Here is a 72,089-nt window from a genome sequence, read left to right as displayed (position 1 = left end):
TAGAATATTCTTTTGTGGGGTGGGTTCAGCAATCTTTGAATATGCCAAGTAGATAGTGGGTGAAACACTAGAGTATATTGATGAGTCGAGCCTCATGATTGTATTTGGGCACAAGTAGCATGAAAATGTTTTGCACTATCAATGCTAGCATATTATTTGGTCAGGGACCCACAAAATGGTCTTTGGTATTCCAAGTCAATAATGGGTGCAGTACTGGCAGATACTGAGAAGGTACCCCTTATTACCGTTGGTGCCAAGTCGTATTTAAATGCTTAACAATGGGAATGCTACATTCTAATAAAGCAATAAGCCCCGCTCCGCGGAGGCATGACCAAGTCAGGTAATGCCCCCGGGGCCCATAGTTATAGGCCTGAGTGAAGAGGCTTATTGCTATTAGTAACCCGGGCCAGAAGACTGGGGTACTAATAGCCTTTTTTCCGTTCCAAAACGCTGCGGCAATTCGGAAACAGAAAAACAAAAATGTCAAGGAAAATGGCCACCGGGGAAGGGAAAACGGAGTCCATTTTCCCTTTCCATGGCACCCATCGGGAGCGGACACGCTGGGAACAGAAGTGTTCCCAGCGCGTTCGCTCCCTAAAAAGGAGAAATAAGAAGGTAAGTGGGGTTGGGATTGCGGGGAGGAGGGGCAAGAAGAAAAAAAACGTACCTGAATCCCCAGCTGGGGAGGATGGCAGCCTCCAGCCGTGTGGAGGCTCATGCTGGGATGGCCCCGTTTCGAGCCACTTCATTGGCTGAGGGGCTGACACACTCCCTGCTGGGAACAATGGCAAGAAATCCCGGTCGAGGGATTCCCGGTCAGGTAATGCTCCGGCGAGGGCCAATCAGAATGTGTGTTACATTCTGGTTGACCCTCTCCGGGTACTAATATTGTTTATGAAGAAATGGAGAGAAACATATGGTTCCGTTTTTGCTGTCTGCTTTGTGTGGATCAGAGGAGCATACAGTTATGGCAGTGTTTCCTATGTTTTTCATGACAAAAGTTTGCAGTGCTACAGACAATCCCCTCTGAGGTCAGGGAGTTATACCGAACTCACAACCAGTGCCATGTGGCTTATATTTCAACAAATTCACTGCAGCTGTTTTCACTGTTTGTGACCTGCTGACCAACTATCAAAATGGATTCCTTCAGTGCTGTTTATTTCATTATGGAATGTTCTTGCTGTGACAGTTTATTACATGGCACACAGCAGCCACGGAACTCCTTCTCCTACAATGAATTTGGCATAAAATAAAACAATTTTTATTTTTAGTATACCACAGATTCTTTTGAATAGGCCTCCAACCCGTCCCGCACCCAACCTCCACCAGCACCCTGTGCCACAATGGACTAGGTACCAGGCCGTTTTGTATTAACAAAATATTTTGTTAATGTATTATTCAATGTTAATGAGGATAATCAAACTACAACAGACACCAAAATTGTGGCAACACATATGCAATATCCTATCTAGAGCGACCAGGTTGACATAGGGCCTCATTACACGGTAGGCGGTAACCATGGCCCTATTAGCCCCATGGTTACTGCCGGTACCGTACCGTGTTCGCCATGGTGAATGGCGGAATTACCGCCACATTGCAAGGTGTGTGGGGGCGGTAATTCCCCATTCACCATGGCACTTCCCCATTCCCATTTGAGCCCCCATAGGGCTCAATGTGAATGGGGAAGGCGGCAATTACGGTACTGCAAATTGCGGTACCGTAATTGCCTCCAAGGTCCCTTTGCGTGCCGTTTCCTTAACGGCTGGTAAAACCAGCCGTTGAGGTCGGGTCCCGCAAAGGGACCTCGTAGTAAGGCGGTAAGGGTTTACCGGTACCGGTACCCTTACCGGTAACGGTACCCTTACTGGTAATGGTAAACCCTTACCGCATTCCGTGTAATGAGGCCCATAGACTGTTACACTCACTTTTGTTTTAATGACAAAATAGGAAAATAACAATTCCACACAAAGTGATAGCACCTACAGTTAAGCACTCCCCCCTGCAACACTCACCCCCAAATCTCAATTGGGCTTGGTTCCTTACTACGGAAGGCAGTGGCAAGGAGTAGGAATATAGGGGGAAAATCGGTTTTGGGGTGAAGTCCACCACCACATAATGGGAAGCCAGCACAGAAAGGGAAAAACAGTTTTTGGAGCAAAATGCAAGAATGGGTGTTTTATTATTTCCCACAACTGCTAGGGGACAGAATAGAAGGGAATTCGTACTGCTTAAACTTAGGAGACTGGCAGCGTTTTAGAGAATACTAATCAGCACAACAGGGAAAATACTAATAGAGTTGGAAAATTGGTTTTTGGGAGAAAGCAAATGCAAAGGGAAAATACAGTGGCAAATGGAAATTCGTTTACACTGAGGTTTGCAATGACAGGTAGGCTCTGGGAAAGGGGTTTAACTCACAAAAATAAAATCGGTTTTGGTTCAGGCTGACAGATGCAAAGAGAAATGACACTAGCCAATACAAATTTGCTTAGCAGTGCATAATTTAAACACAGGGACAAATTCAGTTTTCAGCTCATAAGGGGATTGATTATTTTGGGAAACACTTTAATTACTATAACAATTAACAAAAACACTGGGAAAAAGATTGGTGGTTTTGAACGCCACCAATCCCGTTCCTGTGAAATTCAATGGGGAATTAATTGTTTTACTTGCAAAAATGCTAAGGGTTTACACAGACAAATTAGGGGTCTTTCAATGGGGATAAGCTAACATGCACAGGCAAACAAGAGATTCTTCTTTGTGCAGATGACTGGACTACACTGGCAATTGGGGTTTTCAATGGGGAAATATTGGATGCACTGTTACAAAATGAAGGGCTTATTCAATTTAGGGCTGGGGTTATTGCTACTTACATAGCAAGCATTTGTTTAAATTTCAGGAAAGCCAGCAGCATCTCAGGACACTCTGGAAAGATAGGGCAAGGGTCTAGACTCTCCACTCTCAAAGATGGTACATTTCAGCAGCCTTCTATCCATCCTCCTTTTCTGTCTCCCTGGTTTTGGTGTGTCTGTCTCTCTGTCCTGGGTCGTAGTACAATCCCCCTTATATAGCAGAAATGACATCACTAATTTTACAATCTAGAGGGAGTATCCTGCAATAATCCCTGCCACTAGGATTGGACAGTTACCCTCTCTCTCTGCACCCCCAGCCAGGATTGGTTTAGGGGTTGGCAGCACCATCTGTATTTTTCCATTTGTCATCATCCTTTGTCCTCCTTATAACTTTTTGGCAAAAAGTTAGTTATGTATCACAGCTTCATAATTGTACTAGCAACTGCCATACAAATCATATATTATATTTTAGCTGACCAACGGGAATTAGATAAGCCTACCGCCAAATCCATACGATGTACCATGGCCACGTGTCACATTTTTGTCATTTTCATAAAAATGTACAACATTTATGAATATGTAAATTATCAAGCATATTACTAATCTCATTTTCCACTTTTTCTCCCACTCTCCTATTTGTAACATGTCCAGATCAGCCAGAAACATAGTATAACAGGACATTCTGTAACTGATTTTATGGCACGGCACACTCCTGCCACTGACTTATTCCACTGACAATTAATGTGGCGCACAATAAAAAATATATATTTTTAATTGAACCCTGCTTTCTTGGTGTGAGTAGGCAAGCAACCCTTCTCACACCCACCTTAACAAATACCCCTTGTCCCAATGGACTATGAACCAGGCCAGTGTGTAACAATTAAATATTTATTAATTTTTAGAATTCAAAGAAAATCAAGCAAATCAAAATTAGGGCAGAAGCCACCACTGTATGGCAGTATACATGCAAAAATCCCCCAAACCAGTTACTTCACACTCTTAACATAAGATACATAACCTTTAATAGAAACTGAAACACAATTACTTTTCTTCAAAATACAGATAGCACACAGGTTAAGCACTCCCCAGCAACACTTCCCCCAAACACCTGCTGACTAAATTCTTTGTTGATGGAAAGCAGTGGCAAGGAGTCAGAAAGAAGAGGGAAAATCAGATTTAAAATTTAGCCCACCACCCCAAGATGGGAGGCCAGAAAGGAAAATGAAAACCTTTAAAAGGAGACAAATGGCATATTCGGATTTTACTTGTTATTTGTATCTCTGTTTACAATTGCGGTAGGATAGCTATGACAGAAATGTGTGTGGATACACTTAAATGATAAGGAAGTTTACAGACTACTGAATAGGGCACCAAAGCAATGTGACACAAATAAGAACATCGATTTTGGGAGGAAAACAATGCAGAAGAAAACATACGCGGCAGAACTGCAACTCTTATTTTACAAGGGCTTAAAATGACAAGCAGCTAAGAAAAGGGGCTTAGCTGTCAAAATCGGAAATTGTTTTTTTGGATGAGAAACAAAGGCACATAACAGACAGGATTCTGAGGGAAAGGGAACATTCTTAATGGGATTATGTTTGGGTTTTTTATGGGAAAAAGGCAAATCGGAATTTAGAGAAACACACAATACATGGGCAAATTAGGTTTTAGTTGTACAATGACAGGTTCTTCTGATTCAAAATTTTAATGACTGTATTATTAAGGAAAGTCGCTGTGCGCAAGGGGGTTCATTTAAAATTTTAACCAGCTTGCACTACGTACCTCCTTATAGGGGAATGAATTAATTTATTTCAAAATGGTACTGCGGACTTACACAGATAACTGAAATAATAATGAACGGAATATGCTAACAGATATGGACTAACACAGATTCTTCTAAGGAAAGGTGAATAGATGATACTGGCAATTTGGGATTTTGGATGGGATTTTAATAGGATTTGAATAGGATGCAAGTGTAAAAGAGCGGGATATGCAATTTTTGGGTACTGGGTAATGTGATACTTACAAGATAAGCTTGAGTTTGGGAATTTGGACAGACATCGAGGTCTCTGGACAGCAGGGCCAAAGAATTTGGTCACTGGGACAGCGGGCCAAGAGATCTGGTTACTGCAACAGCTGGGCTCTACTGAATGGGATCAGCTGGGCAAAGTCAGGTCACTGTGGACAGCAGGACAGATCAGCTGGGCAAGGTCTGGTCAGTGCTTCCTAGTTGGGATCAGCTGCTTCTTCACCTTTCTCCATGGATTTTTGGGTATGCGTATGTCTGGATCTGGATGGGTGGTTCTGTCTGGTTCTGGATGATCCTGCCTGGATAGAATCAGCTGCCTCTGGATCTGGTTTTTGAGTTTTACATTTCTTGAATATCCCTTGTGTTTCTGTTTCTCCTGCTCGTGCAGCCAGAATGACATCATAGATTTTCACAATCAGGGGGAATTACTCTGGACTTACCCCTCTACTGGAATAGGCCAGGCTACTGGTGTTCCCCCCTCCCTCCAGGCTGATTGGTTCAGGGGAAATTACTTCATTTTATGTGTGTGCATTTATGATTTCCTTTGTTTGCTCAAAGTTACTTTTTACAAAAATAAGTTATGGAGCAAAACTTCAAATCTATACTGTCACCATCATATGAAACAGATAAGCAGATTCCATATTTCACAGGGAATCAGACAGTCCAATCGCTAACTCTGTGTGAGGTAGCATCGCTTCAGGACCCAATTGTGCCATTTTTAAGAGAAACATAATATTTTAAATTCTGCAAATGGCTACACGTATGCCCCCTACTATACTTCACCCCGAAATGCATTTTTCCTGCCATTCCAGTTCCCCAAGTGCTAGGAACATGTGCCTCATCTCTTTGGGTTTGTCCATATCTCACATACAATGCTGACATACTATAAGATTACTGCTTATTCAGGGCACTGGGAAAAATGTCTTAATATAAAAAGTGCTTAAAGTTAATGAGCTGGATTGGTCACATGTGTGGCAAACCCCACAGACAAATTGTCTTTCCCTCGGTCAGTCTGAACAAAGAGTTTCTATGACGCCCTTTGAAGCCATGCAGTTGGTGCTGGGGTGGGATGTCAAAAGAAATCACACCCTCAGTGAAAATGCTAGTTCCCCTTGGGTCCATTGTTTCTTTCTGTAGGGATGACAGACAGTCTGACAAGGCCGCACACTTCCACACTTTGGGCCTTTCATATGCCCATGGTAGCTGGTTCACTTGTGGAGGTAATTCTTTTCACATGGGAGGCAGGGCAACTTTGAAGTAAGTGCCTGTGCCAAAACTGTCCCGCTGGTTTCAAAGTTTTTTTTCTTTCTTTCTACAGAAACCAAGTCTTTTTGGGAATAAATATAATGTACATTTTAGAGCAAAACCCCCATGCCAACATAGTCAATCCCATTTTTGTGTGAGCACAGACTGTAATTGTATTTCACTTTTAAACAGCATTCTCCTGATTTGTAAAAGAGCAAATTCACACGTGTGTTTATTTCAGTTCATTTTGAGTTTACCAATGCGGTTTCTGACACACACAGTTTCTTGTTAATTAACATTCTGGATGACATTTTCAGATACAGTCAGTTTCTGGGACACAGAGACATATACTACCAAACATTTCTTTGAAATTGACATGGGACAAGAGAGAGAGCTGTGCTATTGCTTCCCTTTTCAGTAATTTGAGTGCAATGGTCTATTTCAAAAGGAAATCATAGCCATGTTGACTGAAACTGAATTCTTGCTTTGCATGTACTTTCTCAGTGAAAATAATGCTGTTATGGAAGGTGTTGTCTTACTTCATGGCAATCAATTGAACTACATGCAGGGCTGTGTTTAATGGAACAAAACTATGTGGTGTATAAAATGAAAGGTGGACAACTTGCAATGCCGTCTTGAATGCAGGTCATTTTTCTTGTGCTTGATTTGAAGCAAAACAAATGCAGCCATTCTCTGGGGTGAAGGTGTTCAAAGCTTGCCACACATGCGCCAAGAAGAACACATCACAGCCGTTTTTGGGTGAAATGTTGAAATGTGGTGTTGTGATGAAGGGAATTTCTGTTAGGGCTGGTCAATATAGCCATAATTCCAGTTCCCAGAGTCACAAGTAGATGCATTTCATAACCCCAAAACCACCTGGAAATTACATGAAAAATTACATACAAACAAAATTAATCCTCAGTTTGATTGTTGCATAAAATGCCTAATAGGCAATAGTCTTTCAAATTCAATAATGAATGTTTCTGTCAGCTAATGGGATGGCAGCTTCATCCCCCACAGCCATCTGTTCCCCTGGTTTAGCCTGTGACCAGAGATTTTTATGAGTCCCTTTGAAATTAGTGTGGGCTCTTTGAAGTGGGTGCAACAAAGATTCACACCTTTTAGTCATGATTCAGCCCAGGATGGCTTTCTTTGAAATCCCTGCTTTTCTGACAGCAAGCCTGTAGAATGGTGTTTTTTGACGCCTTCAGTGGGGTTATTAGATGGGAGGTGTGACATCCAGCTGCAGTGGAGCTTTTCATTGTGAAGTTTTACACCCAGCCAAAACAGGTTTTCGCTGAAGTAAGTGTCTCTTCCACTGTCACTGAAGTTTTGTGGGGAACCACAATGTACATTGCTTTGGTCAACCCAAAAATCCTGTTCTGCTTGCCTGACATTTTTTTGCGAGCAGTGATATCTTTTTTCATTGTGGCTTTTTAAAGCTGTTTTTATTTGCAAACACATGTTTGGCCTGTTTTTTCTTCTAATGTTTAAAAATCCTGTTTTCCATGTCACAGGATTCTTTGATTCCTCCTTCTTTTGTGATTTTGGGGCCGATTCATGGAACAAACGTGCGCCGAAAATCTTCGCGCAAGCAGGCGCAAGCAGGCGCAAGCAGGCGCAAGCGGAAAAAAACAGGCGCACGCGCACGCGTGCAATTCATGGAAGTCCCTGCGCGTGTACACCTCGGGATGTGCGCCAAACCCGTGCATGGCGCACAAGTCACTGCAACATCCCGAAAGGCGTGCGCGACGCGCACAGTGAAAGCGCTCAACCTCGGCGCATACACCAGAAAGTGGGCGGAACACGGGGCGTAACGCGCGGAATGGGGAACAACGCGCAAAAATAAGGGCGTAACTGGGGATGTACTGCAGGGAAGCAGACGGAACGCCCACACGCACTCGAACCACACATATTCATGGAATCGAATAGGGCAAAGCCACGCACAGCCAAAGACACGCACAAGCTGAAACCCGTCCGCCACACGAAGGCAGGCGGTAGAGTCCCAGCGCATCACAAAAGTGGCAACATACAGCAATTGGGCCTGTGCGAGCGGGGTACGTGTATTTCGGGGGCGCGCGGGAAGTTACGCACGCGATTTAGCGGGGTACGTGTATTTCGGGGGCGCGCGGGAATTTACACACGCGATTGAGCGGGGTACGTGTATTTCGGGGTTGCGCGGGAAGTCACACACGCGATTGAGCGGGGTACATGTATTTCGGGGGCGCGCGGGAAGTTACACACGCGATTGAGCGGGGTACGTGTATTTCGGGGGTGCACGGGAAGTTACACACGCGATCGAGCGGGGTACGTGTATTTCGGGGGCGCGCGGGAAGTTACACACGCGATTGAGCGGGGTACGTGTATTTCGGGGGCGCGCAGGAAGTTACACACGCGATTGAGCGGGGTACGGTTATTTCGGGGGCGCGCGGGAAGTCACACACGCGATTGAGCGGGGTACGTGTATTACAGGGGTGTGTGGGAAGTCACATACGCGATTGAGCGCGGTAGCTGTATTTCGGGGGCGCGCGGGAAGTTACACACGCGATTGAGCGGGGTACGTGTATTTCGGGGGTGCGCGGGAAGTTACACACGCGATTGAGCGGGGTACGTGTATTCCAGGGGTGCGCGGGAAGTTCCACACGCGATCTCATCAGGGTACGTGTATTACAGGGGTGCGCCGGGAGCAGCACACGTGAATTGCACGTGTGGGTCCTCCCAGGTGTTCCCTCTACACCCTCCACGGCCCCTGCAGGTGGCTCACACCACAGGGGCCTACCCAGCACATGTCCTGCAGGCACCCCATCTACCATGGCCATGCCCACCAGCCAACCCACATGTCAACTTGCACTACTGCCCACCAACGCATGTCCCCCTGCACCCCCAGCCACCAGGGGCACCCACCACCAGGCCCCCACCCATGTCCAACTCATGTTCCCCACCACCCCCACCCCCCAGCACTGTGGGGCACCTGCCAGCAGGCCCCCACCCATGTCCAACTCATGTTTCCCACCACCCCCACCCCCCAGCACTGTGGGGCACCTGCCACCAGGCCCCCACCCATGTCTCACACCACCCCCACCCCCCAGCAGTGCAGGGGCAGCCACCACCAGGCCCCCACCCATGTCTCCCAGCACCCCCACCCCCAGCCACCAGGGGCAGCCTCCACCAGGCCCCCACCCATGTCTCCCACCACCCCCACCCCCCAGCAGTGCAGGGGCAGCCTCCACTAGGCCCCCACCCATGTCTCCCAGCACCCCCACCCCCCAGCCACCAGGGGCAGCCTCCACCAGGCCCCACCCATGTCTCCCACCACCCCCACCCCCCAGCAGTGCAGGGCCAGCCTCCACCAGGCCCCCACCCATGTCTCCCACCAGCCCCACCCCCCAGCAGTGCAGGGGCAGTCTCCACCAGGCCCCCACCCATGTCTCCCACCACCACCACGCCCCAGCACTGTGGGGCACCTGCCAGCAGGCCCCCACCCATGTCCAACTCAGGTTCCCCACCACCCCCACCCCCCAGCACTGTGGGGCACCTGCCAGCAGGCCCCACCCATGTCTCCCACCACCCCCACCCCCCAGCCACCAGGGGCAGCCTCCACCAGGCCCCCACCCATGTCTCCCACCACCCCCACCCCCCAGCACTGTGGGGCACCTGCCAGCAGGCCCCCACCCATGTCCAACTCATGTTCCCCACCACCCCCACACTCCAGCACTGTGGGGCACCTGCCAGCAGGCCCCCACCCATGTCCAACTCATGTTCCCCACCACCCCCACCCCCCAGCAGTGCAGGGGCACCCACCACCAGGCCCCCACCCATGTCTCCCACCACCCCCACCCCCCAGCAGTGCAGGGGCAGCCTCCACCAGACCCCCACCCATGTCTCCCCCCACCCCCACCCCCCAGCCACCAGGGGCAGCCTCCAGCAGGCCCCCACCCATGTCTCCCACCACCTCCACCCCCCAGCAGTGCAGGGGCACCCACCACCAGACCCCACCCATGTCTCCCACCACCCCCACCCCCCAGCAGTGCAGGGGCAGCCTCCACCAGACCCCCACCCATGTCTCCCACCACCCCCACCCCCCAGCCACCAGGGGCAGCCTCCAGCAGGCCCCCACCCATGTCTCCCACCACCCCCACCCCCTAGCAGTGCAGGGGCAGCCTCCACCAGGCCCCCACCCATGTCTCACACCACCCCCACCCCACAGCAGTGCAGGGGCAGCCACCACCAGGCCCCCACCCATGTCTCCCAGCACCCCCACCCCCCAGCCACCAGGGGCAGCCTCCACCAGGCCCCCACCCATGTCTCCCACCACCCCCATCCCCCAGCAGTGCAGGTCCAGCCTCCACCAGGCCCCCACCCATGTCTCCCACCACCCCCACCCCCCAGCAGTGCAGGGGCAGCCTCCACCAGGCCCCCACCCATGTCTCCCACCACCCCACCCCCCAGCACTGTGGGGCACCTGCCAGCATGCCCCCACCCATGTCCAACTCATGTTCCCCACCACCCCCACCCCCCCAGCAGTGCAGGGGCACCCACCACCAGGCCCCAACCCATGTCTCCCACCACCCCCACCCCCCAGCACTGTGGGGCACCTGCCAGCAGACCCCCACCCATGTCCAACTCATGTTCCCCACCACCCCCACCCCCAGCACTGTGGGGCACCTGCCATCAGGCCCCACCCATGTCTCCCACCACCCCCACCCCCCAGCCACTAGGGGCAGCCTCCACCAGGCCCCCACCCATGTCTCCCACCACCCCCACCCCCCAGCACTGTGGGGCACCTGCCAGCTGGCCCCCACCCATGTCCAACTCATGTTCCCCACCACCCCCACCCCCCAGCACTGTGGGGCACCTGCCAGCAGGCCCCCACCCATGTCCAACTCATGTTCCCCACCACCCCCACCCCCCAGCAGTGCAGGGGCACCCACCACCAGGCCCCCACCCATGTCTCCCAGCACCCCCACCCCCCCAGTCACCAGGGGCAGCCTCTACCAGGCCCCCACCCATGTCTCCCACTACCCCCACCCCCCAGCAGTGCAGGGGCAGCCTCCACCAGGCCCCCACCCATGTCTCCCACCACCCCCACCCCCCGGCCACCAGGGGCAGCCTCCACCAGGCCCCCACCCATGTCTCCCACCCCCCCACCCCCCAGCAGTGCAGGGCCAGCCTCCACCAGGCCCCCACCCATGTCTCCCACCACCCCCACCCCCCAGCAGTGCAGGGGCAGCCTCCATCAGGCCCCCACCCATGTCTCCCACCACCCCCACCCCCCAGCACTGTGGGGCACCTGCCAGCAGGCCCCACCCATGTCTCCCACCACCCCCACCCCCCAGCCACCAGGGGCAGCCTCCACCAGGCCCCCACCCATGTCCCCACCACCCCCACCCCCCAGCACTGTGGGGCACCTGCAAGCAGGCCCCACCCATGTCTCCCACCACCCCCACCCCCCAGCAGTGCAGGGCCAGCCTCCACCAGGCCCCCACCCATGTCTCCCACCAGCCCCACCCCCCAGCAGTGCAGGGGCAGTCTCCACCAGGCCCCCACCCATGTCTCCCACCACCACCACGCCCCAGCACTGTGGGGCACCTGCCAGCAGGCCCCCACCCATGTCCAACTCAGGTTCCCCACCACCCCCACCCCCCAGCACTGTGGGGCACCTGCCAGCAGGCCCCACCCATGTCTCCCACCACCCCCACCCCCCAGCCACCAGGGGCAGCCTCCACCAGGCCCCCACCCATGTCTCCCACCACCCCCACCCCCCAGCACTGTGGGGCACCTGCCAGCAGGCCCCCACCCATGTCCAACTCATGTTCCCCACCACCCCCACACCCCAGCACTGTGGGGCACCTGCCAGCAGGCCCCCACCCATGTCCAACTCATGTTCCCCACCACCCCCACCCCCCAGCAGTGCAGGGGCACCCACCACCAGGCCCCCACCCATGTCTCCCACCACCCCCACCCCCCAGCAGTGCAGGGGCAGCCTCCACCAGACCCCCACCCATGTCTCCCCCCACCCCCACCCCCCAGCCACCAGGGGCAGCCTCCAGCAGGCCCCCACCCATGTCTCCCACCACCTCCACCCCCCAGCAGTGCAGGGGCACCCACCACCAGACCCCACCCATGTCTCCCACCACCCCCACCCCCCAGCAGTGCAGGGGCAGCCTCCACCAGACCCCCACCCATGTCTCCCACCACCCCCACCCCCCAGCCACCAGGGGCAGCCTCCAGCAGGCCCCCACCCATGTCTCCCACCACCCCCACCCCCTAGCAGTGCAGGGGCAGCCTCCACCAGGCCCCCACCCATGTCTCACACCACCCCCACCCCACAGCAGTGCAGGGGCAGCCACCACCAGGCCCCCACCCATGTCTCCCAGCACCCCCACCCCCCAGCCACCAGGGGCAGCCTCCACCAGGCCCCCACCCATGTCTCCCACCACCCCCATCCCCCAGCAGTGCAGGTCCAGCCTCCACCAGGCCCCCACCCATGTCTCCCACCACCCCCACCCCCCAGCAGTGCAGGGGCAGCCTCCACCAGGCCCCCACCCATGTCTCCCACCACCCCACCCCCCAGCACTGTGGGGCACCTGCCAGCATGCCCCCACCCATGTCCAACTCATGTTCCCCACCACCCCCACCCCCCCAGCAGTGCAGGGGCACCCACCACCAGGCCCCAACCCATGTCTCCCACCACCCCCACCCCCAGCACTGTGGGGCACCTGCCAGCAGACCCCCACCCATGTCCAACTCATGTTCCCCACCACCCCCACCCCCAGCACTGTGGGGCACCTGCCATCAGGCCCCACCCATGTCTCCCACCACCCCCACCCCCCCAGCCACTAGGGGCAGCCTCCACCAGGCCCCCACCCATGTCTCCCACCACCCCCACCCCCCAGCACTGTGGGGCACCTGCCAGCTGGCCCCCACCCATGTCCAACTCATGTTCCCCACCACCCCCACCCCCCAGCACTGTGGGGCACCTGCCAGCAGGCCCCCACCCATGTCCAACTCATGTTCCCCACCACCCCCACCCCCCAGCAGTGCAGGGGCACCCACCACCAGGCCCCCACCCATGTCTCCCAGCACCCCCACCCCCCCAGTCACCAGGGGCAGCCTCTACCAGGCCCCCACCCATGTCTCCCACTACCCCCACCCCCCAGCAGTGCAGGGGCAGCCTCCACCAGGCCCCCACCCATGTCTCCCACCACCCCCACCCCCCGGCCACCAGGGGCAGCCTCCACCAGGCCCCCACCCATGTCTCCCACCCCCCCCACCCCCCAGCAGTGCAGGGCCAGCCTCCACCAGGCCCCCACCCATGTCTCCCACCACCCCCACCCCCCAGCAGTGCAGGGGCAGCCTCCATCAGGCCCCCACCCATGTCTCCCACCACCCCCACCCCCCAGCACTGTGGGGCACCTGCCAGCAGGCCCCACCCATGTTTCCCACCACCCCCACCCCCCAGCCACCAGGGGCAGCCTCCACCAGGCCCCACCCATGTCCCCACCACCCCCACCCCCCAGCACTGTGGGGCACCTGCAAGCAGGCCCCACCCATGTCTCCCACCACCCCCACCTCCCAGCAGTGCAGGGGCAGCCTCCACCAGGCCCGCACCCATGTCTCACACCACCCCCACCCCCCAGCAGTGCAGGGGCAGCCTCCACCAGGCCCCCACCCATGTCTCACACCACCCCCACCCCCCAGCAGTGCAGAGCCAGCCTCCACCAGGCCCCCACCCATGTCTCACACCACCCCCACCCCCCAGCAGTGCAGGGGCAGCCGCCACCAGGCCCCCACCCATGTCTCCCACCACCCCCACCCCCCAGCACTGTGGGGCACCTGCCAGCAGGCCCCCACCCATGTCCAACTCATGTTCCCCACCAGCCCCAGCACTGTGGGGCACCTGCCAGCAGGCCCCACCCATGTCTCCCACCACCCCCACCCCCCAGCACTGTGGGGCACCTGCCAGCAGGCCCCCACCCATGTCCAACTCATGTTTCCCACCACCCCCACCCCCCAGCACTGTGGGGCACCTGCCAGCAGGCCCCCACCCATGTCCAACTCATGTTCCCCACCACCCCCACCCCCCAGCAGTGCAGGGGCACCCACCACCAGGCCCGCACCCATGTCTCCCAGCACCCCCACCCCCCAATCACCAGGGGCAGCCTCCACCAGGCCCCCACCCATGTCTCCCACCACCCCCACACGCCAGCAGTTCAGGGGCAGCCTCCACCAGGCCCCCACCCATGTCATCCACCACCCCCACCCCCCAGCAGTGCAGGGGCAGCCGTCACCAGCCCCCCACCCATGTCTCACACCACCCCCAGCAGTGCAGGGGCACCCACCACCAGGCCCCCACCCATGTCTCCCAGCACCCCCACCCCCCAGCCACCAGGGGCAGCCTCCACCTGGCCCCCACCCATGTCTCCCACCACCCCCACGCCCCAGCAGTGCAGGGGCAGCCTCCACCCAGCCCCCACCTATGTCTCCCAGCACCCCCACCCCCCAGCCACCAGGGGCAGCCTCCACCAGGCCCCCACCCATGTCTCCCACCACCCCCACCCCCCAGCAGTGCAGGGGCAGCCTCCACCAGGCCCCCACCCATGTCTCCCACCACCCCCACCCCCCAGCACTGTGGGGCACCTGCCAGCAGGCCCCCACCCATGTCCAACTCATGTTCCCCACCACCCCCACCCCCCAGCACTGTGGGGCACCTGCCAGCAGGCCCCACCCATGTCTCCCACCACCCCCACCTCCCAGCCACCAGGGGCAGCCTCCACCAGGCCCCCACCCATGTCTCCCACCACCCCCACCCCCCAGCACTGTGGGGCACCTGCCAGCAGGCCCCCACCCATGTTCAACTCATGTTCCCCACCACCCCCACCCCCCAGCACTGTGGGGCACCTGCCAGCAGGCCCCCACCCATGTCCAACTCATGTTCCCCACCACCCCCACCCCCCAGCAGTGCAGGGGCACCCACCACCAGGCCCCCACCCATGTCTCCCAGCACCCGACCCCCCCAGTCACCAGGGGCAGCCTCCACCAGGCCCCACCCATGTCTCCCACCACCCCCACCCGCCAGCCACCAGGGGCAGCCTCCACCAGGCCCCCACCCTTGTCTCCCACCACCCCCACACCCCAGCAGTGCAGGGGCAGCCTCCACCAGGCCCCCACCGATGTCTCACACCACCCCCACCCCCCAGCAGTGCAGGGGCAGCCACCACCAGGCCCCCACCCATGTCTCCCAGCACCCCCACCCCCCAGCCACCAGGGGCAGAGCCTCCACCAGGCCCCCACCCATGTCTCCCACCACCCCCACTCACCAGCAGTGCAGGGGCAGCCTCCACCAGGCCCCCACCCATGTCTCCCAGTACCCCCACCCCCCAGCCACCAGGGGCAGCCTCCACCAGGCCCCCACCCATGTCTCCCACCACCCCCACCCCCCAGCAGTGCAGGGCCAGCCTCCACCAGGCCCCCACCCATGTCTCCCACCACCCCCACCCCCCAGCACTGTGGGGCACCTGCCAGCAGGCCCCCACCCATGTCCAACTCATGTTCCCCACCACCCCCACCCCCCAGCACTGTGGGGCACCTGCCAGCAGGCCCCACCCATGTCTCCCACCACCCCCACCCCCCAGCCACCAGGGGCAGCCTCCACCAGGCCCCCACCCATGTCTCCCACCACCCCCACCCCCCAGCACTGTGGGGCACCTGCCAGCAGGCCCCCACCCATGTCCAACTCATGTTCCCCACCACCCCCACCCCCCAGCACTGTGGGGCACCTGCAAGCAGGCCCCACCCATGTCTCCCACCACCCCCACCCCCCAGCAGTGCAGGGGCACCCTCCACCAGGCCCGCACCCATGTCTCACACCACCCCAACCCCCCAGCAGTGCAGGGGCAGCCACCACCAGGCCCCCCCCATGTCTCCCAGCACCCCCACCCCCCATCCACGAGGGGCAGCCTCCACCAGACCCCCACCCATGTCTCACACCACCCCCACCCCCCAGCAGTGCAGGGCCAGCCTCCACCAGGCCCCCACCCATGTCTCACACCACCCCCACCCCCCAGCAGTGCAGGGGCAGCCTCCACCAGGCCCCCACCCATGTCTCCCACCACCCCCACCCCCCAGACACCAGGGGCAGCCTCCAGCAGGCCCCCACCCATGTCTCCCACCACCCCCACCCCCCAGCAGTGCAGGGGCAGCCTCCACCAGGCCCCCACCCATGTCTCACGCCACCCCCACCCCCCAGCAGTGCAGGGGCAGCCACCACCAGGCCCCCACCCATGTCTCCCAGCACCCCCACCCCCCAGCCACCAGGGGCAGCCTCCACCAGGCCCCCACCCATGTCTCCCACCAACCCCATCCCCCAGCAGTGCAGGGCCAGCCTCCACCAGGCCCCCACCCATGTCTCCCACCACCCCCACCCCCCAGCAGTGCAGGGGCAGCCTCCACCAGGCACCACCCATGTCTCCCACCACCCCCACCCCCCAGCACTGTGGGGCACCTGCCAGCAGGCCCCCACCCATGTCGAACTCATGTTCCCCACCACCACCACCCCCCAGCAGTGCAGGGGCACCCACCACCAGGCCCCAACCCATGTCTCCCACCACCCCCACCCCCCAGCACTGCGGGGCACCTGCCAGCAGGCCCCACCCATGTCTCCCACCACCCCCACCCCCCAGCCACCAGGGGCAGCCTCCACCAGGCCCCCACCCATGTCTCCCACCACCCCCACCCCCCAGCACTGTGGGGCACCTGCCAGCAGGCCCCCACCCATGTCCAACTCATGTTCCCCACCACCCCCACCCCCAGCACGGTGGGGTACCTGCCAGCAGGCCCCCACCCATGTCCAACTCATGTTCCCCACCACCCCCACCCCCCAGCAGTGCAGGGGCACCCACCACCAGGCCCCCACCCATGTCTCTCAGCACCCCCACCCCCCCAGTCACCAGGGGCAGCCTCCACCAGGCCCCCACCCATGTCTCCCACCACCCCCACCCCCCAGCACTGTGGGGCACCTGCCAGCAGGCCCCCAGCCATGTCCAACTCATGTTCCCCTCCACCCCCACCCCCCAGCACTGTGGGGTACCTGCCAGCAGGCCCCCACCCATGTCCAACTCATGTTCCCCACCACCCCCACCCCCCAGCAGTGCAGGGGCACCCACCACCAGGCCCCCACCCATGTCTCCCAGCACCCCCACCCCCCCAGTCACCAGGGGCAGCCTCCACCAGGCCCCAACCCATGTCTCCCACCACCCCCAGCCCCCAGCACTGTGGGGCACCTGCCAGCAGGCCCCACCCATGTCTCCCACCACCCCCACCCCCCAGTCACCAGGGGCAGCCTCCACCAGGCCCCCACCCATGTCTCCCACCACCCCCACCCCCAGCACGGTGGGGCACCTGCCAGCAGGCCCCCACCCATGTCCAACTCATGTCCCCCACCAGGCCCCCACCCATGACTCCCAGCACCCCCACCTCCCAGCCACCAGGGGCAGCCTCCACCAGGCCCGCCACCCATGTCTCACACAACCCCCACACCCCAGCAGTGCAGGGCCAGCCTCCACCAGGCCACCACCCATGTCTCACACCACCCCCACCCCCCAGCAGTGCAGGGGCAGCCTCCACCAGGCCCCCACCCATGTCTCCCACCACCCCCACCCCCCAGCACTGTGGGGCACCTGCCAGCAGGCCCCCACCCATGTCCAACTCATGTTCCCCACCACCCCCACCCCCCAGCAGGCCCCACCCATGTCTCCCACCACCCCCACCCCCCAGCCACCAGGGGCAGCCTCCACCAGGCCCCCACCCATGTCTCCCACCACCCCCACCCCCCAGCACTGTGGGGCACCTGCCAGCAGGCCCCCACCCATGTCCAACTCATGTTCCCCACCACCCCCACCCCCCAGCACTGTGGGGCACCTGCCAGCAGGCCCCCACCCATGTCCAACTCATGTTCCCCACCACCCCCACCCCCCAGCAGTGCAGGGGCACCCACCACCAGGCCCGCACCCATGTCTCCCAGCACCCCCACCCCCCAATCACCAGGGGCAGCCTCCACCAGGCCCCCACCCATGTCTCCCACCACCCCCACCCCCCAGCAGTGCAGGGGCAGCCTCTGCCAGGCCCCCACCCATGTCTCCCACCACCCCCACCCCCCAGCAGTGCAGGGGCAGCCATCACCAGGCCCCCACCCATGTCTCACACCACCCCCACCCCCCAGCAGTGCAGGGGCAGCCACCACCAGGCCCCCACCCATGTCTCCCAGCACCCCCACCCCCCAGCCACCAGGGGCAGACTCCACCAGGCCCCCACCCATGTCTCCCACCACCCCCACCCCCACAGCAGTGCAGGGGCAGCCTCCACCAGGCCCCCACCTATGTCTCCCAGCACCCCCACCCCCCAGCCACCAGGGGCAGCCTCCACCAGGCCCCCACCCATGTCTCCCACCACCCCCACCCCCCAGCAGTGCAGGGCCAGCCTCCACCAGGCCCCCACCTATGTCTCCCACCACCCCCACCCCCAGCAGTGCAGGGGCAGCCTCCACCAGGCCCCCACCCATGTCTCCCACCACCACCACCCCCCAGCACTGTGGGGCAACTGCCAGCAAGCCCCCACCCATGTCCAACTCATGTTCCCCACCACCCCCACCCCCCAGCACTATGGGGCACCTGCCAGCAGGCCCCACCCATGTCTCGCACCACCCCCACCCCCAGCCACCAGGGGCAGCCTCCACCAGGCCCCCACCCATGTCTCCCACCACCCCCACCCCCCAGCACTGTGGGCCACCTGCCAGCAGGCCCCCACCCATGCCCAACTCATGTTCCCCACCACCCCCACCCCCCAGCAGTGCAGGGGCACCCACCACCAGGCCCCCACCCATGTCTCCCAGCACCCCGACACCCCCCAGTCACCAGGGGCAGCCTCCACCAGGCCCCCACCCATGTCTCCCACCACCCCCACCCCCCAGCAGTGCAGGGGCAGCCTCCACCAGGCCCCCACCCATGTCTCCCACCACCCCCACCCCCCAGCCACCAGGGGCAGCCTCCACCAGGCCCCCACCCATGTCTCCCACCACCCCCACCCCCAGCAGTGCAGGGGCAGCCTCCACCAGGCCCCCACCCATGTCTCACACCACCCCCACCCCCCAGCAGTGCAGGGGCAGCCACCACCAGGCCCCCACCCATGTCTCCAGCACCCCCACCCCCCAGCCACCAGGGGCAGCTTCCACCAGGCCCCCACCCATGTCTCCCACCACCCCCACTCCCCAGCAGTGCAGGGGCAGCCTCCACCAGGCCCCCACCCATGTCTCCCAGTACCCCCACCCCCCAGCCACCAGGGGCAGCCTCCACCAGGCCCCCACCCATGTATCCCACCACCCCACCCCCCAGCAGTGCAGGGCCAGCCTCCACCAGGCCCCCACCCATGTCTCCCACCACCCCCACCCCCCAGCACTGTGGGGCACCTGCCAGCAGGCCCCCACCCATGTCCAACTCATGTTCCCCACCACCCCCACCCCCCAGCACTGTGGGGCACCTGCCACCAGGCCCCCACCCATGTCTCACACCACCCCCACCCCCCAGCAGTGCAGGGGCAGCCACCACCAGGCCCCCACCCATGTCTCCCAGCACCCCCACCCCCCAGCCACCAGGGGCAGCCTCCACCAGGCCCCCACCCATGTCTCCCACCACCCCCACCCCCCAGCAGTGCAGGGGCAGCCTCCACTAGGCCCCCACCCATGTCTCCCAGCACCCCCACCCCCCAGCCACCAGGGGCAGCCTCCACCAGGCCCCACCCATGTCTCCCACCACCCCCACCCCCCAGCAGTGCAGGGCCAGCCTCCACCAGGCCCCCACCCATGTCTCCCACCAGCCCCACCCCCCAGCAGTGCAGGGGCAGTCTCCACCAGGCCCCCACCGATGTCTCCCACCACCACCATGCCCCAGCACTGTGGGGCACCTGCCAGCAGGCCCCCACCCATGTCCAACTCATGTTCCCCACCACCCCCACCCCCCAGCACTGTGGGGCACCTGCCAGCAGGCCCCACCCATGTCTCCCACCACCCCCACCCCCCAGCCACCAGGGGCAGCCTCCACCAGGCCCCCACCCATGTCTCCCACCACCCCCACCCCCCAGCACTGTGGGGCACCTGCCAGCAGGCCCCCACCCATGTCCAACTCATGTTCCCCACCACCCCCACACCCCAGCACTGTGGGGCACCTGCCAGCAGGCCCCCACCCATGTCCAACTCATGTTCACCACCACCCCCACCCCCCAGCAGTGCAGGGGCCCCCACCACCAGGCCCCCACCCATGTCTCCCACCACCCCCACCCCCCAGCAGTGCAGGGGCAGCCTCCACCAGACCCCCACCCATGTCTCCCCCCACCCCCACCCCCCAGCCACCAGGGGCAGCCTCCAGCAGGCCCCCACCCATGTCTCCCACCACCTCCACCCCCCAGCAGTGCAGGGGCACCCACCACCAGGCCCCCACCCATGTCTCCCACCACCCCCACCCCCCAGCAGTGCAGGGGCAGCCTCCACCAGACCCCCACCCATGTCTCCCACCACCCCCACCCCCCAGCCACCAGGGGCAGCCTCCAGCAGGCCCCCACCCATGTCTCCCACCACCCCCACCCCCTAGCAGTGCAGGGGCAGCCTCCACCAGGCCCCCACCCATGTCTCACACCACCCCCACCCCACAGCAGTGCAGGGGCAGCCACCACCAGGCCCCCACCCATGTCTCCCAGCACCCCCACCCCCCAGCCACCAGGGGCAGCCTCCACCAGGCCCCCACCCATGTCTCCCACCACCCCCATCCCCCAGCAGTGCAGGTCCAGCCTCCACCAGGCCCCCACCCATGTCTCCCACCACCCCCACCCCCCAGCAGTGCAGGGGCAGCCTCCACCAGGCCCCCACCCATGTCTCCCACCACCCCACCCCCAGCACTGTGGGGCACCTGCCAGCATGCCCCCACCCATGTCCAACTCATGTTCCCCACCAGCCCCACCCCCCAGCAGTGCAGGGGCACCCACCACCAGGCCCCAACCCATGTCTCCCACCACCCCCACCCCCCAGCACTGTGGGGCACCTGCCAGCAGGCCCCCACCCATGTCCAACTCATGTTCCCCACCACCCCCACCCCCAGCACTGTGGGGCACCTGCCATCAGGCCCCACCCATGTCTCCCACCACCCCCACCCCCCAGCCACCAGGGGCAGCCTCCACCAGGCCCCCACCCATGTCTCCCACCACCCCCACCCCCCAGCACTGTGGGGCACCTGCCAGCTGGCCCCCACCCATGTCCAACTCATGTTCCCCACCACCCCCACCCCCCAGCACTGTGGGGCACCTGCCAGCAGGCCCCCACCCATGTCCAACTCATGTTCCCCACCACCCCCACCCCCCAGCAGTGCAGGGGCACCCACCACCAGGCCCCCACCCATGTCTCCCAGCACCCCCACCCCCCCAGTCACCAGGGGCAGCCTCTACCAGGCCCCCACCCATGTCTCCCACTACCCCCACCCCCCAGCAGTGCAGGGGCAGCCTCCACCAGGCCCCCACCCATGTCTCCCACCACCCCCACCCCCCGGCCACCAGGGGCAGCCTCCACCAGGCCCCCACCCATGTCTCCCACCCCCCCCACCCCCCAGCAGTGCAGGGCCAGCCTCCACCAGGCCCCCACCCATGTCTCCCACCACCCCCACCCCCCAGCAGTGCAGGGGCAGCCCCCACCAGGCCCCCACCCATGTCTCCCACCACCCCCACCCCCCAGCACTGTGGGGCACCTGCCAGCAGGCCCCACCCATGTCTCCCACCACCCCCACCCCCCAGCCACCAGGGGCAGCCTCCACCAGGCCCCCACCCATGTCCCCACCACCCCCACCCCCCAGCACTGTGGGGCACCTGCAAGCAGGCCCCACCCATGTCTCCCACCACCCCCACCTCCCAGCAGTGCAGGGGAAGCCTCCACCAGGCCCGCACCCATGTCTCACACCACCCCCACCCCCCAGCAGTGCAGGGGCAGCCTCCACCAGGCCCCCACCCATGTCTCACACCGCCCCCACCCCCCAGCAGTGCAGAGCCAGCCTCCACCAGGCCCCCACCCATGTCTCACACCACCCCCACCCCCCAGCAGTGCAGGGGCAGCCGCCACCAGGCCCCCACCCATGTCTCCCACCACCCCCACCCCCCAGCACTGTGGGGCACCTGCCAGCAGGCCCCCACCCATGTCCAACTCATGTTCCCCACCAGCCCCAGCACTGTGGGGCACCTGCCAGCAGGCCCCACCCATGTCTCCCACCACCCCCACCCCCCAGCACTGTGGGGCACCTGCCAGCAGGCCCCCACCCATGTCCAACTCATGTTTCCCACCACCCCCACCCCCCAGCACTGTGGGGCACCTGCCAGCAGGCCCCCACCCATGTCCAACTCATGTTCCCCACCACCCCCACCCCCCAGCAGTGCAGGGGCACCCACCACCAGGCCCGCACCCATGTCTCCCAGCACCCCCACCCCCCAATCACCAGGGGCAGCCTCCACCAGGCCCCCACCCATGTCTCCCACCACCCCCACACGCAAGCAGTTCAGGGGCAGCCTCCACCAGGCCCCCACCCATGTCATCCACCACCCCCACCCCCCAGCAGTGCAGGGGCAGCCGTCACCAGCCCCCCACCCATGTCTCACACCACCCCCAGCAGTGCAGGGGCACCCACCACCAGGCCCCCACCCATGTCTCCCAGCACCCCCACCCCCCAGCCACCAGGGGCAGCCTCCACCTGGCCCCCACCCATGTCTCCCACCACCCCCACCCCCCAGCAGTGCAGGGGCAGCCTCCACCCAGCCCCCACCTATGTCTCCCAGCACCCCCACCCCCCAGCCACCAGGGGCAGCCTCCACCAGGCCCCCACCCATGTCTCCCACCACCCCCACCCCCCAGCAGTGCAGGGGCAGCCTCCACCAGGCCCCCACCCATGTCTCCCACCACCCCCACCCCCCAGCACTGTGGGGCACCTGCCAGCAGGCCCCCACCCATGTCCAACTCATGTTCCCCACCACCTCCACCCCCCAGCACTGTGGGGCGCCTGCCAGCAGGCCCCACACATGTCTCCCACCACCCCCACCTCCCAGCCACCAGGGGCAGCCTCCACCAGGCCCCCACCCATGTCTCCCACCACCCCCACCCCCCAGCACTGTGGGGCACCTGCCAGCAGGCCCCCACCCATGTTCAACTCATGTTCCCCACCACCCCCACCCCCCAGCACTGTGGGGCACCTGCCAGCAGGCCCCCACCCATGTCCAACTCATGTTCCCCACCACCCCCACCCCCCAGCAGTGCAGGGGCACCCACCACCAGGCCCCCACCCATGTCTCCCAGCACCCGACCCCCCCAGTCACCAGGGGCAGCCTCCACCAGGCCCCCACCCATGTCTCCCACCACCCCCACCCGCCAGCCACCAGGGGCAGCCTCCACCAGGCCCCCACCCTTGTCTCCCACCACCCCCACCCCCCAGCAGTGCAGGGGCAGCCTCCACCAGGCCCCCACCCATGTCTCACACCACCCCCATCCCCCAGCAGTGCAGGGGCAGCCACCACCAGGCCCCCACCCATGTCTCCCAGCACCCCCACCCCCCAGCCACCAGGGGCAGCCTCCACCAGGCCCCCACCCATGTCTCCCACCACCCCCACTCACCAGAAGTGCAGGGGCAGCCTCCACCAGGCCCCCACCCATGTCTCCCAGTACCCCCACCCCCCAGCCACCAGGGGCAGCCTCCACCAGGCCCCCACCCATGTCTCCCACCACCCCCACCCCCCAGCAGTGCAGGGCCAGCCTCCACCAGGCCCCCACCCATGTCTCCCACCACCCCCACCCCCCAGCACATTGGGGCACCTGCCAGCAGGCCCCCACCCATGTCCAACTCATGTTCCCCACCCCCCCCACCCCCCAGCACCGTGGGGCACCTGCCAGCAGGCCCCACCCATGTCTCCCACCACCCCCACCCCCCAGCCACCAGGGGCAGCCTCCACCAGGCCCCCACCCATGTCTCCCACCACCCCCACCCCCCAGCACTGTGGGGCACCTGCCAGCAGGCCCCCACCCATGTCCAACTCATGTTCCCCACCACCCCCACCCCCCAGCACTGTGGGGCACCTGCAAGCAGGCCCCACCCATGTCTCCCACCACCCCCACCCCCCAGCAGTGCAGGGGCACCCTCCACCAGGCCCACACCCATGTCTCACACCACCCCAACCCCCCAGCAGTGCAGGGGCAGCCACCACCAGGCCCCCCCATGTCTCCCAGCACCCCCACCCCCCATCCACGAGGGGCAGCCTCCACCAGACCCCCACCCATGTCTCACACCACCCCCACCCCCCAGCAGTGCAGGGCCAGCCTCCACCAGGCCCCCACCCATGTCTCACACCACCCCCACCCCCCAGCAGTGCAGGGGCAGCCTCCACCAGGCCCCCACCCATGTCTCCCACCACCCCCACCCCCCAGACACCAGGGGCAGCCTCCAGCAGGCCCCCACCCATGTCTCCCACCACCCCCACCCCCCAGCAGTGCAGGGGCAGCCTCCACCAGGCCCCCACCCATGTCTCACGCCACCCCCACCCCCCAGCAGTGCAGGGGCAGCCACCACCAGGCCCCCACCCATGTCTCCCAGCACCCCCACCCCCCAGCACTGTGGGGCACCTGCCAGCAGGCCCCCACCCATGTCGAACTCATGTTCCCCACCACCCCCACCCCCCAGCAGTGCAGGGGCACCCACCACCAGGCCCCAACCCATGTCTCCCACCACCCCCACCCCCCAGCACTGCGGGGCACCTGCCAGCATGCCCCACACATGTCTCCCACCACCCCCACCCCCCAGCCACCAGGGGCAGCCTCCACCAGGCCCCCACCCATGTCTCCCACCACCCCCACCCCCCAGCACTGTGGGGCACCTGCCAGCAGGCCCCCACCCATGTCCAACTCATGTTCCCCACCACCCCCACCCCCAGCACTGTGGGGTACCTGCCAGCAGGCCCCCACCCATGTCCAACTCATGTTCCCCACCACCCCCACCCCCCAGCAGTGCAGGGGCACCCACCACCAGGCCCCCACCCATGTCTCTCAGCACCCCCACCCCCCCAGTCACCAGGGGCAGCCTCCACCAGGCCCCCACCCATGTCTCCCACCACCCCCACCCCCCAGCACTGTGGGGCACCTGCCAGCAGGCCCCCAGCCATGTCCAACTCATGTTCCCCACCACCCCCACCCCCCAGCACTGTGGGGTACCTGCCAGCAGGCCCCCACCCATGTCCAACTCATGTTCCCCACCACCCCCACCCCCCAGCAGTGCAGGGGCACCCACCACCAGGCCCCCACCCATGTCTCCCAGCACCCCCACCCCCCAGTCACCAGGGGCAGCCTCCACCAGGCCCCAACCCATGTCTCCCACCACCCCCACCCCCCAGCACTGTGGGGCACCTGCCAGCAGGCCCCACCCATGTCTCCCACCACCCCCACCCCCCAGTCACCAGGGGCAGCCTCCACCAGGCCCCCACCCATGTCTCCCACCACCCCCACCCCCAGCACGGTGGGGCACCTGCCAGCAGGCCCCCACCCATGTCCAACTCATGTTCCCCACCACCCCCACCCCCCAGCACTGTGGGGCACCTGCAAGCAGGCCCCACCCATGTCTCCCACCACCCCCACCTCCCAGCAGTGCAGGGGCAGCCTCCAACAGGCCCGCACCCATGTCTCACACCACCCCCACCCCCCAGCAGTGCAGGGGCAGCCACCACCAGGCCCCCACCCATGTCTCCCAGCACCCCCACCTCCCAGCCACCAGGGGCAGCCTCCACCAGGCCCGCCACCCATGTCTCACACAACCCCCACACCCCAGCAGTGCAGGGCCAGCCTCCACCAGGCCCCCACCCATGTCTCACACCACCCCCACCCCCCAGCAGTACAGGGGCAGCCTCCACCAGGCCCCCACCCATGTCTCCCACCACCCCCACCCCCCAGCACTGTGGGGCACCTGCCAGCAGGCCCCCACCCATGTCCAACTCATGTTCCCCACCACCCCCACCCCCCAGCACTGTGGGGCACCTGCCAGCAGGCCCCACCCATGTCTCCCACCACCCCCACCCCCCAGCCACCAGGGGCAGCCTCCACCAGGCCCCCACCCATGTCTCCCACCACCCCCACCCCCCAGCACTGTGGGGCACCTGCCAGCAGGCCCCCACCCATGTCCAACTCATGTTCCCCACCACCCCCACCCCCCAGCACTGTGGGGCACCTGCCAGCAGGCCCCCACCCATGTCCAACTCATGTTCCCCACCACCCCCACCCCCCAGCAGTGCAGGGGCACACACCACCAGGCCCGCACCCATGTCTCCCAGCACCCCCACCCCCCAAACACCAGGGGCAGCCTCCACCAGGCCCCCACCCATGTCTCCCACCACCCCCACCCCCCAGCAGTGCAGGGGCAGCCTCCACCAGGCCCCCACCCATGTCTCCCACCACCCCCACCCCCCAGCAGTGCAGGGGCAGCCATCACCAGGCCCCCACCCATGTCTCACACCACCCCCACCCCCCAGCAGTGCAGGGGCAGCCACCACCAGGCCCCCACCCATGTCTCCCAGCACCCCCACCCCCCAGCCACCAGGGGCAGACTCCACCAGGCCCCCACCCATGTCTCCCACCACCCCCACCCCCACAGCAGTGCAGGGGCAGCCTCCACCAGGCCCCCACCTATGTCTCCCAGCACCCCCACCCCCCAGCCACCAGGGGCAGCCTCCACCAGGCCCCCACCCATGTCTCCCACCACCCCCACCCCCCAGCAGTGCAGGGCCAGCCTCCACCAGGCCCCCACCTATGTCTCCCACCACCCCCACCCCCAGCAGTGCAGGGGCAGCCTCCACCAGGCCCCCACCCATGTCTCCCACCACCACCACCCCCCAGCACTGTGGGGCACCTGCCAGCAAGCCCCCACCCATGTCCAACTCATGTTCCCCACCACCCCCACCCCCCAGCACTATGGGGCACCTGCCAGCAGGCCCCACCCATGTCTCCCACCACCCCCACCCCCAGCCACCAGGGGCAGCCTCCACCAGGCCCCCACCCATGTCTCCCACCACCCCCACCCCCCAGCACTGTGGGCCACCTGCCAGCAGGCCCCCACCCATGCCGAACTCATGTTCCCCACCACCCCCACCCCCCAGCAGTGCAGGGGCACCCACCACCAGGCCCCCACCCATGTCTCCCAGCACCCCGACACCCCCCAGTCACCAGGGGCAGCCTCCACCAGGCCCCCACCTATGTCTCCCACCACCCCCACCCCCCCAGCAGTGCAGGGGCAGCCTCCACCAGGCCCCCACCCATGTCTCCCACCACCCCCACCCCCCAGCCACCAGGGGCAGCCTCCACCAGGCCCCCACCCATGTCTCCCACCACCCCCACCCCCAGCAGTGCAGGGGCAGCCTCCACCAGGCCCCCACCCATGTCTCACACCACCCCCACCCCCCAGCAGTGCAGGGGCAGCCACCACCAGGCCCCCACCCATGTCTCCAGCACCCCCACCCCCCAGCCACCAGGGGCAGCCTCCACCAGGCCCCCACCCATGTCTCCCACCACCCCCACTCCCCAGCAGTGCAGGGGCAGCCTCCACCAGGCCCCCACCCATGTCTCCCAGTACCCCCACCCCCCAGCCACCAGGGGCAGCCTCCACCAGGCCCCCACCCATGTATCCCACCACCCCACCCCCCAGCAGTGCAGGGCCAGCCTCCACCAGGCCCCCACCCATGTCTCCCACCACCCCCACCCCCCAGCACTGTGGGGCACCTGCCAGCAGGCCCCCACCCATGTCCAACTCATGTTCCCCACCACCCCCACCCCCCAGCACTGTGGGGCACCTGCCAGCAGGCCCCACCCATGTCTCCCACCACCCCCACCCCCCAGCCACCAGGGGCAGCCTCCACCAGGCCCCCAACCATGTCTCCCACCACCCCCACCCCCCAGCAGTGCAGGGGCAGCCTCCACCAGGCCCCCACCCATGTCTCCCACCACCCCCACCCCCCAGCACTGTGGGGCACCTGCCAGCAGGCCCCCACCCATGTCCAAATCATGTTCCCCACCACCCCCACCCCCCAGCACTGTGGGGCACCTGCCAGCAGGCCCCCACCCATGTCCAACTCATGTTCCCCACCACCCAAACCCCCCACCACTGTGGGGCACCTGCCAGCAGGCCCCCACCCATGTCCAACTCATGTTCCCAACACACCCACCCCCCAGCACTGTGGGGCACCTGCCAGCAGGCCCCACCCATGTCTCCCACCACCCCCACCCCCCAGCCACCAGGGGCAGCCTCCACCAGGCCCCCACCCATGTCTCCCACCACCCCCAGCCCCCACTCCCCAGTTCAGCCTCCACCAGGCCCCCACCCATGTCTCCCACCACCCCCACCCCCCAGCCACCAGGGGCAGCCTCCACCAGGCCCCCACCCATGTCTAACACCACCCCCACCCCCCAGCACTGTGGGGCAGCCTCCACCAGGCCCCCACCCATGTCTCCCACCACCCCCACCCCCCACTCCCCAGTTCAGCCTCCACCAGGCCCCCACCCATGTCTCCCACCACCCCCACCCCCCAGCCACCAGGGGCAGCCTCCACCAGGCCCCCACCCATGTCTCCCACCACCCCACCCCCCACTCCCCAGGGGCAGCCTCCACCAGGCCCCCACCCATGTCTCCCACCACCCCCACCCCTGAGCCACCAGGGGTAGCCTCCACCAGGCCCCCACCCATGTCTCCCACTACCCCCACCCCCCAGCCACCAGGGGCAGCCTCCACCAGGCCCCCACCCATGTCTCCCACCACCCCCACCCCCCACTCCCCAGGGGCAGCCTCCACCAGGCCCCCACCCATGTCTCCCACCACCCCCAGCAGTGCAGGGGCAGCCTCCACCAGGCCCCCACCCATGTCTCACACCACCCCCACCCCCCAGCAGTGCAGGGGCAGCCACCACCAGGCCCCCACCCATGTCTCCCACCACCCCCACCCCCCAGCCACCAGGGGCAGCCTCCACCAGGCCCCCACCCATGTCTCCCACCACCCCTACCCCCCAGCAGTGCAGGGGCAGCCTCCACCAGGCCCCCACCCATGTCTCCCAGCACCCCCACCCCCCAGCCACCAGGGGCAGCCTCCACCAGGCCCCCACCCATGTCTCCCACCACCCCCACACCCCAGCAGTGCAGGGCCAGCCTCCACCAGGCCCCCACCCATGTCTCCCACCACCCCCACCCCCCAGCAGTGCAGGGGCAGCCTCCACCAGGGCCCCACCCAAGTCTCCCACCACCCCCACCCCCCAGCACTGTGGGGCACCTGCCAGCAGGCCCCCACCCATGTCCAACTCATGTTCCCCACCACCCCCACCCCCCAGCAATGTGGGGCACCTGCCAGCAAGCCCCACCCATGTCTCCCACCACCCCCACCCCCCAGCCACCAGGGGCAGCCTCCACCAGGCCCCCACCCATGTCTCCCACCACCCCCACCCCCCAGCCACCAGGGGCAGCCTCCACCAGGCCCCCACCCATGTCTCCCACCACCCCCACCCCCCAGCAGTGCAGGGCTAGCCTCCACCAGGCCCCCACCCATGTCTCCCACCACCCCCACCCCCCAGCAGTGCAGGGGCAGCCTCCACCAGGCCCCCACCCATGTCTCCCACCACTCCCACCCCCCAGCACTGTGGGGCACCTGCCAGCAGGCCCCCACCCATTTCCAACTCATGTTCCCCACCACCCCCACCCCCCAGCACTGTGGGGCACCTGCCAGCAGGCCCCACCCATGTCTCCCCCCACCCCCACCCCCCAGCCACCGGGGCAGCCTCCACCAGGCCCCCACCCATGTCTCCCACCAGCCCCACCCCCAGCACTGTGGGGCACCTGCCAGCAGGCCCCCACCCATGTCCAACTCATGTTCCCCACCACCCCCACCCACCAGCACTGTGGGGCACCTGCCTGCAGGCCCCCACCCATGTCCAACTCATGTTTCCCACCACCCCCACGCCCCAGCAGTGCAGTGGCACCCACCACCAAGCCCCCACCCATGTGTCCCAGCACCCCCACCCCCCGCAGTCACCAGGGGCAGCCTCCACCAGGCCCCCACCCAGGTCTCCCACCACCCCCACCCCCCAGCAGTGCAGGGGCAGCCTCCACCAGGCCCAAACCCATGTCTCCCACCACCCCCACCCCCCAGCCAACAGGCGCAGCCTCCACCAGGCCCCCACCCATGTCTCCCACCACCCCCACCCCGCAGCAGTGCAGGGGCAGCCTCCACCAGGCCCCCACCCATGTCGCACACCACCCCCACCCCCCAGCAGTGCAGGGGCAGCCACCACCAGGCCCCCACCCATGTCTCCCAGCACCCCCACCCCCCAGCCACAAGTGGCAGTCTCCACCAGGCCCCCACCCATGTCTCCCACCACCCCCACCCCCCAGCAGTGCAGGGGCACCCACCACCAGGCCCCCACCAATGTCTCCCACCACCCCCACCACCAGCCACCAGGGGCAACCTCCACCAGGCCCCCACCCATGTCTCCCACCACCCCCACCCCCCAGCAGTCCAGGGCCAGCCTCCACCAGGCCCCCACCCATGTCTCCCACCACCCCCACCCCCCAGCAGTGCAGGGGCAGCCTCCACCAGGCCCCCACCCATGTCTCCCACCACCCCCTCCCCCCAGCACTGTGGGGCACCTGCCAGCAGGCCCCCACCCATGTCCAACTCATGTTCCCCACCACCCCCACCCCCCAGCACTGTGGGGCACCTGCCAGCAGGCCCCACCCATGTCTCCCACCACCCCCACCCCCAGCCACCAGGGGCAGCCTCCACCAGGCCCCCACCCATGTCTCCCACCACCCCCACCCCCGAGCACTGTGGGGCACCTGCCAGCAGGCCCCACCCATGTCTCCCACCACCCCCACCCCCCAGCCACTAGGGGCAGCCTCCACCAGGCCCCCACCCATGTCTCCCACCACCCCCACCCCCCAGCCACCTGGGACAGCATCCACCAGGCCCCCACCCATGTCTCCCACCACCCCCACCCCCCAGCAGTGCAGGGCCAGCCTCCACCAGGCCCCCACCCATGTCTCCCACCACCCCCACGCCACCAGGGGCAGCCTCCAACAGGCCCCCACCCATGTCTCCCACCCTCCCCACCCCCCACCCCCCAGGGGCAGCCTCCACCAGGCCCCCACCCATGTCTCCCACCACCCCCACCCCCCAGCCACCAGGGGCAGCCTCCACCAGGCCCCCACCCATGTCTCACACCACCCCACCCCCCAGCCACCAGGGGCAGCCTCCACCAGGCCCCCACCCATGTCCAACTCATGTTCCCCACCACCCCCACCCCCCAGCACTGTGGGGCACCTGCCAGCAGGCCCCACCCATGTCTCCCACCACCCCCACCCCCAGCCACCAGGGGCAGCCTCCATCAGGCCCCCAACCATGTCTCCCACCACCCCCACCCCCCAGCAGTGCAGGGGCAGCCTCCACCAGGCCCCCACCCATGTCTCCCACCACCCCCACCCCCCAGCACTGTGGGGCACCTGCCAGCAGGCCCCCACCCATGTCCAAATCATGTTCCCCACCACCCCCACCCCCCAGCACTGTGGGGCACCTGCCAGCAGGCCCCCACCCATGTCCAACTCATGTTCCCCACCACCCAAACCCCCCACCACTGTGGGGCACCTGCCAGCAGGCCCCCACCCATGTCCAACTCATGTTCCCAACACACCCACCCCCCAGCACTGTGGGGCACCTGCCAGCAGGCCCCACCCATGTCTCCCACCACCCCCACCCCCCAGCCACCAGGGGCAGCCTCCACCAGGCCCCCACCCATGTCTCCCACCACCCCCACCCCCCACTCCCCAGTTCAGCCTCCACCAGGCCCCCACCCATGTCTCCCACCACCCCCACCCCCCAGCCACCAGGGGCAGCCTCCACCAGGCCCCCACCCATGTCTAACACCACCCCCACCCCCCAGCACTGTGGGGCAGCCTCCACCAGGCCCCCACCCATGTCTCCTACCACCCCCACCCCCCACTCCCCAGTTCAGCCTCCACCAGGACCCCACCCATGTCTCCCACCACCCCCACCCCCCAGCCACCAGGGGCAGCCTCCACCAGGCCCCCACCCATGTCTCCCACCACCCCACCCCCCACTCCCCAGGGGCAGCCTCCACCAGGCCCCCACCCATGTCTCCCACCACCCCCACCCCTCAGCCACCAGGGGCAGCCTCCACCAGGCCCCCACCCATGTCTCCCACTACCCCCACCCCCCAGCCACCAGGGGCAGCCTCCACCAGGCCCCCACCCATGTCTCCCACCACCCCCACCCCCCACTCCCCAGGGGCAGCCTCCACCAGGCCCCCACCCATGTCTCCCACCACCCCCAGCAGTGCAGGGGCAGCCTCCACCAGGCCCCCACCCATGTCTCACACCACCCCACCCCCCAGCAGTGCAGGGGCAGCCACCACCAGGCCCCCACCCATGTCTCCCACCACCCCCACCCCCCAGCAACAAGGGGCAGCCTCCACCAGGCCCCCACCCATGTCTCCCACCACCCCTACCCCCCAGCAGTGCAGGGGCAGCCTCCACCAGGCCCCCACCCATGTCTCCCAGCACCCCCACCCCCCAGCCACCAGGGGCAGCCTCCACCAGGCCCCCACCCATGTCTCCCACCACCCCCACACCCCAGCAGTGCAGGGCCAGCCTCCACCAGGCCCCCACCCATGTCTCCCACCACCCCCACCCCCCAGCAGTGCAGGGGCAGCCTCCACCAGGGCCCCACCCAAGTCTCCCACCACCCCCACCCCCCAGCACTGTGGGGCACCTGCCAGCAGGCCCCCACCCATGTCCAACTCATGTTCCCCACCACCCCCACCCCCCAGCACTGTGGGGCACCTGCCAGCAGGCCCCACCCATGTCTCCCACCACCCCCACCCCCCAGCCACCAGGGGCAGCCTCCACCAGGCCCCCACCCATGTCTCCCACCACCCCCACCCCCCAGCCACCAGGGGCAGCCTCCACCAGGCCCCCACCCATGTCTCCCACCACCCCCACCCCCCGGCAGTGCAGGGCCAGCCTCCACCAGGCCCCCACCCATGTCTCCCACCACCCCCACCCCCCAGCAGTGCAGGGGCAGCCTCCACCAGGCCCCCACCCATGTCTCCCACCACCCCCACCCCCCAGCACTGTGGGGCACCTGCCAGCAGGCCCCCACCCATGTCCAAATCATGTCTCCCACCACTCCCACCCCCCAGCACTGTGGGGCACCTGCCAGCAGGCCCCCACCCATGTCCAACTCATGTTCCCCACCACCCCCACCCCCCAGCACTGTGGGGCACCTGCCAGCAGGCCCCACCCATGTCTCCCACCACCCCCACCCCCCAGCCACCGGGGCAGCCTCCACCAGGCCCCCACCCATGTCTCCCACCAGCCCCACCCCCAGCACTGTGGGGCACCTGCCAGCAGGCCCCCACCCATGTCCAACTCATGTTCCCCACCACCCCCACCCACCAGCACTGTGGGGCACCTGCCTGCAGGCCCCCACCCATGTCCAACTCATGTTTCCCACCACCCCCACGCCCCAGCAGTGCAGTGGCACCCACCACCAAGCCCCCACCCATGTGTCCCAGCACCCCCACCCCCCCAGTCACCAGGGGCAGCCTCCACCAGGCCCCCACCCAGGTCTCCCACCACCCCCACCCCCCAGCAGTGCAGGGGCAGCCTCCACCAGGCCCAAACCCATGTCTCCCACCACCCCCACCCCCCAGCCAACAGGCGCAGCCTCCACCAGGCCCCCACCCATGTCTCCCACCACCCCCACCCCGCAGCAGTGCAGGGGCAGCCTCCACCAGGCCCCCACCCATGTCGCACACCACCCCCACCCCCCAGCAGTGCAGGGGCAGCCACCACCAGGCCCCCACCCATGTCTCCCAGCACCCCCACCCCCCAGCCACAAGTGGCAGTCTCCACCAGGCCCCCACCCATGTCTCCCACCACCCCCACCCCCCAGCAGTGCAGGGGCACCCAACACCAGGCCCCCACCCATGTCTCCCACCACCCCCACCACCAGCCACCAGGGGCAACCTCCACCAGGCCCCCACCCATGTCTCCCACCACCCCCACCCCCCAGCAGTCCAGGGCCAGCCTCCACCAGGCCCCCACCCATGTCTCCCACGACCCCCACCCCCCAGCAGTGCAGGGGCAGCCTCCACCAGGCCCCCACCCATGTCTCCCACCACCCCCTCCCCCCAGCCCTGTGGGGCACCTGCCAGCAGGCCCCCACCCATGTCCAACTCATGTTCCCCACCACCCCCACCCCCCAGCACTGTGGGGCACCTGCCAGCAGGCCCCACCCATGTCTCCCACGACCCCCACCCCCAGCCACCAGGGGCAGCCTCCACCAGGCCCCCACCCATGTCTCCCACCACCCCCACCCCCCAGCACTGTGGGGCACCTGCCAGCAGGCCCCACCCATGTCTCCCACCACCCCCAGCCCCCAGCCACTAGGGGCAGCCTCCACCAGGCCCCCACCCATGTCTCCCACCACCCCCACCCCCCAGCCACCTGGGACAGCATCCACCAGGCCCCCACCCATGTCTCCCACCACCCCCACCCCCCAGCAGTGCAGGGCCAGCCTCCACCAGGCCCCCACCCATGTCTCCCACCACCCCCACGCCACCAGGGGCAGCCTCCACCAGGCCCCCACCCATGTCTCCCACCCTCCCCACCCCCCACCCCCCAGGGGCAGCCTCCACCAGGCCCCCACCCATGTCTCCCACCACCCCCACCCCCCAGCCACCAGGGGCAGCCTCCACCAGGCCCCCACCCATGTCTCACACCACCCCACCCCCCAGCCACCAGGGGCAGCCTCCACCAGGCCCCCACCCATGTCTCCCACCACTCCCACCCCCCAGCCACCAGGGGCAGCCTCCACCAGGCCCCCACCCATGTCTCCCACCACCCCCACAACCCCACTCCCAGGGGCAGCCTCCACCAGGCCCCCACCCATGTCTCCCACCACCCCCAACCCCCAGCAGTGCAGGGGCAGCCTCCACCAGGCCCCCACCCATGTCTCACACCACCCCCACCCCCCAGCAGTGCAGGGGCAGCCATCACCAGGCCCCCACCCATGTCTCCCACCACCCCCACCCCCCAGCCACCAGGGGCAGCCTCCACCAGGCCCCCACCCATGTCTCCCACCACCCCCACCCACCAGAAGTGCAGGGGCAGCCTCCACCAGGCCCCCACCCATGTCTCCCACCACCCCCACCCCCCAGCCACCAGGGGCAGCCTCCAAAGGCCCCCACCCATGTCTCCCACCACCCCCACCCCCAGCAGTGCAGGGCCAGCCTCCACCAGGCCCCCACCCATGTCTCCCACCACCCCCACCCCCAGCAGTGCATGGGCAGCCTCCACCAGGTGCCCACCCATGTCTCCCACCACCCCCATCCCCCAGCACTGTGGGGCACCTGCCAGCAGGCCCCCACCCATGTCCAACTCATGTTCCCCACCACCCCACCCCCCAGCACTGTGGGGCACCTGCCAGCAGGCCCCACCCATGTCTCCCACCACCCCCACCCCCCAGCCACCAGGGGCAGCCTCCACCAGGCCCCCACCCATGTCTCCCACCACCCCCACCCCCCGGCCACCAGGGGCAGCCTCCACCAGGCCCCCACCCATGTCTCCCACCACCCCCACCCCCACCCCCCAGCAGTGCAGGGCCAGCCTCCACCAGGCCCCGACCCATGTCTCCCACCACCCCCACCCCCCAGCAGTGCAGGGGCAGCCTCCACCAGGCCCCCACCCATGTCTCCCACGACCCCCACCACCAGCACTGTGGGGACCCTGCCAGCAGGCCCCCACCCATGTCCAACTCATGTTCCCCACCACCCCCACCCCCCAGCACTGTGGGGCACCTGCCAGCAGGCCCCACCCATGTCTCCCACCACCCCCCCAGCCACCAGGGGCAGCCTCCACCAGGCCCTCACCCATGTCTCCCACCACCCCTACCCCCCAGCACTGTGGGGCACCTGCCAGCAGGCCCCCACCCATGTCTCCCACCACCCCCACCCCCCAGCCACCAGGGGCAGCCTCCACCAGGCCCCCACCCATGTCTCCCACCACCCCCACCCCCCAGCCACCAGGGGCAGTCTCCACCAGGCCCCCACCCATGTCTCCCACCACCCCCACCCCCCAGCAGTGCAGGGCCAGCCTCCACCAGGCCCCCACCCATGTCTCCCACCACCCCCACCCCCAGCCACCAGGGGCAGCCTCCACCAGGCCCCCACCCATGTCTCCCACCACCCCCCACTCCCCAGGGGCAGTCTCCACCAGGCCCCCACCCATGTCTCCCACCACACCCACCCCCCACTCCCCAGGGGCAGCCTCCACCAGGCCCCCACCCATGTCTCCCACCACCCCCACCCCCCAGCCACCAGGGGCAGCCTCCACCAGGCCCCCACCCATGTCTCCCACCACCCCCACCCCCCAGCCACCAGGGGCAGCCTCCACCAGGCCCCCACCCATGTCTCCTACCACCCCCACCCCCCACTCCCCAGGGGCAGCCTCCACCAGGCCCCCACCCATGTCTTCCACCACCCCCACCCCCCAGCCACCAGGGGTAGCCTCCACCAGGCCCCCACCCATGTCTCCCACCACCCCCACCCCCCAGCAGTGCAGGGGCAGCCTCCACCAGGCCCCCACCCATGTCTCCCACCACCCCCACCCCCCAGCACTGTGGGGCACCTGCCAGCAGGCCCCCACCCATGTCCAACTTATGTTCCCCACCACCCCCACACCCCAGCAGTGCAGGGGCACCCACCACCAGGCCCCCACCCATGTCTCCCACCACCCCCACCCCCCAGCCACCAGGGGCAGCCTCCACCAGGCCCCCACCCATGTCTCCCACCACCCCCACCCCCCGGCCACCAGGGGCAGCCTCCACCAGGCCCCCACCCATGTCTCCCACCACCCCCACCCCCCAGCAGTGCAGGGCCAGCCTCCACCAGGCCCCCACCCATTTCTCCCACCACCCCCACCCCCCAGCAGTGCAGGGGCAGCCTCCACCAGGACCCCACCCATGTCTCCCACCACCCCCACCCCCCAGCACTGTGGGGCACCTGCCAGCAGGCCCCCACCCATGCCCAACTCATGTTCCCCACCACCCCCACACCCAGCACTTTGGGGCACCTGCCAGCAGGCCCCACCCATGTCTCCCACCACCCCCACCCCCCAGCCACCAGAGGCAGCCTCCACCAGGCCCCCACCCATGTCTCCCACCACCCCCACCCCCCAGCACTGTGGGGCACCTGCCAGCAGCCCCCACCCATGTCCAACTCATGTTCCCCACCACCCCCACCCCCCAGAACTGTGGGGCACCTGCCAGCAGGCCCCCACCCATGTCCAACTCATGTTCCCCACCACCCCCACCCCCCAGCAATGCAGTGGCACCCACCACAAGGCCCCCACCCATGTCTCCCAGCACCCCCACCCCCCTAGTCACCAGGGGCAGCCTCCACCAGGCCCCCACCCAGGTCTCCCACCACCCCCACCCCCCAGCAGTGCAGGGGCAGCCTCCACCAGGACCCCACCCATGTCTCCCACCACCCCCACCCCCAGCCAACAGGGGCTGCCTCCACCAGGCCCCCACCCATGTCTCCCACCACCCCCACCCCCAGCAGTGCAGGGGCAGCCTCCACCAGGCCCCCACCCATGTCTCACACCACCTCACCCCCCAGCAGTGCAGGGGCAGCCACCACCAGGCCCCAACCCATGTCTCCCAGCACCCCCACCCCCCAGCCACCAGGGGCAGCCTCCACCAGCCCCCCACCCATGTCTCCCACCACCCCCACCCCCCAGCAGTGCAGGGGCAGTCTCCACCAGGCCCCCACCCATGTCTCCCACCACCCCCACCCCCCAGCCACCAGGGGCAGCCTCCACCAGGCCCCCACCCATGTCTCCCACCACCCTCACCCCCCAGCAGTGCAGGGCCAGCCTCCACCAGGCCCCCACCCATGTCTTCCACCACCCCCACCCCCCAGCAGTGCAGGGGCAGCCTCCACCAGGCCCCCACCCATGTCTCCCACCACCCCCACCCCCCAGCACTGTGGGGCACCTGCCAGCAGGCCCCCACCCATTTCCAACTCATGTTCCCCACCACCCCCACCCCCCAGCACTGTGGGGCACCTGCCAGCAGGCCCCACCCATGTCTCCCACCACCCCCACCCCCCAGCCACCAGGGGCAGCCTCCACCAGGCCCCCACCCATGTCTCCCACCACCCCCACCCCCCAGCACTGTGGGGCACCTGCCAGCAGGCCCCACCCATGTCTCCCACCACCCCCACCCCCCAGCCACCAGGGGCAGCCTCCACCAGGCCCCCACCCATGTCTCCCACCACCCCCACCCCCCAGCCACCAGGGGCAGCCTCCACCAGGCCCCCAACCATGTCTCCCACCACCCCCACCCCCCAGCAGTGCAGGGCCAGCCTCCACCAGGCCCCCACCCATGTCTCCCACCACCCCCACCCCCCAGCCACCAGGGGCAGCCTCCACCAGGCCCCCACCCATGTCTCCCACCACCCCCACCCCCCACTCCCCAGGGGCAGCCTCCACCAGGCCCCCACCCATATCTCCCACCACCCCCACCCCCCAGCCACCAGGGGCAGCCTCCACCAGGCCCCCACCCATGTCTCCCACCACCCCCACCTCCCAGCCACCAGGGTCAGCCTCCACCAGGCCCCACCCATGTCTCCCACCACCCCCACCCCCCACTCCCCAGGGGCAGCCTCCACCAGGCCCCCACCCATGTCTCCCACCACCCCCACCCCCCAGTCACCAGGGGCAGCCTCCACCAGGGCCCCACCTATGTCTCCCACCACCCCCACCCTCCCAGCACTGTGGGGCACCTGCCAGCAGGCCCCCACCCATGTCCAACTCATGTTCCCCACCACCCCCACCCCCCAGCAGTGCAGGGGCACCCACCACCAGGCCCCCACCCATGTCTCCCACCACCCCCACCCCCAGCACTGTGGGGCACCTGCCAGCAGGCCCCCACCCATGTCCAACTCATGTTCCCCACCACCCCCACCCCCCAGCACTGTGGGGCACCTGCCAGCAGGCCCCCACCCATGTGCAACTCATGTTCCCCAGCCAACATGTCATCACAATCTAGATCCCTGGTCCCTATGGTCAGCCTCCAAATGCAAAACACCCACCGAGTATTGCATCCACCCACTCATAATTTGCAATTACATCACAGAACACCAATTGCAAGTTCCGAAACAAACACATTTCCCTCACATACACCCAATGGGTGTCAGTGAATCTCAAAACACATATCATGAAATGCATGAAACCAATGAGATATCACACATAGAAGTTCACCAAAAAAATATGTATTAAAGGAAACATAAATAGAATAAAAAATGAAGAAACAGAAACGTGAATGTACAAAAATGAAAAGAAGCATGTCCGTTAAAAAAAGCAAAACCAAAAATAAAATTCCAAAGTAATGTTGTCCAAAGTCAATGTCCACAAAACAAAATCCAATGGGAAATAAAAAAGAAAGCCATTGCTCCATGGTTAAAAAGTGAAAAAAAAATACAATCCAACTGTGAACTATGTACTTGGGAACAAGCCAGGGTCCATTATCCCAACAAAATAAAGGAAACCTATCTAACTACACTAACTAATAAAATAAACTATATACAAAAATGTGGCCAATGTCCGAAAGGTCCAAATAAAATAAAAACAAAAATGAAACCTAACACTACCTACATAACTATGTACAAGGACAGCGGGCTAGTTTCACGGCTCACTTGTGGATGTCCCGGGCCAGGGCATCATCGAACTCCTCCTCAATGTCCCGGAGGCGGTCCTCCTCCATGGCCCTGAGGGTCCGCAGGGCCGTCGACGTCTCCACCTCCAAACCCCTGCGGATTGCCTCGAGGCACTCGGCCCGCCTCAGGGCCCTCCGCATGGAGTTCTCCGCCCTGACCATTGTGAGCCGTGCCTCTTCCGCCCGCTGCCGCTCCGCATCTATGGCGTGGCCCAACCGCTGCCACACGGAAGACACTCTCTGTCCTGGGTCCCCCTGCCCTCCGGCCGATGCCTGCCCCTCCGATGTTGAAGGCCCTGAGCCTTCATGGCTCCCACCACGTTGCTGCTGCTGTGCCTCTGCCCGTGCACTGCCTCCTGCTGCCTGCACATCCTCCGCCGGCTGGGGTGCAGTCGTTGATGTGGCCACCCCTGCTGGACGTCCGACTCCCGACTGTGGCAGGGATGCCTCCTCCACCAGCCTGGCCGCACCGTCAGAGGCAGCTCCACAGGGCGCCCAGGTGACTGATGGGTGGGAAGATGGCACAGAGGACGACTGGCGCGTAGGGGGTCCAGTTGAGGAGGGGGTCGGAGCAAGCCCCATCAGATGGAGGAATCCGGCCTGGGTGACCATCCCAGCAGGCTGACGTGGTCAACGAGCCATTCGAGATGACGTGCAGTCTCTTCATGAAAAGACTGCAGGTCACCTCGCATGGCCCGTTGACGCAACGCCACACCAGCCAGGACAGGCTCAACCCGGACCTGGATAGCCACGTCCGCAGGCAGAGGAAGGCCAGTTGACGTGAGCTCATCCCCTGCCTGAAAACGGGTCTGGACGTAGGCATCCCTGCTGGTGCAAGATGATGCAGGGACAGGATCAGGGACAGGATTGCACACAGGCACCTCCGCGGCGGCCTGTGCTGCCTCCTGTCCCTGGTCCTACACTGCACCACTAGCACCAGTGGGATCCCCACCTCCAGACCACGTCTCTGGTACTTGCACGGCCTCCTCCTCCACCAAACCCCCCACCAACCTGGATGACTCCATGCCATCTTCCCCTGTTGGGCCCTGTGGGGTCCCAGCTGCCCCTTCTGCTGCCGAGGAGTCCAACTCCAACCTCCGCCTCTTGGACCTCCCCCCGGCAGCTGCGGCCTGGGACGCGGCACCGGACTCCTCACTCCCCGACGAGATGACAACATGGGAGGGGAGCCGGGCCTTGCGTCTCCAGCTGGCGGTGGGATCCCCGCCGCTGTGCTCCACAGCACCTTCTCCGCCCTCTTCATCAGTTGACGCTGCAGACAGGGAGAAACAAAACACAGGCATCAGGGCACTGTACAATGGACACATACACACATGACAGTTGTACATGAGTGGCATTGGCAAACCTCAGACATGTCATCACAATCCCCAACACACATGTCATTACAACTCGCACACATGAGCCATACCACAGCCATATCGCAACTGCCACCACCATCCATACACATACAACAGCATGAGCAGCCAAAGGTGAGCCAGACATCACATGCAACACAGGAAGTGCACCACACATGTACACACACCACCACACTTGCATGCATGTGTACACCTCTGCCAAGTGTCGCAGTGTTCAGACGGGCATCCATGTCACATCTGCCAATTAGGCTTCCACATACCGCTGTCACATGCATCCATGTTGCATCACTGTTGCACTCTTGTCAAATACACACACATGCACATGTACACAGTGCTGATACATGCAGCCAAAAACAACATACATGCGTGACATCACGGACATGTCTACTTACATACACATTCATCCAAACATGTGTGCCCACACAACTGCATTTGGCATGCAAGCCTACACACACAAGCACCATCCATGTCTCACACATTACAGCCCTCGCATGTGTCAGCCCCACGGCCCTGTACACCCCCACCCATACTCGACCCCATACAAACAGATGTGCAACCTGCACACTACTGAATAATCACCACACGCACTGCTCAAAATCAGGATGCATGTACACTCACCGCTCGACTCCAGACGGGTCTGCTTCTCAAGGACCTGGACGTGGAGCGCTGGGGATATGCGTTCCAGGACCCTCATCTGTTCTTCCGACAAGTGGCCCCGGCGCCCCTTGGCATCCGCTGCCTTCAAGAGGCGCCGGGCCTTGTTCAGGGTCCTGGACCTGAAGTCCTCCCAGCGCTTCTTGACATGTTGTAAGTCGCGGACTGCCACCCCCTCCGCGTTGATGGCAGTCACGATGTCAGTCCAGATCCGAGTCCGTCCTTCCTTGTCGGCGCGAGAACTTCCGAAGAGGGCATCATACTGCCCCAGGACTTGCTCCACCAGGACACCAACTTCGGTGGCACTGAAGCTGGTGCCCCTCTGCCTCTCTGGCCGGGGGTTGTCAGTGGTCACAGATGGTGTTTGCCCCGACATGGCAACCCCAGAGGCAGGAGTGGGTGGGCAACTGGGTCCTGGGGCTGGGATGTGGAGTGATGGAATCCCAGTCGGGAGTCTTCGGTTCCAGCATGGGTGGTCACAGCAACAGCACTCCTGGCTGATGTGCAGGCAGCAAATGGCAGGGCACGTGGGCAGCAGGCAGTCAGGCAGCAGCAGATGGCAGGTGGGAGCGTGCTCGGGGCTCTGGGGGGCAGTAGTTCGGCCTTCTGGGCAGGAGCGTGGTCTTCCGTGTGCTTACGCGTGGCCAGCTTGATACGGAGTGATTTGGCACGTGAAAAATCTGCACGTCAACGTGTGATTCGAGGAAAGGCCCTTAGCGCGTAAGCGCGTCTGCACGCATACGCATTTTCATTGGACAGAAGGCCCCTCAAGCGCAAGCGCCCCTGTGACGTGACGCGTACAGACGTGAATGGGCATTTCAGCGCGCGTGAAAAACTGCACGTCCGCGTGTAATACACACATGTGGATTTCCACCAATCGCGTGTGAAAGTTCCCGGCACCCCGGAACACACGTACCCAGGCTAATCGCGTGTGGAACTTCCCCCGCACCCTGAAACACACGTACCCAGGCCAGTTGCGTGTACGCTCACTCCCCTCCGATCACACGCGATGACACTCGGACCGTATCCGAATACGGGAAACCCGCGCACGGCAAAAGACGTGCACAGGCGTCAACGCGTCCGCCCACACGAAGGCAGGCGGAGCTGTCCCCGCGCACAGCATAAAAGTGCGCGCAAACAACTAACGCGTATATACAGCTACGATGAATGCCCCATTTGTCGCTGCACTGATCGTGGGACACCGCAGGAGGAGGAGAATAGCCAGGGCACGCATTTTCGCACCACGGACAAGCCTTTTTGGGATGCCTGACGACCAGGTCTATGGCAGGTATAGGTTTCCACCCCATGTCATCCTAGACCTGGTCAGGGAGTGGGAAGATGACCTCACATCCCCCACCCTTTGCTCCCAAGCATTGAGCCCCTTGGAGAAGCTGCTCAATGTCCTGCATTTTTTGGCCACTGGGTCATTTCAGCGGACCACTGCCATAGTGGGGGGGGTCTCACAGGCCACGCAGTCACGCTGCCTACACCAGGTACTGGCAATCATGACAGCGCGCCCCTCAGTCCGCAGGCACATATACATGCCCAGAAGACCCGCAGAAAGGCAGGCCGTTGTCCTGGATTATTTCAGGGTGGCACACTTCCCCAAAGTGCTCGGTGCCATAGATTGCACCCATGTGGCCCTACGTCCACCTAGGGCCATTGAGCACATTTACCGAAATCGCAAGCACTGGCATTCCATCAATGTACAGGTGGTATGTGATGCAAAGGGAATCATCACCTCTGTCTATGCAAACTACACTGGCTCCACCCATGACAGTTTCATATACAGAATGTCTGCCCTGAGCCGGGCCCTGGAAGCTGGGCAGCATGGTGATACATGGCTCCTAGGTCAGTACAAATGCCCTTGCACATGCATGCAAGTCACACACAGACAAATATCCAAACCCTAAAGATCTCAACTATTATCACCTCCCCAGGGGACAGTGCCTACCCTCTGAGCAACCACATGATGACGCCAATCCGGAACCCCACCACACCACCCCAGGTAAGATACAACGCCGCCCATATTGCAACCAGGGGCATAGTGGAGCGCACATTCGGAGTGCTCAAGTCACGTTTCCGCTCCCTTGACCGCTCTGGTGGGCAACTACTCTATGCACCACCAGTAGTGTGCAGGATCATTGTGGCAGCATGTGTCCTGCACAATGTTGCAACACGGCAGGGCGTCCCAGTGGACATGGTGGTGCCCCCACATCCCCAACCACAGGCACAGGCGCTGGCCATGGGAGGGGACAGGGCACGTGGCGAGGAAGCCCGGACCCAGCTTGTGGCCACATTTTTCACCTAAACTCCCACCCCTGCGGAGTGCACACAGGCCTGGCACATACCAGGTGACAATCAATGATGACAAAGAGACAGTCAACTGTCACAACCCTACCACCCTGAGATAGTTGCCATGGAAGTGCCACATCGTCTGCATCCCTAGCTACTTAAACACAAGCTATCCTGTGTGACCAAAAGGCACACATATGACATATGACATGATATGGGCCATACACAAGTTTTCCAAGGCGCAATGAGGCAGGGAGGGGGGAACAAGGGAACACAGAGAACGGTACTACTAGGCCAGGTGTCATTGAGATCGTGCAAGTGCAGGGGTAGGGGGAATGGGAAAAGTGCAAGGGGAAGGGTGGGGGGGAGTCCAGTACAGGGGAAGTAGTCCAAACAAATAATACATAGGTCGCCTGGTGGCAACTACAAAGGTAAGTGCAGACAAGTGCTGGGAAGGGAGGGCTGTAGGGTTAGAGAGACAGTACTGCAGTGCAGGGGTTGCCAGGGATGCAGTGCAAGTGGAGAGTGGCTGGGCCAGGGACCGAGGTCGGTGAGAGTGGCCCAGTTGCAGCTCCTGTGCAGTTCCAGTGGAGAATTATGCAAGGGAGAGGCAGACAGTATGCAGAAGCAAAGAGGAAGGTCTTGAGGTGCTTCCAGAACTGGAGATGGTTCCCCTCAAGTTCAAGTCAGGCCGGAAGTCTGTTCCAGGGGGAGGGCCCTGCTGCGGAGAGAAATCTACCCCCAGCTAGTTGCTCTGAGAAGCGGATGACACGGACATGCAAGGTGTGCATCACACACACCTGCAAAACAGGCCATGGCCATCACTGTCATGTCACTCAAACCCTCCCAAACATCAACATGACATGGCAAGCAATACCCATACACCAATGCAGTAACGATAAGGTACACATTGCCATGTCCTAAATGTACAGTGGCATCGGACACTGCTGCCTGACCCGGAATCAGATGAAATGACAGACCAACAAAATCTCCCACCCAAAATAAGTCATTTCCAAATGCATTACAACAGTCGTAGATGTAACATCACAATGAATGCCTGTCTACATGCACATTATGCATTGCAAAATCACCACTGCAGCTCATGTGTGCAGTGTCCTACTCCTGCATCACACTGCTCAGCGCACAGCACAGTGAACAGCCATTGTGTGTGATGCACACCCTGAGCATCACATCTAAGTGACAGACCACATCAAACATCAAATTAGGCATGTACTGGATCCATGATCGGTCACAGAACATGTGCTGCCGGGACACAGTGGGCAACAGAAGGCAAACAGTGTACACGTGGATATGCAACGGTGGGAGTACATGTAGTGCATCAGAGTGCAAGTGTGTGGTTCTGCAAGGACATGCACTCCACATATGCATGTGCACTCAAGTGACCATCAGTGTTCCCTACACATCACATGTGAACATCCACCATGTGTACACCCCAGCATGTCAAACCACAACTATCCCCTCGCACCTGAAAGGAAAACACAACACATGAACAGGCATTGATCAGCAGAACACAACATGTACATAGGATACCACCATTACTATGTCAGAGTTCCCATCACACTGCAGGGCAAGGCAACTATCAACAACAACCCCCCCTCCCTCACAAATGACCATGACCCACTGAACAACTGCACCTGGGTCATGGAGCCTCCAAACCTCAATTCCACCTGGCCACAGGATCACCTTTACCCTTCGTCACCATCTCCCACCTTGTGTGTAAAATGATGCCTGAACCCTCAAAATCCACACTCATTTCCAAAATCACAAAATCCAAGGCATAAAAACGAACCCTAACACCCTCCAGTAGATGACTTGACGTAGCAGTACCTCACAAAGGCCAAGTACTACCACAATGATGCAACAACCAAGGTAGCAGAGCAAAACAATGTCACGACAGGATGTGAGACATGTGTGGTACATGACATAGGATGATGCACCATGAATGGATGTGTACTGTCACAGGTCCCCTGTACAGGCACGGGAGTGTCACGAAACAACCATGTCCCGGGTGCCTGCAAGGTCAAACTCACACAGGCCCCTGAGATCCTGGTGGGGTATGAGGTGCAGGGATATGCAGTCGGGACAGGTGTTGACACACTGGATGACTGGAATGAGTGGCAGGAGAGGGGAGGAGGAATGACACATGAAACTAGGGAATGCACGAAAATGTACAACCTGCATGAACACATACACAATCCAAACAAACTTGGACATCATTGTCATGGCCTTCTGTAGTCCAGGCTCAGGAGTGGTACGAACCAACCACCCCCTCTAGGGTTTTGGCGCCTGCAAGTTCGGGGCTTACACAGGCATCCGCAACCCCAGTGGGGAAAGAGGGTCAGGGAACGTTGCTTGGATAGGCAGGGAAGCAGGAACACCAGGTAGAGGGTACAGGTTTCAAAATTGCATAGGATCACGGGTGATTAGGGAGAAAAAACATACCAAATTGAACCACACATACATCCATGCATCAGTACACTCCCCAGCAAGCCTATGCAGAGCAGTTCGTAAGAAAAACAACAAGACACTTAGCTCTGGTTTTGAGTGCTGGCCTCCTGCCTGCGCACTCTCAGGTCCGGTTACAGGAGCACTGCAATGCTGCAAAGAGAGCCACAGTCAACAACCTGTACGTGCCAATTACACAAAAACACAACACCAAACATGCCCCATAGCAACAAACTACTCTACAAACAGACAATATGTGGTTGATGCTTGGTACCCATATATAACATCACCCCTGTGACGGGTCATACACAGTCAATGCAGTAAGGCAGCCGCTGGTGGGTGCGTGGCAAATGGAACACCAATGTGTCACAATTCACACAACATGCAATGTTTCCTGGGTAAGCAGACAGACCCATATAGCAAGCCATGACTACAGAGCAAGTTGTGTACCACCATGACCGAAACAAATTTGGCAGTCCATTTATCATGAAGTACGTGGAAAAGACATGCACTGCACCCGAGTATGTCCCTTGCTGTATGTCCCTGTGAGCTGCCCCTTTCCATGTCTCGGAAGGCTACATGGTTGATACAAGTGCCTCAATGGACCTTGGTGTACCGGAGGGTGTGTGCCACTGCCCCTGCATGTGTCCCAGACAACCCTACTATCAACAGCCATCAGTCCACAAACACATCTGAGCTGCATTGTGTGCTTCAACACCAATATTCGTCTAAGCTCACCCTCAGTGCTGTGACTAAGCCTGCATGTGCAACTCGCCTGGTGCAAGCTTTGCTGTGTCGTGGCCCCCCTGTGATGCTCACCTTGCCTGGAGTTCCTTGGAACATGTCAGCAGTTCTAGGATGTGGGTCTGCAATCACTGTGCCTCTGCTTGTGCACACATGTGCATGTGGGCACCAACAAACGGGTCCAGAATTCCGTCGTCCAGTGGGCCATGTCTGCTGGCAAAGGTGCTCTGGAGGCTCATCCCCCTGCAGAAAGGGCATGAAACACATGATTAATGCTTCAAAGTCATCTCTGTGTGTCTCATCAGGCATCTCATTACTTGACCATGTCAGAGAGTCACATCACAAATCACACCATCAATCCGTCTTTCACCTCCAAAGTGTGGAACACTATCTACAGCATGAATTGCAACAAGCACATGTACAGGAAAGATATGAAACATACTACACAATGCATAGCAATCAATGTCCACATTAATCATGACACACCCCATCTAGCAAAAGCTGAACAGTGGACAATGACACCTAAATCATCCCCACTAGGGGTGTCAACACATGTCACACAGTACCAGACATGCCACAGATATGACAGTCCAAAGCCCTTGTGTAAAATGCTGTAACACCGCACCATCTTTGCGAGCCCATGTATAACGGAGGCAGGAGTGACATATGTGAGTCAAGGACCCCAAGCAGCAAACACATACACAAGACAACCATGAAGGGCCCAGCTGGAACAGACAGTGGATGCCTTCAAAAGCCACAGAGCACCGCACCGTCACATGAAAGCACAATAGACTAGCAATTTTAAACTAAATCAACTATTAACTAATTACACTAACTATGGAAAACCTACATTACCTATTTAAACTAACTATCAAACAGAAACTTAACTAACTAAACTAAAAGAAAAATCAAAAATGGCCACATACGACCCGGGGGGGAGGGGAGGCACCCAGGAGGGGGGAGTACAGGGTGCTGCTCAACATCCACATGCGATGATGCTGAGCCAAAAAAAAAATCCTCCATGGGCTCAACGCCTGCACAGCACGACCTATGTGGGAGATAGATGGTCATCCGAGTCTGGCTCATCCTGGAAAAGAGGACGTGGCACAGTAGCCTGGCCACGCCTAGCCGCAGCTTGCCCCTCGTCGGCAGCAAGTCTGCCGGACGGGTGAGCCTGGTTCTGTGTGGCGATGTGACGTAGGTCTGCATGCAGAACCTCACGTGATACACGTGCTTCCTCTTGCAAGGTAGCACGTGTAACACGGAGTTCCTCCTGCAAGGCCTGGCTGGACAACCGCTGCACCTCCCGGCAAGCCTGTAGCTGTACGCTCAAGCTATGCAAACCTCTCCTCTGCCTGCTGCCTCTGGGACATCATAAGGACACCCAGAGTGGATCTGAGGGAAGCATACTCCTCCCTCAGGGCATCCATGTGCACCTCTGCGTGAGCAGCAATTGCTTGACGCAGAGATGACATTTCAGCCTGGCGTGCCCTGTCTGAGGCCGCCATGCCCAGCCTGAGCGAGCTGGCCGTGGACCGTGCCGCCTGCTGCTGGAGAAGCACCTGCCTAGCAGTGGGGAGCACAGATCGGGCCACACGCTCCATGCTCTCAGCGATGTTCTCCATTGCTGCCCCCTGCCGTTCGGAATTGGCAGTCATGTCTTGCTCCCACTCAGTATACAGCGGTTGCTCGCGGCGACCGCGTTGCCGGGCTTGACCCCTGCGGGACCCAAGGACCGTGGGTCCTCGCTGTGTTGGCACCGCCTGCGGCTGCACGACTACATGCCCCCGTCGACGTGATGTCCCAGGCACATCAGTGACTGGTGTGGAGGGTGACCCTGCGTCCCGATCCACCACGGGCGGAGGAACCAAGACTGTCTGATCCCTCAGTGCAGGTGTCGCAGACAGAGGAGTGTCCACATCAGAATCACTCACCCCTGACACATGGACTTGATGCTCATCCAACTCAACATGGACGTCAGAGTCGTCATCAAGGCTGGACTCATAGGCAGCCAGAGACAAGATGGACTGCAGCACTTGGGGGTTTTCGTGGCCTACCACCCCACGACCCCCACTAGTGCCGGGTTGATGTGGTGTTACCAACCCTGTGTCTGGCATGACAACACCATCCTCCGCCTCCATTGCGTCATCACCTGAAAAATAGAGAGAAAAAGGTCAATGCACATGTCAGAAGCACACGACACACACACACACCGACAGCAATGGCATCCAGCAGACATGTGACACACAACATATGACCTGGCATGCATGCTGGGTCTACTTTGAATAGCTTCTGTGATCAGACCTGTTGAAAGGTGGCAGTTTCCATGGAAGTGGGTCTATGCAGTGCAGAAAATGTGTACGCCACTCACTACCTACATGTACAAGCACTACATGGTGTGTGCCAGGAAATGTGAAGGCAGTGCAATGTCAAATTCAGATATCACGTGCATTGTGCATTCAATGTGTACCATGTCTAGAAGCCAAGCACCCCTCCACCCCAGTACCAAAGCAGGGATGCCTAGCATGGTATCAAAAGGCTGACCATACACCTGTGTATTGACTGGCAGGGTTGACTGGCATCAACAGCTTAATGTGATTCAAATTACAACACTGCAAATGATGCTGGGACAGTGGGCAGGACACATGATGGAAACTCCGGAGGCCGCCCACGTGTGAAGAAGACACAACAAGAGTTGGACAGAGTCATTGGCCATTGAACAGGCTGAGGCCTGTGAGCCACACAGATTGTCAGAGCCTAAACATGTGTGCAACACAGGACTGAGCCACAGTTGACATGGGAAGGCTGATGAGATGGCAGGCAATGTATGTAACCAAGGACTTATATTACAGTGATCATCCAGTCAAGGACACATAGGGGCATGCGTGCAATGCACATGGAGCATGAATGGGCACTCATGTCCCTGCGGGACATCTGACCCATGCACAGTACAAGTGAGATACCCTGCATCGAGTATTAAGGCTGTACCACACGGCATATGTCTGGCAGATTCTACGCTGGAAGTTAGCATCTACACAGGACACATGAACAAGAAAGTACACATTGGCAAGATTGAAGAAGACCAGTGCAAAGGTGGAATTGGGGTGCAGAGTGGCGGAGGAGGGGCAAGGGAGCCTGCCTACATGGAGTCCCGCATGCAGGCAGAGGAGACATGCATGACGGTAGCATTGCATTACTTACACATCAGAACCATGTACACGTCACATGTAGCAGCAATCATGCACAACACATCCCACAAGTGAAACACACACGTCCTCAACAAACACGCATCAACACTCAATGGACTGGGCATCAAAGTCGAGCATCTCTCCCACTCCTTCGACCAATTCAGGTGGTATGAACTCCAAAACGAGAGCCTCATGCGGAGTGAGTTCTTCCTCCTCTGGTGCAGGCCCACCGCCAGTCACCAGAGTCAAGTTGTAATTTGAGGCACGCTTGGCCTTAGTGCTGCGCTTGATGTCATTCCAACGCCTTTTGCACTCCTGCACGGTGCGCACCTCATGGCCGAATTAACTGACATGTTCCGCAACATGCTTCCAGTGGGTGTCACGTTGGGCAGCCGTAGTCTGACTATTGGCACCCACTAGCATGTCACGGCTGTGGCCCCGCACGTAGTGACGAGGAAGTCCAGTTCCTGCTTACAGAAAGGCTTCTTCCTCGACGTGCAGGAGGTCGTGGCTGTGTGTGGGGTCCCAGCCTGTGCTGCAGGTGCAACCTTCCTCCTCTTGGACTGTGGCGCAGATCCTGGCTGGCTAATGCCGCCCTGACCAGTATGGTCAGTCGGTTCGGTGGATTGAGCCAAGGGAGTGGCAGGTGGAGGGATGACCAAAGGCCTGACTTGTGTCAGTGGCAGCTGGGTGCCCACTAATGGACCCTGCGCAGCAACATCAGCTGTGGCAGGGTCATTGACCGCAACGGTCCTGGTTGGCAGACTCACAACCGGGGTGCTGTTGGGTGCATCTGCCCCTGCACTTGCCAACACCCGGCTGTTCGGGGCAGCAGATGACATGACTGCCCCAGGGACACGTGTCTTGGTCTGAGCAGCCCGGCCTGCCCCTATGGTTTCCCCCCTGGCCTGTTGGAGATCTACCAAGGGCTCTTCAAGTGCCAACGCAGCCTGCGCTGGCAGACCCTGAGCCTGGGTGGCGGTGTCCACAGCTGCACCTGCAGCTACCACTACCCTTGGGCCCGTGGCAGTCGATGGAACGGACCGCCGGGTCATACGGGTGCCAGTGCCAGATGCAGGAGCTGCATCCCCCGGAACCACAGGGAGTGGTGGCATGGCTGCACCAACACATGGCACAACATTGTGCTCAAGTGGCGCACCCCTGCCTCTTCCCCCTCTGTGGCTGCCCTGGACACCCTGGAGTCCCCCTACTCCTTGGTCACCACGGCCACGTACCCAACCACGCCCGCCACGAGGAGTACGCCCAGCTGAGGCGCCCCTCACCTTTGGTGGCCTCCCAACCATGGCACAGATGTAGTAGTGCTGGCACAGATGGAGTGGTGCCAATGGGAGGTGTACACCACAATTGACCTAGGCAATTGGGGTGAAGGGGGTGGGAAGCAAGATGTTAACAGCCCCCCTGCACCTGCAAGGCTGTATGTGACCCCGGTGATGTGGTGACGGGTCACGCAATGCTCAGGCACCCCAAAACTGCAGTAAACCGTGCACGCAACCCTGCAGCCTACTTGCGTGGAATCAACCTCCCGCAGTACGCGGTGGCACCCAGTAACACGAATAACGCGTACGCGTGGGACACGCAGGCTACTATGACATCGAAAATGGGTGCGATACACAGGGGCACCCGCAGTGGGAAAAATAGCGTGTGCGACTCACCGTCTGACTAGCGCGATGCAGAAAAACACGCGTAGCCAATACCCCCGCCAAAAGAAGAGATACGTCCTTGATAGCTGTGAAGTTGTGATGGCGCGCGAAACAACAGGAAGCAGCAACACACGTCGGTCTCCACGAAAGGCACGTACAGTGAACTGCTGGACCCGCTCACCTTTAACCCGTGCTGAGGGAAACGCACGCGCGCGTCACGTCACTTACGCGCATGGGCCCTTTCCTCGTATTACATGCGGACGTGCAGTTTCCACACGCGCTTACGCGCATGGGCCCTTTCCTCATATTACACGCGGACGTGCAGTTTCCACGCGCGCTTACGCGCCTGGGCCCTTTCCTCGTATTACACGCGGACGTGCAGTTTCCACGCGCGCTTACGCGCATGGGCCCTTTCCTCGTATTACACGCGGACGTGCAGTTTTTCACGCGCGCTGAAATGCCCATGCACGTCTGTACGCGTCACGTCACAGGGGCGCTTGCGCTTGAGGGGCCTTTTGTCCAATGAAAATGCGTATGCGTGCAGACGCGCCTACATGCTAAGGGCCTTTCCTCGAATTACACGCTGACGTGCAGATTTTTCACGTGCCAAATCACTCCGTATCAAGCTGGCCACGCGTAAGCACACGGAAGACCACGCTCCTGCCCAGAAGGCCGAACTACTGCCCCCCAGAGCCCCGAGCACGCTCCCACCTGCCATCTGCTGCTGCCTGACTGCCTGCTGCCCACGTGCCCTGCCATTTGCTGCCTGCACATCAGCCAGGGGTGCTGTTGCTGTGACCACCCCTGCTGGAACCGAAGAATCCCGACTGGGATTCCATCGCTCCACAGCCCAGCCCCAGGACCCAGTTGCCCACCCACTCCTGCCTCTAGGGGTTGTCATGTCGGGGCAAACACCATCTGTGACCACTGACAACCCCCGGCCAGAGAGGCAGAGGGGCACCAGCATCAGTGCCACCGAAGTTGGTGTCCTAGTGGAGCAAGTCCTGGGGCAGTATGATGCCCTCTTCGGAAGTTCCCGCGCCGACAAGGAAGGACGGACTCGGATCTGGACTGACATCGTGACTGCCATCAACGCGGAGGGGGTGGCAGTCCGCGACTTACAACATGTCAAGAAGCGCTGGGAGGACTTCAGGTCCAGGACCCTGAACAAGGCCCAGCGCCTCTTGAAGGCAGCGGATGCCAGGGGGCGCCGGGGCCACTTGTCGGAAGAACAGATGAGGGTCCTGGAACGAATATCCCCAGCGCTCCACGTCCAGGCCTTGAGAAGCAGACCCGTCTGGAGTCGAGCGGTGAGTGTACATGCATCCTGATTGTGAGCAGTGCGTGTGGTGATTATTCAGTAGTGTGCAGGTTGCACATCTGTTTGTATGGGGTCGAGTATGGGTGGGGGTGTACAGGGCCGTGGGGCTGACACATGCGAGGGCTGTAATGTGTGAGACATGGATGGTGCTTGTGTGTGTAGGCTTGCATGCCAAATGCAGTTGTGTGGACACCCATGTTTGGATGAATGTGTATGTAAGTAGACATGTCCGTGATGTCACGCATGTATGTTGTTTTTGGCTGCATGTATCAGCACTGTGTACATGTGCATGTGTGTGTATTTGACAAGGGTGCAACAGTGATGCAACATGGATGCATGTGACAGCGGTATGTGGAAGCCTGATTGGCAGATGTGACATGGATGCCCGTCTGAACACTGCGACACTTGGCAGAGGTGTACACATGCATGCAAGTGTGGTGGTGTGTGTACATGTGTGGTGCACTTCCTGTGTTGCATGTGATGTCTGGCTCACCTTTGACTGCTCATGCTGTTGTATGTGTATGGATGGTGGTGGCAGTTGTGATATGGCTGTGGTATGGCTCATGTGTGCGAGTTGTAATGACATGTGTGTTGGGGATTGTGATGACATGTCTGAGATTTGCCAATGCCACTCATGTACAACTGTCATGTGTGTATGTGTCCATTGTACAGTGCCCTGATGCCTGTGTTTTGTTTCTCCCTGTCTGCAGCGTCAACTGATGATGAGGGCGGAGAAGGTGCTGTGGAGCACAGCGGCGGGGATCCCACCGCCAGCCGGAGACGCAAGGGCCGGCTCCCCTCCCATGTTGTCATCTCGTCGGGGAGTGAGGAGTCCGGTGCCGCGTCCCAGGCCGCAGCTGCCGGGCGGAGGTCCAAGAGGCGGAGGTTGGAGTTGGACTCCTCGGCAGCAGAAGGGGCAGCTGGAACCCCACAGGGCCCAACAGGGGAAGATGGCACGGAGTCATCCAGGTTGGTGGGGGGTTTGGTGGAGGAGGAGGCCGTGCAAGCACCAGAGACGGGGTCTGGAGGTGGGGATCCCACTGGTGCTAGTGGTGCAGTGCAGGACCAGGGACAGGAGGCAGCACAGGCCGCCGCGGAGGTGCCTGTGTGCAATCCTGTCCCTGATCCTGTCCCTGCATCATCTTGCAACAGCAGGGATGCCTACGTCCAGACCCGTTTTCAGGCAGGGGATGAGCTCACGTCAACTGGCCTTCCTCTGCCTGCGGACGTGGCTATCCAGGTCCGGGTTGAGCCTGTCCTGGCTGGTGTGGCGTTCCGTCAACTGGCCATGCGAGGTGACCTGCAGTCTTTTCATGAAGAGACTGCACGTCATCTCGAATGGCTCGTTGACCACGTTAGCCTGCTGGGACAGGTCACCCAGGCCGGATTCCTCCGTCTGATGGGGCTTGCTCCGACCCCCTCCTCAACTGGACCCCCTACGCGCCAGTCCTCCTCTGTGCCATCTTCCCACCCATCAGTCACCTGGGTGCCCTGTGGAGCTGCCTCTGACGGTGCGGCCAGGCTGGTGGAGGAGGCATCCCTGCCACAGTCGGGAGTCGGACGTCCAGCAGGGGTGGCCACATCAATGACTGCACCCCAGCTGGCGGAGGATGTGCAGGCAGCAGGAGGCAGTGCACGGGCAGAGGCACAGCAGCAGCAGCAACGTGGTGGGAGCCATGAAGGCTCGGGGCCTTCAACATCGGAGGGGCAGGCATCGGCCGGAGGGCAGGAGGACCCAGGACAGAGAGTGTCTTCTGTGTGCCAACGGTTGGGCCACGCCATAGATGCGGAGCGGCAGCGGGCGGAAGAGGCACGGCTCACAATGGTCAGGGCGGAGAACTCCATGCGGAGGGCCCTGAGGCGGGCCGAGTGCCTCGAGGCAATCCGCAGGGGTTTGGAGGTGGAGACGTCGACGGCCCTGCAGACCCTCAGGGCCATGGAGGAGGACCGCCTCCGGGACATTGAGGAGGAGTTCGATGATGCCCTGGCCCGGGACATCCACAAGTGAGCCGTGAAACTAGCCCGCTGCCCTTGTACATAGTTATGTAGGTAGTGCTAGGTTTCATTTTTGTTTTTATTTTATTTGGACCTTTCGGACATTGGCCACATTTTTGTATATAGTTTATTTTATTAGTTAGTGTAGTTAGATAGGTTTCCTTTATTTTGTTGGGATAATGGACCCTGGCTTGTTCCCATGTATATAGTTCACAGTTGGATTCTATTTTTTTTCTCTTTTTAACCATGGAGCAATGGCTTTCTTTTTTATTTCCCATTGGATTTTGTTTTGTGGACATTGACTTTGGACAACATTACTTTGGAATTTTATTTTTGGTTTTCATTTTTGTACATTCACTTTTCTGTTTCTTCATTTTTATTCTATTTATGTTTCCTTTAATACATATTTTTTTTGGTGAACTTCAATGTGTGGTATCTCATTGGTTTCATGCATTTCATGATATGTGTTTTGAGATTCACTGACACCCATTGGGTGTATGTGAGGGAAATGTGTTTGTTTCGGAACTTGCTATTGGTGTTCTGTGATGTAATTGCAAATTATGAGTGGGTGGATGCAATACTCGGGTGGGTGTTTTGCATTTGGAGGCTGACCATAGGGACCAGGGATCTAGATTGTGATGACATGTTGGCTGGGGAACATGAGTTGCACATGGGTGGGGGCCTGCTGGCAGGTGCCCCACGGTGCTGGGGGTGGGGGTGGTGGGGAACATGAGTTGGACATGGGTGGGGGCCTGCTGGCAGGTGCCCCACAGTGCTGGGGGGTGGGGGTGGTGGGAGACATGGGTGGGGGCCTGGTGGAGGCTGCCCCTGGTGGCTGGGGGGTGGGGTGCTGGGAGACATGGGTTGGGGCCTGGTGGTGGGTGCCCCTGCACTGCTGGGGGGTGGGGGTGCTGGGAGACATGGGTGGGGGCCTGGTGGTGGGTGCCCCTGGTGGCTGGGGGGTGGGGGTGGTGTGAGACATGGGTGGGGGCCTGGTGGAGGCTGCCCCTGGTGACTGGGGGGTGGGGGTGCTGGGAGACATGGGTGAGGGCCTGGTGGAGGCTGCCCCTGGTGGCTGGGGGGTGGGGGTGCTGGGAGACATGGGTGGGGGCCTGGTGGTGGGTGCCCCTGCACTGCTGGGGGGTGGGGGTGGTGGGAGACATGGGCGGGGGCCTGGTGGAGGCTGCCCCTGGTGACTGGGGGGGTGGGGGGGTGGGAGACATGGGTGGGGGCCTGGTGGAGGCTGCCCCTGGTGGCTGGGGGGGTGGGGGTGGTGGGAGACATGGGTGGGGGCCTGGTGGAGGCTGCCCCTGGTGGCTGGGGGTGGGGGTGGTGTGAGACATGGGTGGGGGCCTGGTGGAGGCTGCCCCAGCACTGCTGGGGGTGGGAGGGTGGGGAACATGCGTTGAATATGTGTGGGGCCTGCTGGCAGGTGCCCCACAGTGCTGGGGGGTGGGGGTGGTGGGAGACATGGGTGGGGGCCAGGTGGAGGCTGCCCCTGGTGACTGGGGGGGTGGGGGTGCTGGGAGACATGGGTGGGGGCCTGGTGGAGGCTGCCCCTGGTGACTGGGGGGTGGGGGTGGTGGGAGACATGGGTGGGGGCCTGGTGGAGGCTGCCCCTGGTGACTGGGAGGGTGGGGGTGCTGGGAGACATGGGTGGGGGCCTGGTGGAGGCTGCCCCTGGTGGCTGGGGGGTGGGGGTGCTGGGACACATGGGTGGGGGCCTGGTGGTGGGTGCCCCTGCACTGCTGGGGGGTGTGGGTGGTGGGAGACATGGGTGGGGGCCTGGTGGAGGCTGCCCCTGGTGACTGGGGGGTGGGGGTGGTGGGAGACATGGGTGGGGGCCTGGTGGAGGCTGCCCCTGGTGACTGGGGGGGTGGGGGTGGTGGGAGACATGGGTGGGGGCCTGGTGGAGGCTGCCCCTGGTGGCTGGGGGGTGGGGGTGCTGGGAGACATGTTTGGGGCCTGGTGGAGGGTGCCCCTGGTGACTGGGGGTGCAGGGGGACATGCGTTGGTGGGCAGGACATGAACGGGGGCCTGGTGGAGGGTGACCCTGGATGCTGGGGGGTTGGGGTGGTGGGACACATGATTGGGGGCCTGGTGGAGGATGCCCCTGGTGGCTGGGGGGTGGGGGTGCTGGGAGACATGGGTGGGGGCCTGGTGGTGGCTGCCCCTGCACTGCTGGGGGGTGGGGGTGGTGGGGAACATGCGTTGGACATGGGTGGGGCCTGCTGGCAGGTGCCCCACAGCGCTGGGGGGTGAGGGTGGTGGGGAACATGAGTTGGACATGGGTGGGGGCCTGCTGGCAGGTGCCCCACAGTGCTGGGGGGTGGGGGTGGTGGGAGACATGAGTTGGACATGGGTGGGGGCCTGGTGGAGGCTGCCCCTGCACTACTGGGGGGTGGGGATGGTGGGAGACATGGGTGGGGCCTGGTGGAGGCTGCCCCTGGTGGCTGGGGGGTGGGGGTGCTGGGAGACATGGGTGGGGGCCTGGTGGTGGGTGCCCCTGCACTGCTGGGGGGTGGTGGTGGTGGGAGACATGGGTGGGGGCCTGGTGGAGGCTGCCCCTGGTGGCTGGGGGGTGGGGGTGGTGTGAGACATGGGTGGGGGCCTGGTGGAGGCTGCCCCTGCACTGCTGGGGGGTGGGGGTGGTGGTGAACATGGGTGGGGGCCTGGTGGTGGGTGCCCCTGCACTGCTGGGGGGTGGGGGTGGTGGGAGACATGGGTGGGGGCCTGGTGGAGGCTGCCCCTGCACTGCTGGGGGGTGGGGGTGGTGGGAGACATGGGTGGGGGCCTGGTGGTGGGTGCCCCTGGTGGCTGGGGGGTGGGGGTGGTGGGAGACATGGGTGGGGGCCTGGTGGTGGGTGCCCCTGCACTGCTGGGGGCTGGGGGTGGTGGGGAACATGTGTTGGTCATGGGTGGGGCCCTGCTGGCAGGTGCCCCACAGTGCTGGGGGGTGGGGGTGGTGGGGAACATGAGTTGGACATGGGTGGGGGCCTGCTGGCAGGTGCCCCACAGTGCTGGGGGGTGGGGGTGGTGGGGAACATGAGTTGGACATGGGTGGGGGCCTGCTGGCAGGTGCCCCACGGTGCTGGGGGGTGGGGGTGGTGGGGAACATGAGTTGGACATGGGCGGGGGCCTGCTGGCAGGTGCCCCACAGTGCTGGGGGGTGGGGGTGCTGGGAGACATGGGTGGGGGCCTGGTGGAGGCTGCCCCTGGTGGCTGGGGGCTGGGGGTGCTAGGAGACATGGGTGGGGGCCTGGTGGAGGCTGCCCCTGGTGGCTGGGGGGTGGGGGTGCTGGGAGACATTGGTGGGGGCCTGGTGGAGGCTGCCCCTGGTGACTGGGGGTGGGGGTGGTGGGAGACATGGGTGGGGGCCTGGTGGAGGCTGCCCCTGGTGGCTGGGGGGTGGGGGTGGTGGGAGACATGGGTGGGGGCCTGGTGGTGGGTGCCCCTGCACTGCTGGGGGGTGGGGGTGGTGGGGAACATGCGTTGGACATGGGTGGGGGCCTGCTGGCAGGTGCCCCACAGTGCTGGGGGGTGGGGGTGGTGGGAGACATGAGTTGGACATGGGTGGGGGCCTGGTGGAGGCTGCCCCTGCACTGCTGGGGGGTGGGGGTGGTGGGAGACATGGGTGGGGGCCTGGTGGAGGCTGCCCCTGGTGGCTGGGGGGTGGGGGTGCTAGGAGACATGGGTGGGGGCCTGGTGGAGGCTGCCCCTGGTGGCTGGGGGGTGGGGGTGCTGGGAGACATTGGTGGGGGCCTGGTGGAGGCTGCCCCTGGTGACTGGGGGTGGGGGTGGTGGGAGACATGGGTGGGGGCCTGGTGGAGGCTGCCCCTGGTGGCTGGGGGGTGGGGGTGGTGGGAGACATGGGTGGGGGCCTGGTGGTGGGTGCCCCTGCACTGCTGGGGGCTGGGGGTGGTGGGGAACATGCGTTGGACATGGGTGGGGGCCTGCTGGCAGGTGCCCCACAGTGCTGGGGGGTGGGGGTGGTGGGAGACATGAGTTGGACATGGGTGGGGGCCTGGTGGAGGCTGCCCCTGCACTGCTGGGGGGTGGGGGTGGTGGGAGACATGGGTGGGGGCCTGGTGGTGGGTGCCCCTGGTGGCTGGGTGGTGGGGGTGGTGGGAGACATGGGTGGGGGCCTGGTGGTGGGTGCCCCTGCACTGCTGGGGGGTGGGGGTGCTGGGAGACATGTTTGGGGCCTGGTGGAGGGTGCCCCTGGTGACTGGGGGTGCAGGGGGACATGCGTTGGTGGGCAGTAGTGCAAGTTGACATGTGGGTTGGCTGGGGGTCATGGCCATGGTGGATGGTGTGCCTGCAGGACATGTGCAGGGTAGGCCCCTGTGGTGTGAGCCACCTGCAGGGGCCGTGGAAGGTGTAGAGGGAACACCTGGGAGGACCAACACGTGCAATTCACGTGTGGTGCTCTCCGCGCACCCCAGTTATACATGTACCCTGATGGAATCGCGTGTGGAACTTCCCGCGCACCCCTGGAATACACGTACCCTGCTGAAATCGCGTGTGGCACTTCCGGCGCACCCCTGAGATACGCGTACCCTGCTCGCACGGGCCCAATCGCGTGTGGAAATTCCCGCGCACCCCTGAGATACACGTACCCTGTGGAAATTGCGTGTGGCACTTCCCGCGCACCCCTGAGATACGCATACCCCCAATCGCGTGTGGAAATTCCCGCGCACCCCTGAAATACATGTACCCTGCTGAAATCGCGTGTGGCACTTCCTGCGACCCCTGAGATACGCGTACCCCCAATCGCGTGTGGAAATTCCCGCACACCCCTGAAATACACGTACCCTGCTGAAATCGCGTGTGGCACTTCCTGCACACCCCTGAGATACGCGTACCCTGCTCGCACGGGCCCAATCGCGTGTGGAAATTCCCGCACACCCCTGAGATACGCGTACCCTATGGAAATCGCGTGTGGAACTTCCAGCGCACCCCTGAAATACGCGTACCCTGCTTGCACGGGGCCAATCGCGTGAGGTACTTCCCGCGCACCCCAGTGATACACGTAGCCCGCTTGCCGTGCTGGTACAGGGTTAGCTCAGCCCTTTGCGCTGGATTGGGTATATTGATGGCTTTTCCCTGCGCGAGAGGCGTTCTTGGGGGCGTAACTGACGCTGCTGCAGGGTCGCTGCGCCACTGTGCGCCACGGCTGGTTTTGGTGGCTGGAATCCATGAATACGCTGTGCGCGGAAATGGATTTTGGCGCACGCGGCTGGCGCAGGGATTCGCACGCGCACACTGTGCGCCAGCCGCATGCGCCACTTGTGCGCTGAATTCTATGAATTACCCCCTTGAACTGCTGCTTGTCCATTAATAATGATAGGTAGACCCCTTTCCCCATGTTTGTTTAATTTTACATGAACAACAAAAGAAAAAACCAGGCTGTTTTTAATGAAGTGTTTAAATTCCTGCCTTTCATATGACAGGGAAAGCACAAGCCAGGCCGTTTTGTGTTTCAGTATTTAAATGGCTGCTATTCTTGTGAACGGGACTTATGTTTGGGGCCTTTATGCACCCCACATTGCAGCAAATTTCAGTTAATATTTTATGGCCATGTGATTGTCGGCTCTATAATTTGATAGTTTAAGATAGAACTGACTTTCCAACATTCCACAGTTAGCAAATAATGGTTAATCTTCCTCACTAACGTGACAGGGGATTTAAATTCTATTAAAGACAGGAGGCAAGTATTATGGATTCAATCTTTACTTCTGAAACCACAGCAGCAAAGAAAAAACATTTTCAAACAAAAAGTTTTCAATAACAGAACTAAATAGAGTTTAAAGTCAGTGCTAGGGGAGGGTCCCCAATCCAACATGGAGGACAGGTCATGACTTGCAGATGACTGATGAGCAGGGACCCTCCTCTATATATGTCCTTTACTCTAATCCCAACTCCTCTTTCTGCAGCTGTCTTGCACCAGACGCCCACTGCAACAATCCAACTGCATAGCGCGGAGAAAAGGATCCAGCGAAACTGGAGGGATCTCAACCAATCCACAACCTGAAACAACAATGAAACTCTTCTGGATAGGACCTCTCACCCGAAAGCTGAAACAATATGAAACAGAACAGGGTGGGTGGGTGGAATAAGCAACAAAAAAGGGTGGGTGGGTGGGATAATACTCCTCCTGTCTTTAATAGAATCTAAACCCCCTGTCACATTAGTGAGGGGGATTAACCATTCTATTGCATGAAGGAGGCTTCATATTATGCAAGTTTAAAGCCCTTGCATCACATTAACCCCAACATGATCAATACACTTGTGATAAAATAAAATATTTTGAATGATGATTCCCTTGACCAATCAGCTGCTTTGATAATTTTTTCCCCCAGGAGAACGTCCTAAACACCATAGCACCTTTAACTGAAGAACCAAAGGAGTAATTAACTCTCTCTTTCCGCATAACTTACTTAATATATCTGGTCAAAGGAGGGCAAGGGACCATACAAAAGGGTTCCCACAGGAATAGCAGCTGAGATGTATTAGAAGGCTAAGAGCCTCTGTATTTCAACTCAAAACATTTCTAAAACACTGAATAACTCATACATTAAAATCTTCTGGAAAAACCTGTATAAGAGATGGAGGAAACCAAACACTTACACCTCCTGGCAAAAAAGGAAGTGGCCCCCGAGGATAGAACATTTTATTGTCCATATTGTCCATATCTAATGCTCTGATACCAGAAAAAAACATATTAACACGAACAAAACCCACATGCATAATTTGGAAAAAATAGTTGTAGCACAGACAAACCTTCATTAGAAAGGACAAAAACAGACTAATCCAATACGATATAAATGTCCCCTAGAAGAAAAAACAACTAGTTTATGTGCAACCCTAATGCCAATGAACCTGAAGGCCCTGTGCACCAAGGACTGCCTATCCACTGTTTTCACCCTTAATGATAACATGTCTCATTGAGATAGTGTCAGTTAAATGCATTCATCGACGTGTGACATTGCCCTTTTTAAACAGCTTCACCAGAAGCTACCTATATCTACTTTAAGGGAGAAACAGAACCAAAAAATTGAGCCACACACCTACTCACCCAGCGGTTCCAAGCTGAAGGGTACCTTGAGTTATCGGTACCCTGACTTATCAGAGGCTGCCCCCCCACCTTCCCAAAGTCCTTGATGACACAGATAAAGTCCTGCGAAAGAGAAACCTGTCGGGACGGAGAGAGGCCACGGGTGGAGAGGGGAGAGACTAGTAATATCCACCGTCAATTCCAGTAGGGCTGAGAAAGCAACCCCGGAAAGGCCAACACTAGCGATTTCACCTACTTGCACACCTGAACCAGGACACTTGCTATCATGGCAAAGGAGAAACACATACGAAAAAGGGGAAACCCAACTAATCCTGGAGGAAAGAGTCAGAAGGCAGGACACTGGGATCCGTACTCTAATTGTAGAGCCGGGGAACTTAGCATATAAGTCACGTGGCAAAATGAACCACTTAATCAGAACCCAAAGATACAAGGTCTTGGCAAAGAGAAAGTCCTAACTAACTTCCAGTTGCTCATGTCCTGGAGATGTCTGTAAAAACCCAGACCATAACAAAGTTTCTGACTCCAGGAGAATACTCTGCTTTCAACACAATGGACCTCATTATAAGTTTGGAGGCAGCCATGGTGCTGTTAGCACCATGGCTGCCTCCGAACCGTGTCAGGGTAGTCGGAATGGGGACTTACCGGGTCATTACAACCTTGGAGGACGCGGTAAGTCCCCATTCTGAAAACCATTCCCCATTCCCATTCAAGCCCCCATAGGGCTCAATGGGAATGGGGAAGGAGCTAATAACTGGCCCGCAAATAGCAGGCCTGTTATTAGCTCCCTGGTGCCTTAGCGGGTCCCGCTAAGGGCGGCTGGTAAAACCAGCCGGCCCTAGTGGGACCCGCTAAGGGACCTCGGAATTCAGTGGTAGAGGGTTAACAGCACCGGCATCCTTACCAGTGCTGTTTACCCCCTACCGCCGTACACGTAATGAGGCCCAATGTCCCAATCCCAACAGAAAAAAACAATGTGGCTTGTTTAATCAGCTAGGGCCTTGGAACTGGTCACCCCCAGATGACTGATGTATCGCACAGCCGAAACATTGCCCATCCGGAAAAAGACACAAAAATGTCATTGATCCTAGAGCAGGCTCTTGACTGCAAGAGAGCTCGCTAACAGCTCCAGACAGCTGACATGCAGTTTCTTCACTAAAGCAGACCACTTTGCTTGTGGAAACCTGTACTATCTTGGTACCCCCAACCCAGTCTGCTGGCATCTGACTCCGAAGAACCTCCAGAGAGGGAACAGGAAATGTGCCCTGCCATTCCAGGCATCCATTAGCCTGAGTTCCAAAAGAAGCTCCAGCCTGACCTCAGGGAACAGAACCCTAACTGCGAGGAAGACTGATTCTTGAGAAGATGTTTGGTTTTGAGGCGTTACAACACCCTGTAATGGAGAGGGGAAAGATAACTTGGATGGAACTGACCACATCCCCAGAACCCTGGCTAGCTGTCTGAGGAGAACCCTCCCTTTCGAGGGGAGAAGATGGATTACTTCCTTACCTAGCAGAGCCTACCGTCCGGAAGGATAAAGATGCAGAGCTCAAACCCCTTGTATTTATAACAAAAACAAACCCATGATTGTAGAAGGGAACACTGCTAACTGTCGTCAAAGAAATATTAACCGAAACTCTGTGTACCTGAGGTGAGTTATCACCAGCTTCATTAACTTGGTGAAACATCAGGGGGCTGATGGGAAAGGTCAAACCGAAGGGAGGGACATTGGTAAGTGTGAGCCCATCAGTGGAACTGACGAAAAATCTCCTGATAAGGGGGAAAAACAGGAACCACCCGGCACTTATCCTTGAGGTCTAACTTGATCATAAAATCCTCTGGGAGAAGGGAGCCAATGAGAAGAAGAAGCCTTTCCAATTTAATGTTACTAGAAATACATGTTAGGACTTATAAGTTAATAACTGGGTGAAAAGAAATACCCGGTATGTAGTGGGACCAGAGCTATTGTGTTAAAAATTGAGAAACTGTGAAGGACATTGGTACCATCATGCCTTCAAAAATGAGGTCACTGACTTCCACAACCATCACATTCTGTCCAGGGAAACACGGACAAAAGTGGGGAAATACTCAAAATGAACTCCCTTTAACTGACTGAAACTCTCTGGGATCTGAGGTGAACGCCTCTCAAGAAAAACCTGTGCAGCACATGAGGCATTACTGGAGGTACCTTAGGTCTAGCAGGACCCCTGCCGGTACAACCTCTCCAATGGAGTCAGAAAACTGTGTTTGTGTCCCTGGCGAAGAGGAGCAATTGTGTGCACCTCTTTATGCGCCTTGCCGAGGATGGGCAGAGGTCTTGGACAATCAGCCAAAGGAGCGGGCTCTATTCCCCTGAGGGGCAAAGATCTTAATAATAATGACCTAATGAAACTTTGGGACAAAGTCACATGGGAAGGAACATGCACCATTCTGTAGAAATGCAGGTGTTAGTGATGCTGAGCAGGCAAACGGTTCCCAAAATCCAGCCCTGCAGTACTTGCACAACAACAGGCAATCAGCCAGTTCCAAAGTCTGGGTGACCAGACCCAATACATCCAATAATATGCCTTGACTCCTCAAGGACTTACCTACCCCTTATTTGGGGTCTGTCCCTTTGTTTGGGACAAAAAGGAAACTATGAAATGAAGTGATGTACACCTAGAAAGAGGGCCATCTTTTCAAGAAAGAAGGATGAACAATTTAACCCTCATAGCAATGGGAACTGACCCTTTTTTGAGGAAGAAGAATGGGAGAACTAAGTCTCTCTTGTGCCTTTCCGGAGGTGAATCCCCATCCTCTTGGTTATCAGTAGAAGAAATAGGGACTGCGGGAAGTAGCTATTAGATCTAAGGAGGCGCAGAACTGTATTGTTGGAACCTCTTCAACCCACTTTTCTGACCCGCTACCGTGGGAGGGGGAAAGGGAAGGTGTTACAAGGGGAAGCGAACAGACTGAGTTGTCCTGTATATGAATGGATATACTAATGTTCTTACAGGGAGCTTGATCTGGAAAGAAGAAATCCCCAAACTGGAAGGATGAAAGTGAAAGAACTCTTTAATAGGCCTGTTAAAAGCTGAGGCCAACAAAGAAATAAGGTTTGACCAAGCAGTGTCCAAAGAGGACTGTCTTCGGTATTAATGGCTCGATCGGCAGGGAAGGCTCCCGTATAAGTCTATAACAACTTCGCCCTCACTTTTATTCGAAGGCAATACAATTTAATTATTTTATTTGTACTTAATATAACCGCAAAACTAGCAGGTAAGGGTTAGCACTCTTTACACATGGCTCATATTCTTGCTGTAACTGAGGAAACATACTGCGCAAGCGCAAATCCAAGCTGCTCACCCTAGCAGGGTGTGACACTCAGCAGCACACGAGGGGTAACCTCGAACCATAAGTCAGGCAAAGCCTGAAGCTGAGCAGGCCGTAGTACGCCTATAGCAAAACAGACCAGATATGCCAACATTTCCTAGAGAAAATGTCATAATGATGTAAAACAGCTTTAAACAGAGACAACCATAGAGCAGCCCGTATGCCTTACTGGAGGGAAAAAACAGACGAGCAGGCTTATCTCCCAGATCCACACCCCTGCAGGGTGTGGAATCTAGCAGCAATATGAGGAAATGAACCTCATCCCAACTCCCAGGCTGTGACTGAAGCCTAGCAGGCTAATGTACACGAGCAGCGTATTAAATATAAAATATAATAAAATATATATTAAAATATATAATAAAATATAATAAATACAAATATAATAATAAATATAACACAATAATAAAATCCCCTGCAGCGTCGGGTCTGAAGCAAAAGCTTCTGAAAAGCCCTGCACGCGTAGCGTATGGAGAGGGTGGGGCTAACCAGCGGCAATAATTAATGGCGCATTAAGTAATAGCAACAGGCCCACACGCGTTGGGTCTGAAGCGAAAGCTTCGGGCAGACCCACGTGTGCTGGGCCAACCGGTGCCCCTTCAAAGGAAATGCGCATAAACAAAAGCCAACAGGCCCACACGTGTCGGGTCTGAAGTGAGAGCTTCTGCCAGACCTGCGCGTGTAGGGCCTGGAGTGACAGGCACCAGCGCTGCTAAGGGCAGCAAACAGGAAAAAAAAGGGGGGACTGCGCAGGAAGCGTGATGCCCGCTTCATGAAATGAAACACTACCAATAAAGTGGCCATCATACATGACCTCATTAAGGCTGCCATACCATAATAAAGCTTAAAGAAGCTAAGGAAAAACTATTTCAAAGTGAAAGCACTAAACATTACTATAAAGTAAAACACTACCCTCTACACAATATAACATAATAAATAATTTACAAAACATATGCCAACTACTGACTAGCGTGCAAGGCACAACTAGAAGGAGTGACTTAGCTATGGTGTCAGCAGCAAAGAAAGAGGAGTTGGGATTAGAGTAAAGGACATATATATATATTTAGGAGGTTCCCTGATCATTGGTCATCTGCAGGGCATGACCTGTCCTCCATGTTAGATTGGGGACCCTCCCCTTGTATTGACTTTGAACTCTATTTAGTTCTGTTATTCAAAACGTTTTGTTTGAAAACGTTTTTTCTTTGCTGCTGTGGTTTCAGAAGTAAAGATTGAATGCATAATATGAAGCCTCCTGTCATGTCATTGAAGCTACTCGAGGATACATTTTCTAAGAACCAGAACTAAATGCATTTATCAGTTTAACTTTTTGACAGAAACATGTCTAAGCCTGGTTGTGCTGATAGTTTGGGCATAGCTCCTAGAAGCCTTGCTCCCCTTGTACGTCTTTAGGCCAAAATAAAATTCCATCATAGTGTATCTGTGCCATGGTATTGGGATTTAAATAGTACACAGCTGCCATTGTGATGGTCTCCAAGCACTCTGAAAGATACAAAGAGAGGTAGCTGTGTTAGTTTAGGGAGGAGGGAAGGAAAATGCAAAATAGCTTTGCTGTTGCAATGATGCATGCAGTTGAAATATTCCTTGAGTTCTGGCTGCAGGTCTGTGTCTAGGTGTTCTGTGTTAAGAGCATAGAGGCTATCATACTTCTCTCTGTCTGTTTTTGGGCAACAGCACAATTCATTGTTATTAGGCCTCTTTTAACTGTGGGTACTTTACCTCTTCTGCTTTACCTGAGAATATCTTCTCAAAAGCAAGTGAACATGGAGATGTCATGAATATTTTGACACTTGTTTGACCTTCTTTGTCAAACAATAAACGGACCGTCACGTTTAGTGAGTGGCAGATCCACTTACACCCCCGGATGACGCAATGAGATTTGCATTTGCGTTGGAGGGATAGAAGGAATCCAGAGGGGAGGACGGGCGGGGGAAGAGCGGGGCGCACTGTAGAGAGGTGTTGTACTGCAGGTTTGTATTCTAGAGAGATAGCGATTTCGCGTGAGTGCTTTACTTGGCATAGCCCCATGTCAGCAATAATCCCGCGCTGTTATTTATGCATCTGATCACTTAATGCTTTTCCCGCAGACGCTTTACTTCACAGATGAATGCAGGGCCTAATGTATTCCTCTGTGAATGGATACTTAAAATCACCCGGCTCCGGCTGAATGGAAGGTGGCATTCAATGATTCTCCCATGTCCGTGTCATGACTCACACGCTTGGCTCACTGGAGCGCGCAGTCCCTCCGCTCCCCTATGCTCCCGCCATTTCACCCTCCAAAACTCGGAGAGCCAGTAAACCACGGACGCGACCTTTCTTCCTTTTATCACACAACCCAGCAAAGGCCGGGAATGCGCAATGTGTGTATTTGGGTCTGGAGAAAATTAAAGACGAAAAGGAAAATTCTGCGAGAATATGCGCTACACCTTGTTTTTACAAAGCGTTCTCTGACAGTATCCGCTGGAGCACGAATGGCCGGCTTTCAAATTGAAAGTTAATCTCTATTTAACCAGACAGGCAATTTGGGCTGCTTTTAGCAATTCAAGGCTACACGAAATGCCTCGCAGGCATTCGAATTTTTGCTGAGTTTATCTCGCTGGTAGGAACATACCGGACACCCTGTTAGTGAGTGTTAGGGAGAGGAATGCCTTGCCAGATAAAGGCACATATTTTAGCTGCTGTGCAGCTCCTATCATAGCGACTGAACCACTGATTCAATGTTTTATTTATTCTGTCAGTTTTCATTTGTGTCTGCTATGTTTACCCTTTCTTACCCAATATACAACCCTGTTTTCGCCCAAAGGTGAGATTAAGGACAGTTTTTAAAAAGAACTTTCTTTGATTCAAATTAATGAAAATGCACGTGTTCTTGCTATGCCTTACCAAAACAGGAGATTATTGCACGTTATGTTATGTTAGATCATGTTAAAAGTCTGTGATATTGTGTAAAAAGACAGAGAGAGTTGGCGTCTGGTGCAACCACCCGAGGTATCCATACCTTAGTTGGCAGAAGAAATAGGATCAGGGAAACAATAAGAGGATAGAGAAGAGGGACAGACTAAAGAAGGGTGAGATGCAGCAGGGGGATGGTGGGTGTGGTAGCATGGTTGCATGTCAGTCCTGTTAGGTGGACCATTGAATTTATGATGTAGAAAGCATGGGTTTATTCTAAAGTGTGTGGGATTAACTGGAATGTGTTGCAAGGTAGATTCGGAGGATAGAGACATTAGTGCAATGTGCAATGTTTGGATGCATGAGGGGTTCTAGATGTGCTTGGGCAGACCCATAAGATATGATGGCTTATTTGCTTAGGCCACCTTTTCACTTACACCACCAGTCACGGTTCAGAGTTTTATTCTGGGACTTCCAGGCCTGAGGGCCAAGTTATGCTATGTTATCTTTCACGTGTATAGCGCCTTCTGCCATCGGTTCTGGTGTAAACGTTCTTTGTCAGAGAGGCAAAGGAGGAGCATGATAGAACATGCTGCATTGGCAGGGAGGATGAAAGTCAGCTAGAGAGTTGGGAAGAGGGTGGAGGATTGACAAGATCCTCAGAAGGCATGAGAAGGAAAAGGTGGAATACAAATCCCTCTCTCCCTCCAACAACAGTCCTATGATAATGTATAAATGCTGAGCCATATTCGGACACAATCATGTTGTAAAGCACTTCATTGCCCTTGCCCTAGGTTTGCGCTATAAGCAATACAATGAAATCAAATTAAAAATGGAGGAGCTATGTGTACAATTGGACCAAATTGACTGCGGGACTAAACTGTATTCTTTGGGTTGCAGCACAGAATGGAGAGATAGCTGAATAGAGGTGCTTGCCATTCCAGGGGGTATGTCTAGAATTTACTCACCCCTTTGAGGTTCTATGTTATGTTATCCAATATTTACACTCCTTGCATGACACCTTAGTTGTCATATTGCGCCTGGCCTTCTCCAAAAGGTGGCCTAATGTGACCCTGCCAGGGTGTCGCTAGACTGTAGTCTGTTGAAAAGAAGGGAATGTTTGTGGAAGAGGTGATAGGAAAGAAAAAAAACATAACAACAGAATTACCAAAAACTGAGAGGCAAAAAAATTGGGGTGAGTGGGAGGGGATATGTTTGTCGAAGTAGGGATTCTTGATAAACGCATCTTTACATTGACATAATTTAAGCATACTGCACACATGCACTAATCAATGTCATGCAGTGTGCAGTGCAGATGTGTGGCCAAACACGTAGTACACGTGTACATTGAAATAAAGTTAGAGTAAATATCCCATGGAAGGGGCCAGCATAAGAATGAGGGACTGAGCAATGAAGACTTATGGTCACATGTATCTGAAGGATAGGCCCATATCCACAGAGGGCCATATTAATCACTGTAACTTTCTAACATTTTTTCTCTGTGCATATATTCACAAACTGCTGGCAGAGCAGCATGGTAAAAGGAAGCACAGAGAAGCGGCCAATCAATCATGAGGTGGTAGGGAGGATGTAGCCTCAGTGCAGCTGTGAGGAGGAGGCTGTGCTGTGCAGTTCTGAATTATGTGGTATACCTACTTAGATAACTTAAAAACAATTTAAAATCACTTCAGGGAGCAAATATTTGCCATCTTGAGTGTACTCCCACATGGGGATTGAGATTGGAAGGCAACGACACATCATTCATTTGCAGGATGAAAAAATGTAACAGTTGCATTAACCGCTAAGAACATTGATGCTATGTAACAACTGAAAAACTATGGCGGGTAAAGAAGACATCTTTGGTACTGCAGTGATATGGAAATGATGCAGGTACACAAGAAAATATTTCACTATGTGAACTATCTTTGAAGTATCTAATTATTGAGGTTCAAATTGGCTTGCAAAGATAACCGGTTTCATGCAAGGAGTGCAAGCCAGTTCTTGACTGAGGTAGATAACATGTTGAAATATAGACAGATAGACGTGCAGCTATCAACGGCGGGATATATTCACCAACTGGTTCGAAGTGACATCAGATAGATAATGAGAGCAAATCCAGAGTTCTATATTATGTAATTCAGATCTCAAAGGTGTAATATAACCCCCATTTATTTATAAATGGATGTTTTGTAGTCCCCGATCCCAGGTATTTCCTTTCCACCCCATCCATTATCTCCATGAACAAGCATTTCAGGAGATGATGGAGATGAAGATGGAGGTAATGAACTATAAAAAAACATATCAAACTGTCCCTGCACAGCACAGCAACCCATTTTGCATTCAAACGTAAAAAGGAAAAATATGACTTGGCAGAGGAACATGGCAGGTCCCCCTTCTGTGATATCATGGCAGTTGAAGATGAAGTTCATAATCCTCTTCCGTGACATCATAGTAGGAAGGTACTGAATTCAGAAAGATACATCATTTGCTAATGGCTTCTGATGGCATCCACTCCCAACATTATTTTACCGGTACCCCAAAGGCTAAGTGGCCTGTGGGAGAAGAAAGTTGCCTCAGTCAAATTCAATTTCCCGGATTAGAACGTGTCTATAATGAGATCAAACTCATTTCGAGTCAAGGCTAAAACATGCACATGATCAAAGGATGACAATCACTCCCCCAGTGCAAATGTGCAAGGATAAGAAGACTTAGGAAGCGTGTTCATAATTGTACTTATTTTATGAAGATCAGATAGGAACTATTAAGGCCGGTCTTATTACAACTCAGGATTAGCTTGCACACAAAGTCATGAGACTGCACAAAATAACCCCTGGATTATGAAACTGGCCCCCCACACTTTATTAAGGGATGAAGGGCTCTTTAGCATAGGATATCTACATGCAATGGACTAGATGACAGGGAAGGAAAGGAGGGACGATAGCAGGGAACCAAACACTCATGTAGGGATGGGGTTAGCCATCCTCAGACTATCCCACAGAATGACTAGTTGTGTGGTTCAGAAACCCTACGTTGCTGC

The sequence above is a fragment of the Ambystoma mexicanum genome, chromosome 5p (assembly GCF_040938575.1).
Source record: "Ambystoma mexicanum isolate Mex_15411 chromosome 5p, UKY_AmexF1_1, whole genome shotgun sequence".
NCBI lineage: Eukaryota > Metazoa > Chordata > Amphibia > Caudata > Ambystomatidae > Ambystoma > Ambystoma mexicanum.
The sequence above is the reverse complement of the archived record's forward strand: the minus strand, read 5'-3'. Positions refer to the sequence as shown.